Below are 72089 nucleotides of genomic sequence, written 5' to 3' on the forward strand. Positions count from 1 at the left end.
ATAGATATGGTATTGGATATAGTCCAAAAGTTTCAACTGACTCTCGTGGTCAAACATCGAAAAGAATCTCAAAACGATTTTCAAATGAATACTCCAACTACTATAACTGTAAGCCTGTTCAGAAACGATATAGGCTGAACAATCAGTTGGGAAAGGCAAAATCACATATTGTTTCACCTATGCATCACACACAAAGCACACACAAAACGAGAAAGACCATATGGAATACAGCAACTGGACGGTCAGTCAGACTGATCCAAGTTTGGATTCCTAAAGGACTAATCAACTTTGGACCCAAATAAACAAAGGGTACCACAATCTTATTTTGTATTTGACTGCAGGTAACAGGTACAAGCACTGGATCTATATGGTATCTAGACAGTGGATGCTCACGCCACATGACAGGAGATTCAAGGTTATTATCTCAACTAGTCAAATACACTGGACCAAACATCAGTTTTGGAGATAACTCGAAAGGTAAAACTGTGGGTAAGGGTAAGCTTATCCATGGTAACTTCACCATTAATGATGTTTTGTTAGTCGAGAATCTTAAGTATAATCTGATAAGCATCAGTCAGTTATGCGATAATGGATTTTCAGTTCAATTTGACAAACTTATTTGCTCAGTCAAAAACTCAACTGATGAGATCATTCTAACTGGCAAAAGATGTGGAAACACATACAAAGTCAGCTGGAATGATCAACCTTATGCACCAGTATGTTTTATTGCTTCAAAATCTACCAAAAACTGGTTATGGCATAAGAGATTAAACCACCTGAATTTCAAATCTATTGCATATTTGAGTAAACATGATCTTGTTACTGGGCTGCCCAAAATGGATTTTACAAAAGACAAAATTTGCTCAGCATGTCAGTTTGGCAAACAAATAAAATCTTCTTTTAAGAACAAGGGTCGTAAATCTTCTTCCCGATGCTTAGAACTGTTACATATGGATCTCTTTGGTCCAATACCAGTCATGAGCTTAGGGGGAATGAAATACACCTTGGTGGTTGTAGATGATTTTTCTAGATTCACATGGGTCATTTTTCTCAAGACCAAAGACCAAACTGCTGCTCAACTGATCAAGCTTTTCAAAAGATTATTAAATGAAAAATCAGTTGGAATTGATAGAATCAGATCCGATCGAGGAACTGAATTCATCAATCAAATTCTTTCAAACTATTTAGAGAATACTGGAATCAAACATGAGCTCTCAGCAGCAAGAACTCCTCAGCAAAATGGTGTAGCTGAAAGGAGAAATCGAACACTTAAGGAAGCTGCTAGAACAATGCTTGCTGATTCTAGTATCTCTCAAAGGTTTTGGGCAGAAGCAGTAAACACTGCGTGTTACACTCAAAACAGATCAATGATTAATAAGAATCATTTGAAAACACCGTATGAGATCTGGCATGGAAGAAAAAGTGTGGTTTCTTACTTTAAAATATTCGGCTGCAGATGTTTTATACTCGACAATGGTAAAACTCATTTAAAAGCTTTTGATGCTAAATCTGCAGAAGGAATATTTCTTGGTTATTCATCAGTAAGTAAAGCTTACAGAGTCTTCAACAAAAACACTTTAAATGTTGAAGAATCTATTCATGTTGTTTTTGATGAAACTGTACTAACTGATAAGCCAACTGATACAGTTGAGCTAGCTGACAGATTTACAGATATCAGTTTGGAGGATGATGATGAAGAAGATATTCATATTAATCAAAGCAATCTCCAAACACCTGAACCTGAGATATTAGATCAGGCTGTTGAATTGGAAGCTAATCAGTTAGTAGAACAAACAAATGAGATTCAGTTGCCAACTGAAACAGCTCCAACTGAAACTGAAACCAATCAGTTACCTACTGAAGCAGTTACCAATTTGGAATCAACAAATGCTGAACTCAGATGGAAGAAATCACATCCTCCAGAATTGGTGATAGGTAATCCATCTGATCCGGTAAGAACGAGAAATCAAATGCTTAACTTATTCATTCATTCAGCTTTTGTATCTCAACTGGAACCAAAGAAAACTGATGAAGCTCTTGCTGATCCTAACTGGATAAATGCTATGCAAGAAGAGCTAAATCAGTTTATCCATAATAATGTCTGGAACTTAGTTCCAAGACCAATTTCCAAAACTGTTATAGGTACAAAATGGGTATACAGGAACAAACTGAACGAGGATGGTTCAGTTGTGCGCAACAAAGCAAGGCTAGTTGCACAAGGATACAGGCAGGAAGAAGGAATTGATTATGATGAGACATATGCACCAGTTGCAAGACTGGAAGCAATAAGAATATTCCTGGCCTATGCATCATTCAAAAATTTCAAAGTGTACCAGATGGATGTTAAAAGCGCATTTCTGAATGGACAGTTGCAGGAAGAAGTCTTTGTTGAACAACCTCCAGGTTTTGTTAATCATCACCTTCCTGATCATGTCTATCATTTGAACAAAGCCTTATATGGTCTTAAACAAGCTCCAAGAGCTTGGTACGAAACTCTTTCAAAATTTCTAACTGATCATGATTTTTCTGTTGGATCAGTTGATAAGACGTTGTTCAAATTTTCTAAGAATGATCATATCTTACTTGTTCAAATTTATGTTGATGATATCATATTTGGGTCAACTAACCCCAAATTATGTGAGAAATTTGCTAAGTTGATGCAGGAAAAATTCGAAATGAGCATGATGGGTGAACTGACATTCTTTCTTGGATTACAAGTGAAACAATTGGATTCAGGCACCTTCATCAGTCAAACAAAATATACAAAGGAATTGCTAAAGAAATTTGGCATGGAATCGTGTTCAGCTGCAAGCACTCCCATGAGCTCATCAGTTAAACTAGACACTGATCAAGGGGGAATATCAGTTGAGACGACGCTTTACAGAGGTTTAATAGGTTCATTATTGTATCTAACTGCTAGTCGTCCTGATATTGTGTTTGCTGTCTGTATGTGTGCTAGATTTCAGGCAAATCCTAAGCAATCACATTTTGCTGCTGCCAAACGTATTTTGAAATATCTTAAAGGCACACAAAATGTTGGGTTATGGTATTCTAAAGACTCATCTTTCAATTTAGTTGGTTATTCAGATGCAGACTATGCAGGATGTAAACTTGATCGAAAAAGTACAAGTGGATCATGTCAGTTTCTAGGAGACCGACTGATTTCTTGGTTCAGCAAAAAGCAAACATCCATAGCAACTTCCACAACTGAAGCAGAATATCTTGCTGCTGGAAGCTGTTGTGCCCAACTGCTCTGGATTCAGCAACAACTGAGAGATTATGGAGTTGATGCTAAAGAATCACCTATATTTTGTGACAACACAAGCACAATTGCTATAACCTACAATCCAGTTCTTCACTCTCGAACCAAACACATAGATGTCAGACATCACTTCATCAGAGATCATGCTCTCAAGAAGGAAATCAGACTGGAATACGTCTCAACTGAACAACAAGCAGCTGATATCTTCACCAAACCACTACCCGAGACTAAGTTTTCTCATTTTAGAAATATACTTGGTTTAATTGAGTTATCTTAAATCAGCTCAATGGACGTACATCAGCTGTTCATTTTTTTTTGTCGCTTATTAGTTTTGTTTCGTTCTGTTTTAGCATCTTATCAATTTCTGAGACTGATAAAACTGATCTTTGCAAAATATAACAAAACTAAAAATACTAGCTTTTCATTAATAACTGTAAAAATTCTTTTTGATTACATCCTTCAGTTCTTGATCAACAGACTCCTTCCAGTTCTTTAACCATGCTCCCAAGTCTTCAACTTGAATGGAAACAAAGCTGGGTGATGCAGCTACATTCTCCAGGAGTTTCTTCTCTTTACGGAGCATTAACTCGTAAAGATTGTCAGGTCTGAAAACGTCTTCCACGTTGAACTCATGCAGTCGGGCTCGATACTTCTCGAGCTTTCTCTGTTGTTTGGGAGTGGTAGCCATTTCATTCTCCCAGAGGAAATGGAGCCCCTGGAGATTTTCTTGATATTGAAGGATATACAGGAAAACTTCGTCTTCTACTTGCATCTTCATGCGCTCCAAAGCTGTCTTCATTATCTCTTCTACCTTCATCAAAGTTTTAGAAGTACCAGCACCTGCCATTTTCTTCTACTAACCTTGTTTCATAAAGATATTTGTTACTGACCGCTTCAATCTTATTTATAGAACAGGATGAGGAAGACGAAAGGACTCTACTTTTTCGACGTCGATCAATCTTCTAAATTTCAGGATTTATTTAATCTGGTCTTAAGTGTTGTCTTTCTTATTAATGCTTGTATTAAGGGGGAACATTAAGGGTTAAGAAGTTAACTGACAAGACAGCAGTTGATAAATAAGAAACAAGATTCATTCATTAACAGGATCTGAAGAAATTCTCTCTGATTACATCAAGATATTTTTGTTCCATATAGCTCATCCATATGGACACCCATCCTCTTATTGCTGGAGTAGAACTCTTGCCATAGCTGTGTGAGCGGATGAGCTTCCTCAAAGCTCCTCTTTCTTTGTACACCATCAACTGATAGATATGCGGGTCATCAAAGAAATCAAAAGTTTCGGAAACGTGCAAACGTTCCCGGTACTTGCTTATTTTGGCCATCAGTCGTGGAGTATTCACCTCTCCACTATAGTACAAAACTTGAAGTTCCTGCAGTCTTTCCCAAAGGCCTAGCACCTCATCATATATCTGCTCTTCTATAGCAGATCTCATTTTGGCCTCAGCTGCTTCCATGAAAGTCGTAGCATCGTCAGGAACTCTTGAACTTCCAGCTCTTGCCATTTGTGTTTGTTGCTTAAATGATATATGTTTAAATCTAACTGATTTACTTGTATTTATAGCACAGGATGACGCAAGATGAATTGATGACGTCAGCCGACGATTAATCTCCTAAGCAATAAGATTTTCTTCTGTTTTAATGCTTAAACCTTCAGTTTCTGCATGTTTTAAGGGGGAATAATCTGATTTAAAATGATAACTGAGAAGTCAGTTGTTAGCAAAGTCTCGACTGAACTCGCTCAATTTTTATTAACTGACAGTTCAGTTGAGAATTTTTCTAATCTTCTCACATACGTTATTCATTTAATCATATTTTATTCAGATGTACCAACGTGACTGATTTACCAGCATTAAATGCTCTCTGACAACCAATCAGAGGTTGCAGCGTGACACTTTCCAAATCATTTGAATTATCCACTTGCTTAGTACACACATACACACGTTTTTTTTTAATTTTTCATGGACTGACACGTGTCCGATAATTCAAACAGTCACACATTTCATTACTTTACCCGCTTAAATTCAGTTCATCGTCCTTACGCTTTCAGCTATTCTAAGTTCTCAGAGTTTATCACAAAACTTATTCTCTCTTCGTTTCAGGAATCTACGCATCTTCAGAAATGGCGAATCAAACACCAGCATACATAATGAATGCAATGGCGATAAATTTTGGATCCATTCTATCCTTTGGGGACACTGAAGTAAAGAAAGTATTTCAAAAACTAGACACAGCTGGGTTGAAGAAATTCTTGGGCCAATATTCTCAGGAAATATACGTAAAGGAGATTCAAGAATTCTATTCTTCTGGGCAAATCAATGATGCTGGAGAAATTGTTTCAACAATCAACAACCAACAACTGATAATATCCGAGGATTTATTCGGAGAAGCCTTTCTACTGCCATCTGATGGCATGACCCTTCTATCAGAGGTAAAAGCATCAGACGTAGAGGAGATGCAAACTAAACTCTCAACTGATGGGCAGAAGATCAAAGTCTCAGACCCAAAGAAGGAACTAAAGCAAGAGGTACAGTTGTTAGCAGATATTGTTGCAAAGGGTCTTCTCGCTAAAGCAGGTTCTTTCGCTGCTTTGACCCTTGAGAAATTTCAAGCCATGACGATTATCATGACGGAACGGGAGTTTAACTGGAAACATTTTCTGTTTACAATTTTGAAGAATATGTTTGTCTCACCGAAAAAGTCTAAAGGATTTGCTGTGCAGATCAGTTATTTGATGAAAGTCAAAGGTTTGGTGGGTGATGATTCTGAGACAACGGCAAAGTTCAAGGTCTTTAATGCCAAAAACTCCCAGCCCATCAAAATCAAATTGGATATCTCCCCTGCTAACTTTATTGAAGTAAAGAAGGAGATAGGAGATCAACAGACTGCTCCAAAATCAGTTAAGAAGGCCAAGTCTTTGGCTCAATCGAAATCAGTTAAGAGAAAACTGATAATAACTGAATCTGAGTCCGAGGAAACTCCTTCACCTACAATATCAAAGAAACCAAGGACTCGTAAGTCCAAACCAGCAAAATTTGAGGTCAATGTTCTTGCTGAAAAGACTCCTTCTTCAAGTACTCAAAAGCCCATTGAAGCAGTGCCCTTAAAAGTGGTTATTCCGGGCCAAACTGAAAAATCAGTCTTGATCAAAGCTCCTCAGACTAAGGTCAAGACCCCTGCTGTATTAGCCCAGGCTAGGCCAAAGGGTATTTCAATTATTGAAAGAGTTGAAACAACGAATACTGGACTTGATATTCCTCATATATTAAGTTCAGACAAGAGAAAAGAGAAGCTGATTGAAGAACCCAGACCCACCAACTCCATTCAAACTCACATTGATCTTGTATGGGAACAAGTCAATGATTTTGCTGCTACACAACTTGTGGCATATGATAGCTGGACAGCCTTCAGGACAGAAGTTTTTGCTAAACAACTGAAGAAAAAGTCCCAACTGGACAAATTTATTAAGTTGGAAGACATCGTTCTCAAAACTGTCAAGGCAGCTACAATTGTCCAGGCTCTGCATCGCAGGAATTATTTCTTTGATCAAGTAAGGGCCAAGAAGTTGGCTCAGATTTTGGAATCTCTGAAAAAGAACTACACTCCCACTGATCCAACTGCTTATTCCGATAGAGCCGTGATCACTCAGCTGGATACTGATCTAATCGGAATCCAATCTCAAATCAAATTTTGGGAATTAGATCAGGAATTGGTGTTTCACAAAGGCACGTCTGCTGATGATGAAAGCAATACAGAGATGGTGACTGAGGAACCACAGCAGCAAACTATAAACACTGAACAGGTTTTTCTTTCAACTGAACTGCCAGTTCAGACTTCACCAGCTGCTGAAAAACAACTATACTCTGAGGCTGATCTCTCTTTTGCCACCATCGATGAAATAATCCAGACAGTAATGCAAGAATCTCCGAAGGATGCTCTTAGAACTGATTCAGTTGATCACTCCGTTGATCACTCTATTCCAAAAGATTCTACATTAGCTCAGCTAGATGTATCTGCTGAGAAGTTATCTCCAACTGAAGTGCCAGTTACCGAAACTGATCAATCTAAAGAGGTACCAGTTGTAGAGACCACTGGATCGCCTACTCTTCAAATTCTCTCTTCACCTCATTCAGTACAGGCAGAGATTGCTACAACTGATGTCAATATTTCTCATGAGATGGACAAGACTGATAAATCGTTGATCATTTTTTATCAAGCTACAAAAGGATCAGATTTCTCTCATCCTCCAGAAGTCTCAGACATGGATCTAGTTCTTAAAGAGATCCAAAATATGCAGAATAACATGAACAAAATGGTGACAGCAATGACGAATATGCAAAACACTCAGCTGTCCCACACCTTGAAACAAGATCAGTCTCATGAATTCAATAAAGAGCAATTGACTAAAATACAGGCAGACATTCGTTTATTATGCGCAGCAGTCCTCGAAGTTCAAAAATTCAAAGGAATAGCTGCTTGTATTACTACTTCTCAGAAATCTTCTAACAGTAAAGTTGATGCAGTTCAGACACTTATGTCCAAAAAAATGGATGCGCTACAGCTGCTCGTCCAGACTTCAATCGAAAATTTTTCTACCTCCATATCCGTTCTATCAAATCACGTGCAGAGATTATCAGTTCAAGTAGCCCTGTTTGTCAAAAAGGGGGAAGAACTGAAAGAGCTAATCAGGGATGAACTGAAAGAACTACTGAAGAAACAGAGAGAAGCCTAAATCTCTTGTTTATTGTATGATTCAGTTATGAGAATCTATTCAGTTTATGTTATTTACAATGGAGTCAGTTACTATTTCCTATGTTACTAAGTTTTGTCAAACACCATAAAGGGGGAAATTGTTGGAAATCTTATTCCGGAGTTTGACAAATTAACCAACTGAACCAAGTAACTGAATCAAGCAATTGATTTACGCATTGAAGTTACTAACTGGTTACGTAACTGATCGTTCAGCTATTATTTAAGCGCCTCAACCATCGATCAGTAAAGTGTGTTCCTAACTGAACACGTCATCAATTGATTGCGACAACCGACATATAGTACAGTCTAACTGCAACAGTAGTAGTGGAACGCCGCATTTCAGAAAGTTGCAGTGTACGATCTGTCAGAGAATATCGACGTGGCAAACAATGGCTGTTATTCAAATAAATGTTACCGTTGACAGAAGCCTATAAATAGTCGAAGAGAGCAGCTGAAGAACTACCGATTCTGAACTACTCATTTTACTTGCTGTTACTCTGCGAAAATATTCTCTCAACTTCGTCAAATCAAAGCTCAAGCTTATCAGTTTTATCAGTAGCATTCAGGCTACGTTTTGAGCTAGAAAAAGCACTTTGTAATCTTCGATAAATTGTACAAGTTGTGCTAAGATCAGTTGTGATCTGTAAAAGAGTTGTTAACTAAGAGTTTCAGTTTTGGCAATAGATAAGTCCAAACTGAAGTGGGTCAGTACACGTTATTGTATTTGATCAAAGTCTTTTAGTGAATATCCTATCTTTGTGATAGAAGGGGTGACGTAGGAGTTATTCAAGTCTCCGAACATCCAGAAACATTTCCTGTGTTATTTACTTTCAGTTATCCATTCTATCTTTCAGTCAGTTAGTTTTCCGCAACTGTTTTATTCAGTTTAACTGATTGTTATCGACCGACGAGATACTTGAGTCAGTTTGTAACAAAACTGAACCCAACCTTTCGAAGAAGTTTTAATTTAGCAAGTGTTTATTCAACCCCTCCCCCCTTCTAAACACTTTCACCTTGAGTTAACCGATCCTATCAGTATCCAACTTCATATGTCTATGCAAGTTGTAGATCTATGAATTATGTTATCATATCATTTTATAAAATCTCTTATCACTTTCAATTATAAAACATAAAATCCCTTAGAAATTGATCGTAGAAATTGATCATATTCCAAAATTTCAAGAAAAATCAATAACATAATCAAGTATACTTAAACTAATTCAATCTTCAAAAAAAAAATTTACAGTACTTGTTATTTTGTTTCTAATTATTTACTTAAGTGCGCAGGTAGCTAGGAACTGATCAAGCCTCTAACTGATCAGTTAAGCGAGGTATAACTGAAGACGTTGAAGACGCCAATTGAAAGCATCAACTGATCAACTAAACTGAACATGTTCAACTGATGTATCGTAAAAGAGTTCAAATGACTGTTCAGTTAACAGGTGGTTCAGTAGGAGAACCTCAGAAGCCCGGCAAGCTAAAGGAGTGTTCAACTGAAGAAGAACCCAACTAGAGATCAGTTCAACTGAACAATAGTGAAATCAGTTCAATTGAAGAGTCAACTGATTTCACCAGCCAAACTGAAGACCAGTTCAACTTACCAGTTCAGAACATCAGTTTGGAGCAATCAGTTGCAGATCAAGACAAGCTGATTCAAGTGGAATCCAGCTGTGCGCAAATGTACAAAACAATTGTCCAGTCAAAGGACAATAATGGAGGTTGAATCAGAGCGTTAACGACAAAGCACTTCAGAAAGGCAGTCAAAAAGACGAGACACAAAGTCCAAGGAGTCGATTCAAATGCAACATATACATTAAATGAGTCACAATGTACGTTCATTCTTCCCGCTTATAAATAGAAGATCAGTGAAGACTCAATGAGATATAGAATATTATACAGATACAAAAGGGCACACTTCAGAGTTATATCAGCTTAAGACAGAAGCATTCATCCCAGTTGTGAGGGAACACTTCAACTTGTTATCAGCTTAGATTAGAAGCCTATTTCCCTCAGTATGTGAGAACACCTTTCGGGCAGTTTTTAGAGATTAGTTCACACACACACTCACCACCACTCAAATACAGTCTTGCACAAAGACAATAAACTTGTGTATGTAGTCTTTCTTACATAGACGTTAAAGAATTGTTGACTGGAAGGTGTTACCTTCAGTCTAATCTAGGAGTTCAGTTAAGGCAGTGGGTAAGTCTTAAGCTGGGTGGGTTTGTACAAAGTGTTGTATAAATCAAAGTCTTCTAGTGAATCCTACCCAAAGTGGTAGAAGGGGTGACGTAGGAGTAGCTGAAGTCTCCGAACATCCATAAACATATATTATGTATTCAACGTTATAACTATTGTTTTCAAACTGATTTAATTAGTTAGAGCATCCGTTGGTTCAGTTCTCACAATAACTGAACGAATGAATCCAAAAACTAATCTAGTCTTTTGTTTATTTAGTTACACAAGATATACAAATATATCAGTGTTTCTTAACGAAGGATTATTTCGAGTGTTTTCCGCTTGGTTCTTTATCAAACTCGATCTAATTCTTCGGTGTAAACATTCTTAGAACACGAGCTATTGCAGCTCTTGGAGAATATTTTGTTTGAAGCACCTCAAGGTGCTCTGCATTAGATCCAACAATAGTATAAATGTTTGGAGATAGGATCCCCTTAATCCCAACTAAAGAGAAAAGAATAAAAAATCTTATTAAGTTCTTTTTCTTCAGTTGAGTTCTCCTGCTCCTCCTTCTCCTTGCTTTCGACCCCTTCTTATCTACCTCTTTTCTCGATAATCATCCCCAAATCCGTGTAATAGGGCTGCTGAGGCGGTGTTAGGATCAGTTAATATAGGTAAAATGTTTATAATGGAGGTTTGAATAAACCTTTTGGCTTTTAGAATTCTTTTTCGAATATGAATCGGTTCTTTGAGGAAACTGATCCTGAAATCTTATATATGTATATCGATCATTTAACTAAAATAGTGTGGAATTAAACTAAATGATAAATTAGAATATTTTGGTTAGCGTACTGTGAAAATTGAATGAACAAGAATAATGCACACAATGATTTTTTATATATGTTTAGAAACTTCAAATGCTCCTATGTCAACCCTTTTATCTCAATGATAGATATTCACTAAAAAAAATTTGATTAATTACAATGAATGTGGTAACCCACTCCAATTTTGGACTTAAATAATGTCAAACTGAAACTCTTAGCTTTTCTTACACTTATCAGTTGATAATTGAATAGCTCAAATGAGTAGCCTAAATGCTACAAATATATCAATGAGTTGTGATTTTGAGATTGCGATTTGCAAACTAAATATGAACTTGAAAATAAATCGCAACTAACTGAAATACTGATTTTTCTTATTGTTCGTTACTAACTGTTGATTTTCCTAACTTATTCACAATCGAAATTCTAGGCTATTTATAGTTTTTTATTCTAACGGTCACATTGAATGCATTAATTAATGATATTCGTTGAGTCTTAATTGTAATTGATGACGTGGCTAACTGATCAGGAGTCAAACTGGTTGACTGATCAGCTCAGTTGGTCTATATCAGTTCTAATTGACGTCCTTTCAGTTTGAACGTTCTGCTATCAATTCAGTTTGATCATTTCGATTTAGTTATATCAGTTCTGCGAATAATACTTTCAGTTTTGGTCTTCAGTTCTTTAGTTATTGATTGATTTGTCAAACTCTGAAACTAATAATATCCATCAATTTCCCCATTTTTGGTGTTTGAAAAAAACTTAGAATTTTGAACTGTTTTTATGATTAAAATTTTCTGTTTCAAAAGAAAATGTTACAAAATATTAAGGCTCTTTCAGACCGTATAAATGATGCTGGACTCCGTTCATTTCTTGACTTTCTTGTCAGCTGGTCCTTTATTAGTTGTAATGTCTGGTTCACTGCGCTTTTTTCTAGTTTCCGATGTCTTCTCATGCTCTTCCCACTTTTTGTCAACACTTGCCACCTTGGAAAAAAGGAGGAATGCTGAACTGACTTGTGCAGATACTTCAGTTAACTGATTTCGCACAATATCAATTTTCTTTGACAAGCTTGTGTGCATAACATCAATCCGTTGGCTGAGTAGTTCTTGGGATGTGTCCAGTTTTGGTTTGTGATTGTTTCTCATTTCATCTTTTCAACAGTGACGAATAGAGCATACAAGTCTTTTGTCAGTTTCTTTAAATCATTTATGTTGTGATATTTGAGTGTATCAAGACTTAAAGAATGGAGCAGTTGAGTCGACTTGACTTGAGAACGTGTAGACCCAAGATCTTGCAAAATGAACATGATACTCTCGAGCATTACATCAGTTGCAATCTGCAGTTCAGGAGAGAAGTCTTCAGCGACAGCTGCGGATTTCCCTTTCACTTTCCCACTTACATCAACAACTGCTAATTGTCTAGGGCCATCATGTTGGTCTACATCCTCAGAAACTTTGTTACAACCTCTTCTTGTACAGAAAGACTGTGAGGTTGATCATAATGAACAATAGATGCACTCGGTTCCTCATCAGTCTTCTTTGTAGCACAAATCAGTTGTTGAGAGGCTTCAGAAATTAAAAATGTCTCAGAAATCACCAAGGTGGTGGAGATCAGCTCTATTGAAACTGATGGTTTCTGGACGGTTGGCTTGGCTTCAGCCGCAGTTATTTGTTCAGTTCCCAACTGAACTTTTTCTATGATTATCTCAACTGCAGCCGCTGGTTCAGCAATGATTTCGTCAGTGGTCTGCTCGTCCATGTACTCTTGCTGAATATCTTCAGTAACTGATAGCAGGAGCTCATCCACGTTGGCTGATGATAGTTCTTCATCTGTGTACGTGGTGAGTGGAGATGCTTGTTCAGAAACTGGTAGAACAATGATGACAGTAGATGTAGAAGGTTGAGCTTCCGAAGAGGATGGTTTTGAAATTCTCTCTCTAGCCTTGTCATAAATTTGTTCCAAAACTGAGGCAGTTGGAACTGGTTCAATTGAGGTCTCAGTAGCAGCAGCTTGGTGGAATTTCTCAGTTGGACTACTCGTCTCTACTGAAATGTGAATCTTTTGTCTCATCTTCTAGTTTGTCGCTTTGAGTTGGAGGGTGATGAGATCAGAATCTAGTTGCTGAAAACTGCCCTGCGGCATATGTAGTGGACCCAGCTAGATCATAGTTATTCTTGAGCTCAGCAGTTACTTCAGTCAACCGCTTGATTCTCATCAAATCAAAGAAGTATGTCATTCTCTCCAAGTCTTGGGTGACTGAAGTGGCTTTGACTGCCTTCAACACTGCTGATTCCAGTGAAATGAATCTTTTGAGAACTAATTTCTTCTTCAACTGCTTGGCAAGGGTCACAGTCCTGAACTATACCCATTCGTTGTAGTGCTCCGGATTTCAACCATGATTAGGTCTATCCGAGTCTGAATGACATTATTAGGCCTTGGTTCTTCTATCATCTTGGCCTTGCCCTTTGGATCATTTAGGGCATGAGGGAGATCTAAACTGAACTAGTTGTGTACACTAATTCTCTAATTAGCACAACTTTTGGCCATGCATGTAGAAGAAATGTTGAGGGGACGACTGTGATGAGAGGCATTGAGATTCCCATCAGTTTTAGAGTCTCTCTAGATTCATTTATGATCTTTTTAGGATATTCTTCCTTTTTTTTTTGGATCGGAGCTCTGCTGCTAGTTGAACTGATTGGATAGGAACTGCGGAGATTGGTCCATGTTTTATTATGAATGTGGGAACCAAAACATGCATAGGGCAGATCAGAGACTACACACTCAGGTGTCTCTAGACTGAGCATGATATTCTTGACTTGATCATTGATATCTAAGCATATTGCATTCACATGCATCAGTTTGTATACTCGTACATTTTATATTAAGCGATTGTTACTCACATCCTTGTTTTCATCTTTTGCAGCCTATTCCACGGGGAAAGTCTTAGGTTGGACGGTTCGGACAGCCAAGGCAGTGGCTAGAGCTGTTCGGTTTTCGGTGATGATCAAGGGGAGGTTTTATTTGGTTTACCATAATCTTGTGCAGGATTATGTTTTCGATATGGTTGAATTAACGTTTAAAACTGAGATTATTGTTCTGTTTTCATTTGGGTTGTAAGATGATTAAGTTATTTGGTTTCTGATTTTTAATTGTTGTTATTAAATTATTTTGCATGCCTATTAGTCTGTTTACTAGGGGCTCTGGTAAGTGGGTACATTTAATGGTATTAGAGATGCAAAGATTTTTGGTACATTAGTAATTATAATTATGTTATGAGGTTTTAGAGGTTGATTTTGGTTTTTTTCAGATGTCAGGAGATGGAAGCAGTCACAGAAGTATGGGACATGACCATTTTGATGACGATTAGGCTGAACGAGAACATCGTCATCGAGATCGTGACAGAAGGCGTCACCGAGATCATGACGAAAAGAGACGTAGGAACCGCATCAACATTATGGATTTCATGAAGATTGGACCTCCACTGTTGACAGGAGATGAGAATGCGGATATTGCTGAAGCTTGGGTCGATATCATGGAGCAGAATTTTCAAGTGTTGCACTATGACAAGGATGAGAAAATGGAGGTAGCCGATTTCATGATCCAAGGAAAAGCTTGGAAATGGTGGAAACATGTTTCTGCCATTCTAGTTCAGCAGCATGGATGGATTCAGTTGGGAACATTTTCATCAGGCTTTCATTAATCATCACTTTCCGTGAGCTCTTCGTCATGCAAAGGAGATGGAAACTTGTGTCTGTTGGAAAGAATTGTAGATCCAGAAGATTCTAAATTAACAGATGAGATTTTATCTCAAGATCATAGTAGTAAGTTGAGTATCCACTCTGGAATCATGAAAATGTATAAGGATTTGAAGACCAGGTTTTGGTGGAAAGGTATGAAGAAAGTGTTTACTAGTTTGTAGGCAAGTGTTTGGCTTGTCAGCAAGTGAAAGCTAAACATTAACGGTCGGGATGATTACTTCATAATCTTCCTATCCCTGAATGGAAGTGGGAGCATGTGATGATGGATTTTGTCACCCATTTTTCATTGTCAACTAAGAATTGTGATCTCATTTGGGTAGTTGTAGACCGAATGACTAAATCAACACGTTTCATTCTGTATAGTCGATAATATAGTTTTGATCGCATGAAAAGACTATACATCCAAGAGATTCTTAAATATCATGTTGTGCCAACAAGTATAGTCAATGACAGAGACCCACGCTTTACCTCAAGGTTCAAGCGTTTGGAACGAAATTGAGTCTGAGTACTGCCTATCATTCAGAGACTGATAGTCAGTATGAAAGGACTATTCAGACTCTTGAGGACATGTTACGTGCTTGTGCTATAGATTTTGAACCAGCATTGCAAGATCATCTACCGCTTGTGGAGTTTGCTTATAACAATAGCTACCACAACAGCATCGGTATGGCTAAGTTCGAAATATTGTATGGTAGACGGTGTCGTACTCCATTGTTTTGGGACAAAGTAGGAGAATGACAAGTGAAAGGGCATGAATTAGTGCAACAAGCGATTGATCAAGTGGAACTGATCAAGAAGAAAATTAAAACTGCAATAGATCGTCAATCGAGTTAAGCGAATACCAAGCGTATACCCCTACAGTTTCAGTCAGGGTAAAAAATATTTCTTAAAGTTTCACCATTCCGCAGGGTGATGAGATTTGGACTCAAGGAAAAATTAGCCCCAAGATTCATCAGACCTTTCGAGATCTTGGAATGTGTTGAAAATTTGGTGTATCGATTGGCTTTACCAATGTATTTGTCCAGCATTTATAATGTTTTTCATGTATCGTTGCTACGACGGTATGTAGTAGATAAATTGCATGTTCTTGGTCCGACAAACTTATGTCAAGCAACCGCTTTCAATACTGGCCAGGAAAGAGAAGCTCAGAAACAAGACCATTCCACTTGTTCTAGTGCAATGGCAATGCTGATGTACCAACGAGGAGACTTGAGAATTATAGAGTCAAATACGCTCAGAGTATCTACAGTTTTTTAATTTGTATTGTACTTCAGTTCTGATTTCGAGAACTAAATCTTTGTAAGTAGGGGATGGTATAATGACCCGAATCTTTATTTGAATGAAGTACTAATTAAGAGATGATTAAAATGTTGTTAATTAAGAACTATTAAGGAATTGATAATCGCTTACAGAAGTATACGGTACACGCAGATTTGATAGTACTGCCATTACCGGAGTTCAACATCATCTTGGGCATGGGTGTTTTATCCACTGCTTTATTATAGACATTATTCAACAATATTGCCGCAGTTTCAAGCGTATAGCCCCAAAACGATGTAGGAAATACAGTGAATCTCATCATTGATCGAACCATGTCCAACAAGGTTCGCTTACAATATTCAGAAACATCATTCAATTGTGGTGTTGCTGGTGGAGTCCACTGTGAGAGAATCACATTCTCTTTAGATAACCCAAAAATTCAGCACTCGAGTATTCTCCACTTCGATCAGATCGAAGTGCCTTAATACTTCTTTCTAGCTGATTTTCTACTTCAGATCTGAATTCTTTGAACTTTTCAAATGCTTCAGATTTGTGTTTCATCAAATAAACACACCCATACCTCGAATGGTCCTCAGTAAAGGTAACGAAATAGGATTGCCCATATTTTGTGCCAACACTTAGCGGGCCACAAACGTCTGTGTGGATCAAATCCAGTAGACCATGTGCACGTTCCACGTTTCCATTGAATGGAGTCTTGGTCATTTTTCCTTTCAGACAGAACTCACGGGTAAGTAGAGAATTTATGTCTGACAAGTCAAACACGCATTCTCCCACTAGCTTGTGCATCTTTCTTTGAGAAATGTGATCTAGTCTAGCGTGCCATATTTGTGCGGGATTTGGATCATCTAACTTTCTTTTGTTGTTGAAATTGCGTGTACTTGGACATTCACTTATTATTTTCAGAACATTTCTGGCGCATATAATTTCTTATGTCCAGGACTTTTTGCAGTGAAATAAATATGTTCTAACTTATCGGGCTTTATAGGCCTTTTAAGTGTCTTTCAGAGTTTGCCTCTTATTGGGATTGTTTTTTTTTTAGGGACGGAACATTTCTTTCCCTTACCTTGTGGGCTATTTTTCGTCTGACGAGAGGCCCATTAGAAAAACAACAATTCCCTGTTTTATGACTTAGTGAGCCGATCAACAATCACCCAGATGGCATTGAATCCCCCAGTAGTCCTCGGAAGCCCTGTCACAAAGTCCATAGTGATGTTCTCCCATTTCCACACAAGGATTGGGAGTGGTCTCAGCTTCCCTGCAGGTCTCTGATGCTCTTCTTTGATCTGCTGGCAAGTCAAACACTCCGAGACAAAACACAAAATATCTCGCTGCATGCGCGGCCAGCAATACAGAGTCTGTAGTTCTTTATACATCTTCGTATACCCTGGATGGAAGGAGTACGGGGTGCTGTGGGCCTCGCTCAAGATATCTACTCGAAGGAAATCACTGTCAGGAACCCATAGGCAGTCCCTATATCTGACAATGTCGTCCACAACTGTATACAGTCTCTGGCCCTTAGCCTCGTCCCTCTGTCTCCACTTCTGTGACTGCACGTCAGAGGTCTGTCCCTGTCTGGATTCTGTCCCTTAGAGTCGTCTGTACTGTCAGAGTAGCAAGATTTGGGGCTTCGCTCCTGGCATAAACTGAATCTCAGCCTGTAGCGGTCTCTGCACTTACAAATGTGAAATCACTACGTGCTTCCTGCTCAGAGTGTCTACAACCACATTATCTTTACTCAAATGGTAGCTAATGACACAATCATAATCTTTCACCAGCTCAAGCCACCTCATCTGTTGCATATTCGATTCCTTCTTTGTGAAGAAGTACTTCAGGCTCTTATGGTCAGTAAAAATCATGCACTTCTCGCCATACATATAGTGTCTCAAAATCTTCAGGGCAAATACCCCTGCTGCTAGCTCGAGGTCATGAGTCGAATAATTCTTCTCATGGACCTTCAGCTGTCTGGACGCGTAGGCTATCAATTTGTCCTGCTGCATCAGAACCGCACCCAAACCAAGCCTCGATGCATCTGTATATACCACAAACTCTCCTTGCCTTGATGGCATAGCTAGTACTGGTGCAGTGGTCAAAGCCTGCTTCATTCTGTCAAAGCTCTCATGGCACTCGGATCCCTAGATAAATTTGGCTTTCTTCTTCGTCAAGGCGGTCATGGGCACCGCAATAGAAGAGAAGCCTTGGATGAACTTTCTGTAATAGCTTGCCAGTCCCAAGAAACTACAGATCTTTGTCACGCTCTTACGAACTGGCCAATCTCTGACTGCCTCCACTTTGCTGGGGTCGACCTCTATGCCATCCTTAGATAAAATGTGGTCCAAGAATGACACTCTGTCAAGCCAGAACTCACACTTGCTGAACTTGGCATACAGTCGTCTGTCCTGTAGAGTCTGTCGTACTGTCCTCAGGTGCTGATTGTGCTCCTCTCTGGTCATCGAGTAGATCAGGATAACGTCAATGAAAACTATGACGAACTGATCCAAGTATGGCTGAAACACACGATTCATGGGATCCATGAAGATCGCTGGCGCCTTCGTCAGGCCAAAGAGCATCACCATAAACTCATAGTGCCCGTAACGCATCCGGAAAGCTGTCTTATGCACATCAGACATCGTCACTTTCAGCTGGTGGTACTCGGATCGACGGTCTATCTTCGAGAACACAAATGCTCCCTAAATCTGATCAAATAAGTCATCGATCCTCGGCAACGGATGCTTATTCTTGACTGTTACTCTGTTCAGCTATCTATAATCAATGCACAGTCGTATGCTGCCATCCTTCTCCCTGACAAAAAGAACTGGTTCACCCCAAGGAGAAAACTAGGACGAATGAAACTCTTATCCAACAGATCTTGAATCTGATCTTTGAGCTCCTTCATCTTTGCAGTCGCTAACCGGTAGGGTGCTTTAGATATCGGAACTGTGCTTGGCATGAGCTCAATAGAGAATTCCACATCTCTGTCTAATGGAACGCCTGAACATCGTTAGGGAAAACACCAGAGAACTCCCTGCCCACATCAACGTCCTCTAGCCTCCGCTCGACTGGCTCAGACACTGACACGATGATGGCCAATATCGCCTGACAGCCTCTCCTCATAAGCTTCCTCGCACACATGTAGGAAATAACGCGCGCCATCTGATCATGTAGCTGCCTCAAAAACAAATGGTTTCCCACTGGGCGGTTTGAAGACACTGACTTTTGTCGAAAATCTATGACTGCTCCATGGGAAGATAGCCAAATTCTTATAACTCTACCCCCCGGGCTCTGATACCAAAGACTACCTAGTGATACTTAGGGGGATATCATATGTACTAAGGTCATAAATGTACCCGTACATTTTGTCATATGTCAATCGTTGTAATTCAGAAAATGTATGCAGTAATTAATGCTTGACATGGAATGTAATAGTAAGTTCTATAAATAACGTAATGAAAATTCCCTGAATATTTGATTTTTTGAATGGATACTTTATGAAATAATGTAGCAATAAATGACCGTTGACATATTCAGTAGTCGGGAATGATCAATAATATTGTTCTATTCATTTTGGCAGACTTTGTAAATTATAATATATGTGTGTATGCGCTCTGCAGAATTTATTGGCCATTGATTTTCTTGGAGTAGTGAATTTTAATATAATTTGAAGAATTCTTATATAACCAAAACTCAAATATTCCAACAAATAGAAGAACAAAATAATATTTTAACATCATATTACCATTATAGGAAATTGTTATCAACTGTTGACATCGACATCACCAACTTACTCACACCATTGAACATATGTATCAATCAGTACAAACAATAATGCCAAAAACCATGATATTATATTAAATCTTAGAAGTTCCGTAAAAAAATTGATTTTATTAGAAACTCACACATATATATACACCGACTGTTGGTTGTTTTCTCATTCATATGTATATTTTTAGTATTTTTTCCCAATAATTTTCTCCATGTTTGATTTGAGAAGTAAAGATATCTAGTTGGGAAAAGTCTTTAACATAGTAGCCATCGAGGTTGCACGTAGTATAATATTATAAAGGCATTTAGCAACTTGCACCCTCTACAGAATCATTTCGGCATATTCTATTATTAAATTGTAAATTTAGCAAAAATTTATGTGAGACGGTCTCACGGGTCGTATTTTGTGAGACAAATCTCTTATTAGGGTCATTAATGAGAAAATATTACTTTTTATGCTAAGAATGTTACTTTTTATTGTGAATATCGGTAGGGTTGACATGTCTAACAGATAAAGATTCGTGAGATCGTCTCACAAGATACCTACTCTTGTAATTTTGACGGATTGCACACTCAAATCAAATTAAAACAATCACTTTTCACCCTTTTATATTTTTAATATAAATATTTCCTTCGACTATCAAAAATATTTATCATTTTATTATTTAATAGAAATATATCCCTAAAATATTGATATAAAAGGGGAAAAATTAAAATAAATCATTACAAAATTTATTTAATGAAATAGGTTTTTATTGTCTAAAGTTTTGTGCAATAGGTAGATATAAACTTGTAGGACATATTTTTATTATTATTAAATTAATAGAAAAATAATTTTTAAATAGAATTGAAAAAACATAGAATACTATTAAAGTTATTTTCAAACATTAAAAAGTTTATTAGTGGTAAGAAAAATTAAAAAGAGAAGTAATTTGAATAAAATATGAAAACACTGTAGAACAAATATTTGAAAGTACATATTTCAAAAAAAAAATTGGTGTGAAAATTTTAAATTTTAAAAAATTGATCGATGATGAGGCGACTGCTAAGAAAATTCAAAAAAAAAAGTCGAAATTTTAAATTATTTCTCGTATGTAATGTTTAGTATAATATCTAATATATAGAGGAAAAATTTATGTAGTTACACATAACAACAACAACAACAATAATAATAATAAACATGTGAAATTTTAAAATATTTAATAAAAGGGATAATATATTCATTTGAATAGAAGAACTAATTTATTAAATTTAATTTAATAAAAGACAAACCAAGATATTTTAAAAAAATTATTTTGAAATGAAAGTCATGGGAAAAAATTGATATTTATTTATTTCTTTTTTCTAAGAAATAATTTAATTTAATTAATATTCACAAATATTTATTCTATAAAATTTTCAGTTTATATTCATCTTTATTATTATTTTGGTTTTTAATAATCGAACACAAATTAATCCTATTTTAATAATGATTGAAATTACCTTTAATAGCAACGTATGCTTTTAATTATATTTTAAAAAGATTTTACTATTGATTTAATAATAAAAAAATATATTCTACATATTTATATCTATATATTTCTATTATTTAAAAGTTTAAAAAATGAAAACTCATTTTATTAATAATGTTTTTAGTCATTTATTTTAATTGAGAAAATGGTTCCTTTAATTTTAATATTTCGGGAAAGATTTCAATTCAAAATATAAAGAGTGCAAAAATGATTGTTTTAATTTGAAGCATTGTTCTAAAAGCGATGGCCAGGTGACCACCCATCGTTTTGCGCTTTTTCTTTTTTACCTAATTATGTAAATTTTTTTGTTCATCTTTTTATTTCTCGACTAATTTTTCTATATCAGATTCAAACTCAAAATCAATGGAAGTTCATCATCTTTTTCCAATGAAGTTTGATCGAAAAATATATCAAATAATCATTTTTCAAAAAATATTATATATATATATATATATATATATATATATATATATATATATATATATATATATATATATATATATATATATATTAAATTAGGCTGCCGAATTTTTAACCGTGTTCATACATCGATTTTCTAAAAATTGAGATGGTGGATGATCGTCCGATGCCTAAACTTCTCTTAAGCGACATTTTTTAGAACATTGTTGAAAATGTAACTTGTAAAAAATATAGCATAGATTAATAATAGTAATCAGATCGTGTAAATTCATTAAAAAACCGAATTTTTTTATATCATATTTGATAACTTAAAACATACCACAATAACTTTCAAGTAGATGAATATTTTTATTTTTCGAATAAAGGCCTAAGGGTGGAAGATCGGGTTTAGAACCCATAAGCAAGGGTCAATGCATCAATACGGTAAATGAACATAACATCAATATAATATCACCAAAAAATTAATTTACGTACATGATTTATAATTCATCTGATATCAATGTTCCAATTTTAAAACGAGTTCGAGACTCAATTGTAGCAAAAGTCTTCCCAAGCTAAAAAAAGAAATAGCTGTAACAACACCTAATTTACTAAAATAAAAAGAGATTTATTAAATAACATTTGGAAATTTTACTCAATTGTGATCCAAGTTTTAGATTTTAATAATAAGATTCATAAATTATATAATAAACTTTCCATTACATATATAATAAAAATCTTAAATTTTTTAAAAAATTAAAGATTTGCTTATTGTTTCCTCGTAATTTACACTAATTACTCTGCACATGCGATGCATGTGCGTACATTATTTTTTTATCATTATCGATGGACTAAAGTGAAATTTGATAAATTATGGAGGGACTAAATTGATATTTGAATTGTCGAAATTAAAAAAAAAGTAAAAGTGTGTTGAAATCAAAAACAAAAATATAATATTAGTATCATATAAGGATAAAATTAGAAGAAAAAGTTGATGTCATTCATAGATAATTACAATCATGTCCTCAATTTTAATAAAATAAAATAGATTTAACCACAGGTCTTAGTGTACAAGCTTCTTCCAAAGCATACGGCTTTCTGGATGTGGATGATGATATCTATACAGATGGATCTTATATATATGGTACAATGAAATACCACATGGGTAGATATCTATTTGAATCCAAATCTGCCGAATCACTCATGGTATGATCTTCTACATCCTAGGTCTTCCCGTTCCGTCATCTGGCTTATGTTCTTCATGTAGCATTCAGACCGAATGAATCTATGAAATTACGTCGATACTTCCACATATCATGGGTAACGTAGGAGACATCTCTATTTTTCCCCCGGGGTCTTCTGATCAATGCATTGCAGCAAACAGAAAAATATCAAAAAAGCCCCTAATAACAAAGTGGCCAACCAACTTGATCCAAACCGCGTGTCCTAATATTTTCAAAGTCACCCCCAATGGCGTGTTCACACGTTGTCTCTCACTAAATCGATACATACACGTATATATAATATATATCTACAATCCAGTTTTTCAAACCCCGTTTCATAAAATGGAATTTCGCATGTTTGCGTTCACATTTGTTTTCTGAGGCATAATTTCAAACAACTAAACTGCACGCTGTACATGGGCGCTCCTTTTTGACAGAAAATCCCCCTTGGGTGCTTGCGGCTTGTTACAGGAATCCCATCTGGAGATGAGTGACAGCAAGCAGCAGAGGAAGAGAAGGCGAAAAGAGAACACAACTGATGCTGGGGTTGGCTCAATCGAAGATGGTGAGAAGAAAGAAGGTGCTGTCAAGACTAAAGGGCTGACGGAGATCTTGACTTCTTTGATTATATTGGACGATCAAGCGAAGGAAGACAAGGAAGAGGTGGAGAAGGCGAATCGACAAGAAAGGATTCATTTTGAGGAAAACCATGGTAAGAAAACTCGTGCAATGATGGATTATTACCCCAATCTGCAGGATTATCACAGGGATGCGGAGTTTGCGGAAGGGACTCGGAAACGAAAGGCCCGGGCTAATGCTTTGGCTGCCACTAGCGCTGCTGTTATGTCCATTAGTGCGGCGGATGTGGAGGATTCAGTTCTGAATAGTGATGATAAAGGCACCTTGAGCGATAAAGCCCAGGCAACTGGGCCGCAGAGGCGGCTGTGGGTTAAGAACAGGTCGAAAGATTGGTGGGATCAATGTAATAGTACCAGAGTTTCCAGAGGAAGATTTCAAGAAGGCTTTTAGAATGGGGAAAGATACATTTGACTTGATTTGTAACGAGTTAACCTCTGTAGTTGCTAAAGAAAATACTATGCTGCGGGATGCTGTCCCCGTCAGGCAACGTGTCGCGGTCTGTATATGGCGGTTGGCTACAGGTGAGCCGCTTAGGCTCGTTTCCAAGAAGTTTGGATTAGGGATATCGACGTGTCATAAGCTCGTGCTCGAGGTTTGCTCGGCGATAAGGAACGTTTTGATGCCAAAATACCTCAGATGGCCAGATGAGGATACCATAAGAACATTCGGGAGGATTTTGTAGCCATGTCTGGGATACCTAATGTGGTAGGGTCAATGTACACCACACACATACCAATAATTGCCCCTAAGATCAGTGTCGCGGCTTATTTTAACAAGAGGCATACTGAAAGGAATCAAAGGACCTCGTATTCAATTACCCTTCAAGGCGTTGTTGATCCTAGAGGAGTGTTCACTGATGTGTGCATTGGTTATCCTGGTTCAATGCCGGATGATCAAGTGTTGGAGAAATCGACCCTTTTCCAAAGAGCAAATGCTGGTTTCTACAATGGTGTTTGGATAGTTGGAGGATCGGGTTATCCATTGATGGATTGGGTTTTGGTGCCTTACACGCAGCAGCATTTGACTTGGACCCAGCACGCCTTTAACGAAAAGATTGGGGAGATGCAAAGGGTAGCTAAAGATTCATTTGCAAGATTGAAAGGAAGATGGGGTTGTTTGCAGAAAAGGACTGAGGTTAAGCTTCAAGATTTGCCAGTGGTTCTTGGGGCTTGCTGCGTTTTGCATAATATATGTGAGTTGAGGAACGAAGAATTAGATCCGACTCTCAAGTTTGAGCTCGTCGATGATGAAATGCTTCCCGATAATGGATTAAGATCTGCTAACGCGATGAAGGCAAGGGATAAAATCGCACATAATCTTTTGCATCATAACCATGCTGGCACATCGTTTCTATCATAGACAAGGGCGCAGAAGGTTTCCCATTTACGCCCAAGTTTATGTCTTTCAAAGGAATATGTAAAAATTATACAAGATCATACATTGGTGTTGTAACTTTGTGGCTTAAATTTAAGATTGTTGTCTTGTAGATTCAAATCATACTCAGAGACCACAGATCAAATATAATTTATTGTTCAGAATCACAATATTTTAATTAAATTTCAATTGTTCCATACCCTTTGTTGCATTGCTATATATATACACATAAACAGTTTGTATTCTGAAGCTTGCCTTGTAAAGCGTACAACACCTTATTGTTTTCAAATGAATATTCTGTTTCTGTCGACTGTTATTAAGCACGGTGACATGTATCATCACTGTCCAATCAAGAAACCGACAATGCCTCAATCTCTATTCTTGTGCTGAAAGGACATCGATTTTATTCTTCCAGGTGACGTGTTGACCTTGTTGATTATTATTTTTGTCTTAATATGAAATTGAAGTAGCTTGCTTTGAGTGCAAGTTTGGCGTGAAGGAGGTCAAGAAGACAAGAGCGCTTTCGCAGAGGGACAAATCCTAAAAGAGTAGCCTATTAAGTTGAATAGTGTCTTAACCTTATAGGAAAGACTTTGGGTCCGTTGGAACGTACGGGTCCAATACAAAAAATGACAATGTAAGGTGGTGACCTTGATCCGGTACTCACTCTAGAATGATTCCGTCGCCATGTGCAGTGTGGTTAGTTCGATGCCTAACCCAGTCAAAAGACGACACGCGTCTTCGATTTCTTGAAATTTTTTTTTCCTCCAAAAATATAATTATTTTTTAAAAAACAAACATGGTCAAAATTGAAGTTTGAAACCCGTGGTGTCTTTCTTGTCAAGTGGAATGGTTTTAGAAGATACAAAACAACTCCCAAATACTGATCCCATGTCTATTGCACAACTCTCTTTGATATGTGAGTTCCCTGCTTTCTTTTATATGTGTATTCTCTATCTTCTTCGTTCAACTCTCTTTTATATGTCTGTTTTCTTTGATTTGTCTATTGCAAAATTATCTTTGATTTGTTTTATTATCTTTTTCAGACTCATTTTCACATACAGTTTCTGAATTTTTTGAATTTTGTTCATTGCACAACTCTTGATATGGCCATATCTATTGCACAACTCTTGTACGTTTTTAGAAAAATAAGAATTAATCAATCAGAAAGTGTTATTGCTCTCTTGTGCAGTTTTTTTTTTTTCGTTTGTTATTATAGACTTTGTGGTAAACAATATTGAAGAGGTTGGATTTTCAAAAAGTAGTCAAAAGTGTTGAAGATGCTTATCTACTCTATTGTATATATGATCATGCTAAAGGTTTTATCATTAAAAAGGTGAACAATGCTATTTTCCTGGCACTAATGAACTTCAAGCTAAAGAGTTTGAATGTTCCTGTGAGGGTAGTAAAGATGAAAAACGTTCAAACGAAAGAATACATGTTTACTTGAAGTCGACAAGTTGAAGTAAAAGTAAAGCAAAACTCAGAATAACTAGGCAACAAGGGAGAGAATAGACGGTCGTTTGATTTGTCATGAAATATAATCATGGAATGCTTGAGGTTGATCAAAGACTTTTTTTGATATCATGACACAATATTTCACATGCTCAAAAATGTACTTTGGAGGCTATGGTAAATGTTGGGATAACTATGGCTAATTTTGTCTCTTACATGGAAAATGAAGCACAAATGCCACATAATTTGAGGTTTATTCGAAAAGATGAACATGATCATCTTGGTCGTATAAAAAAACAAACGAAAGTTGAGAATGCGGATACTTCTGCATTACTTCATCATTTTATAAACAAGTCGAAGAAGAAGTCAAATTTGTATTGGAATGTGCAATTAGATGATGAAAATAGGGTCATGAACTTCATTCTCAGGGATTCTAGATGTGAAGTTGATTATGAATTTTTTGGTGATATCCTATTGGTTGATAACACTTATCGAACCAATCAGTACAATTTGATATGTGCTCCTTTAATTGGAATTAATCAGCACGAACAAAATTTGATGTTTAGCTTGGCATTTATGTCGGATCAAAATGAGAGCTCATTTGAATGGTTGTTCAAAATTTTCTTGATTCATGAATGGAAAACAACCTATAGCAATTTTTACAGATCAATTCACAAGCAATGATGAATGCAATTGAAAAAAAATTTACATATTCATATTATCGACTATGTCAATGACACATCAATAAAAATTCTCAATCACATTTATGGAGTTTGAATAGTGATTCCGATTTTAAAAGATTGTGGAATAAATACAGGACTCATTGTGAATCTGAAGAAGAATTTGAATCTACATGGAGAATTATGATTGATGAATACAATCTCAGTGGTCATAAATTGTTAAATAGCATGTCTACATTGAGTTACAAACGGGTTATTACGTTTAGTAATCACAAGTTCAGTGTAGGGCTTTGTGCAACTTCTAGAAGTGAGGTGACAAATGCAGTGTCGAAGAGATTAGGTAACAGTGTCATTTCATTATATGATTTTTTGGTTATCTATGAAAAAATCCAAAAAAGTTGGCGTGATAAAGAGAAGGGCCAGGATACACGTTGTCATCAAAAGACATCCCGACAATGTTGAAAAACAATCCACTGTTGAATTATGCAGCTGATGTTTATACACTCACCATGTACAAGCTATTTGAATTAGAATTGATTAGTTTTTTGAATATACTATTCAGTCAGATGCTTTTGGATTTCGATGCACTTTTCCTTGAATTTAAAATAAAATCTCATGATGAGAACTCAAAGGTTCGACAAGTGCTATTCAATGAAGAGACTACTGAAGTAAAATGTAGTCGTCAAAAATTTGAATCAATGGGAATATTGTGCAAGTACATTTTGATTATCTTCAATTTTATGTATGTGATTTTATTCCTAAACAATACTTGAAGAAGCGGTGGATGAAAAATGCCAAAAATAGAGTTGCAGTGGTTGATTTTGTCCACAAGAAAGTGGAATTGGACTAGAATCTGAGTTGATTTTTGTAAATCAACTAATGAGATCGACATATGCTCTTAGCATGCGATATAAAACTAATGAAAATGCAAGAAATAAATTGACAAAAATTCTTGATGGTGCAAGTGAACAAATAGATGATTTGTTCGAAAATCTTAAGTTGGATGATCCAAAAGTTTGTCACAGCGGGGTTCATGATGAAAATAACCTGTTAGATGACAAAATTGTACACAATCCTCCTCAGGTGAAGTCAAGAGGAATTACAAATAAAAACATACAACATGATTGGCATGATAAGAGTAAGAAAAGGAAAGGGAAAAGTTGACAGCATAGTCAAGAAGCAAATTGTGCCAAACAATTGCAAAATCCTACTGTCCCACCATGACAATTCAATATTATTCATCCTTTTGAACTTGCATCATTGAGATCTCAATTTGATATCAACCAACTGTATCAATGGATTAATGCAAAATTTTCTATTCTATAATATATACCGATAAATATGTAATATCTTTTATTTACTTTTTATATTTGACATACATGAAGATAATACAAACTTATACGCATTCAGTTTGATAATCATCATTCACCACAAGTAAAAAGTATAGGTAAATAAGATCAAACCTGTTTACGATTTGATCTCATTCACTTTTTTTTTTAATTGTATAGGAAATGATAATATTTGAAGGTATCTTGATATTTGAAGAAAGTCGATGGTTGTGGATTTGAAGAAATTTGGAGAAAGTTATTTAATGTCTTGTATCATTTTGAGTAAGTTGATGGTAGTGGATTTGGAAATATGATGATATACTGGTTTCATGAATATATTGGTTTTATGTATATGGTGCTTTGATGCATATACATCTTAGTGGATATTTTTTTTGGTTAATATACTAGTTTTATGGATATGCTGGTTTGGTGTTCATATATTGACAGTGGCGGAGCTAGGAATTAGGCTTTGCTCGGGCTATAAATTTAACTCTAGAATATTTTAATATTTTAAATTGATTAACCCGAACTAATATCATGTTAATCCAAAATTATACAAAATTTACATATGATAGTTAAGTACTGGCGATATTCTAGCCAAAAAATTTATCAGCAACCACAAAATGTTTTTATTTTTAAGCCAAAAACTACTAAAATGGCATGATAACTACTCAATGATCCTGAAACTTCTATTAATCTACTTCTGCCCTTTCTTTAACAGTACACCACCAATCTTCTTCAAAATAAAAACCAAATCATTACATAGCATAGATATATTCTTCAAATAAATATCAAATCATTACATATTTACAATCATATAAAAGTTTTCAAATATATAAGTATGGTTTTAAAACATCAAAAAATTCATGATTACAACGCTTTAAAAATCTTTCGGATGTTCTAACCATCGTCATTCAATTGTATCTCTTGTAATTGTTGTTTTATCTCAACCATTTTCTCCGCAACCTTCAGTACATGATTACGGTTCTCTTTTTCTAAATCTAACAATGCATCTTTCATTTTAACTATTTTTTTTAGCTTGCCTAGATTTTCTTTGTGAGTTTGTGATAGAAGTTGTGCACGAACTTTCTTCGCGGTATTGAAAGATTTGTAGTTGGATGTCGCTTTTGTATATATGCCTCAAAAACTCTTAATGCTTCCTCGCTGTCACTAAATTTCTTGACTTGAGCATGTGTTTCCTCAATACTAGGTTTTCGGCCTATGAAAACAATGTATGATTTTTCCTATATTACACGAAAAAATTATAAAATTCATTATTATAAAAAACAAAACGATAACATTAAAACAAAAGGTAACTTAAAATTGATGGACTCATTTAATTACCGAAGCAAAATCACAATTGATGTTGAACCTATGATAAAGATAGATATAAAAAACAGTAACCGCCAAAGCAACACATCATCGCCAGCACAAGAACACATGGAACTAGTATAAACAAATCAATGTCGAAGCACCAGGACCTAGACTAAGTTACTAAAATCGACTTGATTAACAAATGATCGAGTTGACTGAGATGGATCTCACAGACATGACTCTTTGGACCGGGGTAGAATGCTTGAGATCGGGAAGTTAGCAAGAATTAGTGCGTACTGTGGGTGAGTTCGAGACCGAGGTGGTGGAGTTGAGGGTTAGCGCCCAAGCTGAACATAAAAGGCAGGGATTAAGCCCGAGGATAGGTTAGTATCTTGGGAATAAAAACTTTGTCAGAATAATAGGGCTCCTTCGATCCTACATACACGGGCACTGCCTGAATCCATTCAGGCAGTGCCACGTGTCTGTAAAAATAAATTTTTTTTTAAAAAAATTTAAAGTAAAATTACGGACAAAATCCCAAATCTCAACCATTTCCCCCACCTAATCGTCAAAATTTTCGAAACCAAATCTTTCCCCAAAGCTTCCCCCATTTCCTTGAGCCAAATCCTCTCCTTTTCCAGTGCTCCAAATTTCCGACTCCGACTCCGACGCCGTCTGTATCTACTCCGAAGAGTGGAAAGAGAGAGTGATATGGAGGCTGCGGTTGGAACGAGGGGGAGCGGTTCTTCTTCAGAGGAATGCGGATCCATTTTTGGGGAAGATAAGATATGCATATGCTATTTCAATCTCTGTTGCTCAGTCTTTTCTTAGGTTGTTGGTGGTACTTGTGCTGAGGCCGCGTAGGGGCTTATTCGACCACTGTATCTACTCCGTCGACCACTGTATTGCTGGAGCCAGTAAAAGCTGCAGTGAGTCAAGCTTTTGTAGATGTTAGAAATTAATTTTTTACACCAATTGCTGCATCTTTATCTTATTTTTCAATTTTATTTTGCATCTCTGATACTCTCCATCGGTTGCAGATATCTGGCCACCACCGAATCCCGTGAAGATCTCTGCCTCCAACTACGACTTCGAGTTAAATGGTTTGAGTTCTCTAGTGATTCTTGCGTATTTTCATGTTTGTGTCTTGCTTCACATGCCCAATTTGTTTTGGATACCAATTTGTTCTTAACTTTTCCGTGGCTATTGGTTTGTATAAGGCAATGGAAAGCAAAATCATATTCTCATGCCAAGTTTATTTTACCTACACGACATCTGAATCTAGGATTTAGCGTGAGGAAATATGTGGTTAAAGAGAAATTTATGCACTGTTTTCTTGTTTAAATTATTTTTTTTGCAAATGCACCATATTGTCTCGAATAAGCATTATTTTTCTTAGTATCACACACAACAGAGATTGACATAGGTCTCGAAGTTTTACTGTCATTTTGTGGCATCCTTTGTGCATCAATTTTGAATTTGGAATGTAATATGGCTGAACAAATATGTTTCTATAATTTTCTAATGCAGAGCAAAATATATGTCGTGTTTGTTGGACGGAAACCTGGCGTTTACGATAGTTGGACTGAATATTGATAATACATCAAATAAAGTCGAATATTAGAATTATAAAGAACACAAAGTTTAGTTTCCTTGGATCGTCTTGGATAAATGAGAGAGACCATAATATGGTGGAATTGGAACAGCCAAATGCAAGTAATCTTTCTCTGCAGAAATGACCTCCAAACCTGCAGTTAAATATCAATATAAGCTACTACAGAAAATTAAACGGTGTGCAACAATAGTACTGTCTAACCTTTAAAAAATATAAACTTACCTGCTTCTTATATTTCTATTCTCAGAATCACATGTCATATGCAAGAGAGTGGATGGTTAGTAGAATAATTTGTTTAACTTTAAGTTAAAAACAGAACACTTACTGAGAAAACATCAAGCATAAATCTTGAGAAATTACCTTTTTATTTATCTTGATCATTTCCCTACACAATATAAAGTTTATATAGAAAGTGACAAAATTAAGTTGGGGAAAAACTAAAAAAATGTAATGAAAAAACTGGCTACAATTTCTTACTTGTGATGATTGAGAAGTCCCGTATGGATACGGTAATACATTCATCTGCCCACTTAAATATAAGTTTGTATTTCCTTCCTGCATGATAACAAACTTATAATTAAATATAAGATGTAATACATATTTTGTTGTTTTTGACTTAGTAAATTTTCTACAAGTCACTTACCATTGCAAATTGAGATGGAACTTGAGGATACGCAAATGTATATTGCAATGGGACACGAGGATATGCAAAAGAATATTGCATTGGAACCTGAGGATATGTAAATGGATATTGCGATGGTGTGACATTTTGTTGTACTTGTGAACTTTGCCCTTTTAATTTGGATCCTTTTGTACCTACCAAGCACGATAAAATTACAAATGTGTGAAATATATAACAATTACCTAAACTTTCAGTTTTTTAGCTTTAGAATGAATGAAAACTTACTTGATCTTTCAGTTTTTCGCTTTCCTTTTCCTTTTTTGCTTTTAGTATCCCAGTGTCGTGTAATATTTGTATTTGTTACTCCTTTGGCTTTAGCAGTAAGTGGATCACGTACGCGTGTTTCATCTATGTGACCATCATTTGTCATAGCATCACAAGTTGTATCATCATCTACACGCAGATTCTGTAGAAGGTTGGAGATCTCCTCTTTTGCAGTGTCAACAATTGTATGTAATCTTTTTCTCGCATCCTCATGTGGTTTGCTTTGTTGACTTAGATCATACATCGATCTTATTATTTGATTGACAAACACCATCTCAGAAACATGACCACCATTGCCATTTTCTTCAAAATCGGAGCTAACTCTGTTTCTTACATTTTTCATCCATCTATTCAAAATGTAACATTTGGGCAAAACAGTGACATCCATACAATTAAATACCAGCAAAGCATGCTTACACAAAATCCCAATTGTCTCGAACTTGTGACAATTGCATCTTATTTCATGATTCTGCTTATTGAACACCACATGTCTAACCCTTGCATATTCATCATGAGATTTTACATTCACCTCAATCAAATTCCAATCATTGCCAAAACAAGTCGGTGGTTCCACAAATTTGCAATTCAAGGAATTAACCAATTCAATTTCAAATAACTGATATATGGTCATCGTATAAACATCAGCAGCATGAATCAACAATGGATGATTTTTCAGAATCTGTGCAGGCTTACCATGTCGACAACGTGTATCCTCAGCTTTCTCTTTTATTCGCCAATTATTTTGAATCTTTTCGTAATTCATCACAAATTCATACAACAAACTCATTTTGTTGCCTGATTTTTTTAAAGTCAAATTTGTGGCCTCACTCCTCGAAGTGGCCAAAAGCCCTGCACTAAACTTTGCATCACTGAAAGCAGTCACCCATTTGTCCCTAAGTTTGTACATCCCATTAAACCATCTGTGACCATCCAACTGATATGTTTCAATCATATATTTCCACGTGGCCTCAAATTCATCTACAGAATCACAATAATTCATGCATTTATACCACAATTTTTTGAAAGCTGGGTCGCCATTTAAACTACCAAAGTGAGAAGGCGCGTTTTGATTTATATGCCATTGACATAAACGATGATGTGAACGTGGAAAAACAGTCCCAATGGCATTCATCATGGCTTGGCATTGGTCTGAAAAAATAGTTTGAGGTTGTTTTCCATTCATCGAATCAAGAAATGTCGTGAACAACCATTCAAAAGAACTTTCTGTTTCATCTGACATAAATGCTAAGCCAAACATAACATTCTGCATATGATGATTTATACCAACAAATGGAGCACATATCAAATTGTACTTATTTGTTCGATATGTTGTATCAATGGATAGGACATCACCAAAATATTCATAATCAACAGCACATCTGTAGTCCCTGAAGAAAAAGTTCATCACCCTGTCATCATCATCCAATTGCATGTTCCAATAAAAATAATTTTCCTTATTCGCCTTGTTCATAAAATATTGAATCAGTGAAGTAGCATCACCATTCTCAACTTTGGTATGTCTTTTCATCCGACTCATGTGGTCATATGCATCTTTTCTATTAAATCCTAAGTTTTCTGCTCCACATGCTTCATTTTCCATAAAAGAAACAGCATTAGAGACACAGATTCCAGCATTTACCATGGCTTCTAGAGTAGATTTTTTGGCATGTGAGATATTGCGTGCAGATCTTAACAAATGAGTTTGATCAGGTGCAAACATCTCATGGTTATGATCTTGGAAAAATCTAATCACTCGCCATTCACCCCCTTTCTCCCTTGAAATCTTCAACTTAGCTTTACATTGAGTTCTAATAACTGGCTTCTGATAGACAGGAATCCTTTTACTAGAAGACTTTTCATCTTTCAAACCTTCACATGAACAATTAAATTCTTTTGATTGAATTTCATTTGTACGTGCAAAACATCGTTGATCACCTTTTCTCACACTAAATCCCTTAGCATGTGCATATTGACAATACAGTAAATATGCATCTTCGATACTGTTCACAATTGTACCCACTTCAAGTTTACTTTCCAAAATGTCAACGAAAGATTTTTCAGTTTGTACCTCAATATTTTCTTGCATTGAGAAATCAGAAATTCCACATTGCGTTTTTGAACTAGGGTGAATTTCGGCTTCTTGATCGTAGTCTCCCTCAAACTCTTCAAGTGCTATTGAGTTGTCATCTTCCATTGTAAGCAACAAAAGCTGGAACAAATATTCAAATAAATATTACATGAATGTATTATCTTATAAAATACACTGAAAATAAAATAAAATTAGATAAAGATGCAGCAATTGGTGTAAAAAAATGATATGTAACATCTACAAAAGCACGATCAAAGATACAATTACACCATCAAAGATGCAAAATAAAATTGGTGTAAAATAATGATCTGTCATCTTCCATTTACTCATATACAATGAGTTTTATATATATATATATATAAAGTGAAATGAAACTGATATAACCAACTAATCCAAATTCGTTTCCCTCATACGCCACTAGTTTACGGTTCATGGCAACTACTCCTCTTTCCTTCCTCTCTCTAAAGTTACACGTCCAAAACCTTCCTCAAATCTATGTGTATATAGATATGCGTCTATATTTAGCTCTGTGAGATCATCGATGGAGGGTTCTGGCTACTCATATACAATGAGTGTATCAGAGATGCAAAATAAAATTGAAAAATAAGATAAAGATACAGCAATTGGTGTAAAAAATTAATTTGTAACATCTACAAAAGCTTGACTCACTGAAGCTTTTACTTGCTCCAGCAATACAGTGGCCGACGGAGTAGATACAGATGGCGTCGGAGTCGGAGTCGGAGTCGGAGTCGGAGTCGTAGTCGGAGTCGGAAATTTGGAGCACTGGAAAAGGAGAGGATTTGGCTCAAGGAAATGGGGGAAGCTTTGGGGAAAGATTTGGTTTCGAAAATTTTGACGATTAGCTGGGGGGAAAATGGTTGAGATTTGAGATTTTGTCCGTAATTTTACTTTAATTTTTTTTTTTTAAAAATTTATTTTTACAGACACGTGGCACTGCCTGAATGGATTCAGGCAGTGCCCGTGTATGTAGGGTCGAATAAGCCCAATAATAGGAAGACTAGTCGGCCCTACTGAGTAAGAGTGGACCTAGTCCACAATCGTAAAAAAGTCAGTCGACGTGAGTACGACATAGAGTTGACTTGGCAAGACTATGGAAGAGATAGGTCATCATACACGCGCTAACGAATGTCGGATCGAAGTATAAATCGAGGTCATCATTTCTTTTTTTCCTATAAATACCAAAGTTGGCACGTTCGAGAAGGTATTTAGTTAGTCTCACAACTTTTGTACACTTATATATTTTTAGTTTTCTTTCTTTCATGAGTTTCATAGTTACTTGAACATCAGAGAGTGACCACGTTAGAAAAACTTCCGATATTCCGCGTCTCATTCACTAGTTCACTGTTTGTGTCTGTGCAAGAGTTCAACTGTTGGAGCTCAGTCGACAGTCATTGTTTATATATCTCAGGCATTAGTCCGTGGAAAAAAGGCTTTCAGCTCAGGAATCAGACACCAATCCTACCTCATTTTTTCCGAGTTGCGTCAATATCCAAGCTCATGGCTTGCAAGGTCCCTTCCATCGCTAGATGTGTGGGCATCATCATGTCCGCTATTCTTGACATCTCTACCATTCACGCTATGGATTGGCTCCTCGCGCTTTCATTTTGCGCTCATTCAAAGGCTTACTTTGGCTAATTGATCTTTTGACTTGTATTTAGACTCAATTTCATTTTATCTAGTTAACAATGGTCTCAAAATTTTTATTAGGACAACTCTCTATTTAGACTCAATTGAGTGAATTATTAACTACAATTTTTTAATCCACATTTTACTTACACAAATTAAAAATAATATTAAATATCTCTTTTGTCTATGCTGATTGAAGTATAGTTCGATGGCAATTTTTTCATAATCCTTTAGCATTCTTTCGAGTTTTGTATATCTCTTCGTTAAAGGACACTAACGTGTTGATACTTTTACAAATTTGACACCATTAAATCCACTTAAAAAACACACCAATTTTTATTTTTATTTTTTGAAAACTAAATTTCCTAAACGAATAGCTCAATTTGAATTAATTGTGTTTGGATTTAAACCATTTTTCTTAAAGAAGTGCTTTCTCCGGTGGGTCTCATGTGAGACCGTCTCACAGATCCTAATCTTTGAGACAATTTAACCCTATTCATATTCACAATAAAAAGTAATACTCTTAGCATAAAAAATAATATTTTTTCATGGATGACCCAAATAAGAGATTCGTCTCACAAATACGACCCGTGAGACCGTCTCACATAAGTTTTTATCTTTTTTAAATTGGATTTTAAAAGTGATTTTTCCGGTAAAAGTTAATAGTTTTGTATTTGGATACATAGATGAAAAATATATTTTTTAATATGAGTTATTTAGAAAATCACTTAAAAACTATAAATTTGCACTTTTGAAAAATCACTTATTTAAGCTTAAATACTTTTAAAAGCACTACTATACTTATATAAATAAACACATATAAAACTATAAAAACATTTTTGTTTACTAAATCCAAACAGACTCTAACTTGTTGTTCATAAATTTTGTATTTAAACAAACTATTATAATTTAAAGAGTAGGTCTCTTGTAAGACGGTCTCACGAATATTTATTTGTGAGACGAGTCAACCGTACCGATATTCACAATAAAAAGTAATATTTTTTCATGGATGACCCAAATAAGAGAACCAACACACAAAATATGACCCATGAGTTCGTCTCACACAAATTTTTACTTAATTTAAAATCTTAAAATAAATATTTTAATAAAGTTTATGTTCTATTTATATTTTTATTCATAAACACATTTTTTCATTAAATCGTTTTCAAAGATTGCGATGGCGAAATGTATTTTGTTGGAGTGGTGGTACAAAAGTTAAAACGACGCCGGATAAGTTAAGCTTCTTATTATGTTTCACACACACACACACACACACACTTCCTGGGTCTATACTACACCTAAGCATACGCGGTACGTACAACGTGTATATTATACACACTGGCGCCATTGTAATAGAGAGAGAAAGAGCGGAATCCAGAGGAAATCTAGAGGGCAGAATGGAGGTAGAGGAGAGCGATGAAACCGGCGAAGAAGAAGTGTTGGGATCAATCTTGACCATGGAGAAAGTCGCCGCCGCAAAACAGTTCATTGAAAATCACTACAAAACTCAGATGAAAAGCATCAGGGAGAGAAAAGAAAGGTACGCCTGGATATAGATTTGTATGTACAGCTGTAAGCTTGTAGTTGTGGCTACTTGTTGGCTGATAGTGGTAGCGACGTACCTTTAGATGGTGGTGGATTAGATTTGAGCTGCCATTGAAGTTTGTGTTTTACGAGATCTACTGTTAGGTGTTAGTTCTGGACCTGATGTATTCCGTTTGGTTTCAGTTTTTAGAAATTTTGAAGTTGATTGCTACTTGTTGTAGTGATTTCATTCATTTAGGTGGTTTGTTCGTGGTTCTACTTGAGTCAATGTTGTAACTGGAAGGAATTTTCATTTTCTGGGGTTATTCAGGTTGCGGTTGGACTTGTTTGCCTCAATTTTGCGGTTAGATACTTGAAGTGAAACATATATATTTGATTGCAGTGCTGAGATATGTTTTGAAGGATATTTGATGAATGTGATTTCAAAATTAAGTTCACAACATTCAACAATGAGGAATGATTTTTTCTAAGCGTGAAGCCTTGAGGTGAGAAATGGAAGTCTGGTTAGCATAGGGCAGCTGGGGGTCTAGAGTGTTTAATAATCGTGTTCTGTAAAAGCTAAATAATCAGTTAGTTTTTATTATATTCCTTTCTTATGTTACTGAGAAAACTGTCTTTGAAATTCTTGTTTAAGTCAGTAAACACTTCTTTGTGTTATTTTTCCAGTTGAGATTTTTGTGGGGTGTTGTCACTGGTGATTAATAGCTTTTGCACTTGCTGAAGTAGAATTAACACAATTTTATATGGTTGATGACTTGAGTTTTTGATTATATGACAAGTATAATGCAGGGCTTTGTTTCCATGAGGAAATAAAGTTCGTTTTAGAGAAGGCTAACTATGATTTAGTATTTATTTGATGAAAGGGTTTTATGTCTTTTTTACGAATTTGATGACTCCACGATAGAATTTCAATGCCTACAAAGTGAATCTCATAATTTCAATTATTAGATTACGAATAACAGATTGGTTGGCAAGTCATGCTTTTAAAGTTGATGATGCCCTTTGATCCATCGGCTCGAGCAGCTCTCATTAATCTATCATGTAAAGTATGATGTGAGATAAACTATGTATGCTTATAGGTTGTCCAAAGGTGATTAGCATATCTTCCGTCATTTTTATGTGTTTTGATGGCTCGAATACTTTTATTTGTGTGCCTCATTATCAATGAAATGGCCGATAATAGGATAGGAGTAAACATAATTCTACCCTTTTGGCGTGATAACTATGAAACCTAGATAGTCAATGATAAAGGAAAATAAATTTGTTATTTCTCTTCTGCGATTCTTCTCTCCAATTAATTAGATCTGGAATTATATGAAGGTATTCTTGCATATGAAAATTAAGGGATCCCTTTGAGTCATCCTTTCCTTTTGCTATTTCGTGAATGAATCTTGAATTTTTTATATTATACTTTTTTTCTAGGCGGTGGCGACTAGAAAGAAAGTTAGCATGTTCAGATGTGCCAAAACAGGAACAGATAAACCTAATCAAAGATTTAGAACGAAAGGAAACTGAGTTTATGCGACTGAGAAGGAACAGGATATCTGTAGATGATTTTGAGCTTCTAACCATCATAGGGCGTGGAGCCTATGGCGAGGTTGGTAATTGTCACACAGATCTCCTATATTCCATCTCAGTTTACGTGGTTTGATATTTTCAGAGTTACTTGAGTGCACTTTCAATGCCGTATTACATGTCTACTCTTGATACTGTGCTGTGCTTTGTGACATGGTTTCCTTAAATTAATTTGTTGGTCGATTATTTGCATGCACGGTGGTTAGAACTGATCGTTTCTTTCTTCCTTTCTTTTTTAGATGCTAATGAATTTAAAACTTCAGGTTCGATTATGCCGGGAGAAAAAATCAGGAAATATTTATGCCATGAAGAAGTTGAAGAAATCCGAGATGCTTTCCAGAGGACAGGTTAGTATAATAACAGAAGCTGTAGAATTTTCTTTCTGTTTGATTCACCAATGTTCAGAAATATTTTGGATGCTTGCTTTCTCCATTTAATGGTTTGGCATGAAAGATAATTTCCATACTGGTTGGCTGCCCAACAGAAACTCATTGATATAACAACTTGCTTGGAATTTTTGGATTGGGAACTATTTCTTGAGTTCTTGATATGAAAAGATTATCATGCTTTTTGTTTAGTGACACTGTGTTCTCTGCTCTGCAGGTGGAACATGTTAGAGCAGAGAGAAACCTACTGGCAGAAGTGGCCAGCCACTGCATAGTTAAATTGTTCTACTCTTTTCAAGATGCTGAGTACTTGTATCTGATAATGGAATATCTTCCTGGTGGCGACGTGATGACTCTGCTGATGAGAGAAGACATACTTTCTGAAAGCGTGGCTAAATTTTACATTGCTCAAAGTGTATTGGCCATTGAGTCCATTCACAAGCATAATTACATTCATAGGTGGGTCACACGTATGCAAGTTTGATTTATACACCAAATATAATAATATTATTGGCACCAGTATTCTAAACAGCGGGAAGCGGTAGGCAGACGACCATCCACCGCGTAGGGGATTTTTCTTATTTTAACTAGATATCTAATTTTTCTTTTTAATTTTTATATTTCTCTGAAAATTTCATCCATATCGGATTCAAATTCAAAATCAATGTCATATTCCTCCTCTTTATTGGATACAAAATGATTGAAAATATACCGAACATTTTTTTTAAAATAAAAAATTAAAAATTTTACGTCTTAAATAAGGCAGCCGATTTTTTTATCGGGTCGGTGGGTGACCGCCCATGCCTACGGTATTAGGTGGCGCCTTTTAGAAAACCGATACACTGGGAAATATAATATTTTTAACCTATTGAAATTTTCTTCATTCTGTTTAGGGATATCAAACCTGACAATCTTCTTCTTGATAAGAATGGGCACATGAAGCTCTCAGACTTTGGTCTTTGCAAACCACTCGATTGTAGAACTTTATATACAGTAAACGAAAACGAGATTACTGATGATGAGACTACAAGAGAGCCAATGGATATCGATGGCCACTTTCCTGATGCTTCCAATGGTAGTAACTGGAGAAGCCCCCGTGAGCAACTTCAGCACTGGCAGATGAATAGAAGAAAGTTGGTGAGAAAATACAAACATGTTCAGAAGTTACTTATTAAAATTAACAAGTGTTTGGTCTAGTCCATATTACTTGTAGAAAGGATTGATGAAAATATGATCATAAAACACATGGTTTAACAAGATTGGAGCGAACTCTAACTACCTACTTCTACCGTGTTCTCAAGTTTGAATTTTGTCTTGCATCTATCGTTGATGTGTTCTCATCTGACTAATTTTGATGCATTACACTCCAGTTTACCTGATTTAATAATCTGTCTTGTGGTTTTCAAGGCATTTTCTACTGTTGGTACGCCAGATTATATTGCTCCAGAAGTGCTGTTGAAGAAGGGATATGGGATGGAGTGTGACTGGTCAGTTCTATTCTTCCCTCTTAAATGGAGGGTTGATTTTAGTGTTGCCTATTTTACACAAGGAAATACTTGTCTGGAATCGTTTTTAAGTCAATCCTTCAACAAAAGTGTCTTGATACTTAAAGATTTCCTCTAGTTTATTAGTTTACTTCCAAGAACAAATATATTCATTAAAACTTTTCTTTTTGTACTTCTCCAATTCTTCATCTTGTTATGAATCTTATGATGGCTCAATTAACTGACATACAATTGGTTATTGTGATAAAAAGGAAATCTTGCCAAAATTAAAGGTTCTTCAATGGAAACTGTTTTTTAAAATTAGTCTTGTGAAACTGTAGTATTTAGAACTACACCTCAGTCAGAACCGTGTTGTTGCCAACTGCCTATAAAATTGGGAACTTTTTTTCTATTTGGCTCTTGCTTGCCGTCTCAAGTACCTCTTGCATGCAGGTGGTCCCTGGGTGCAATTATGTATGAAATGCTTATTGGGTACCCTCCTTTTTATTCTGATGATCCTATGACCACTTGTAGAAAGGTAACATGCTTAATAACCTTTTGCCACTTGACATCTACTTGTAATGCATAGGGGTGGGCACGGGTAGTTCGGGTCGGGTGGTATTTTTGCTGACCCCGACCCGACCCGACCCGACTCTGGTGACTGCCCGACTAGTCGGATACCCAATCAGGCCAGGTTCGGGTAGAGTAGGGTTCGGGTATTTGTCTTTTTTTTTTTTTGAAAAAAAAAAATTTACATTTTAAAATGAAATGGTGATAAAAAAAGCTTCTAGTTCCTTTCCCCAGGATACAAGGAATGATGCAAAACCCATAAAATAAACCCTTAGCTTATCTCCAGCATCTGTATGAGCTTAATCGTTTTTATATATCGAATACCCAAAAAATAAATAACATAGCAAAAAGCTAATCAACGATTCTCACTATCCCAAGCTCAATTTACTATTATGAGCAGCCAAAGTTTGAAAAAGTTCGGAACTTTCTATTAACCAGGTTTCCAATTAAAATCAAATCAAGAGAACACCATAACTTCAGGCTGTTCCATTCAAGACAAAGCCCAAACCTTTAAAAAAATTAAAATTAAAACAGGTAATTCGGGTCATAGTTGTCAATAGCCCCCGTAGCCCTCGCTACAGTGAATAGCGTAGCGAAGCGACACCACATCGCTGCGGACCGCTACGCACCATGAACTTTGCAATAGCACTCGCTATCCTCGCTATTAGCACTATAGCGACAATCGCGATAGCTGAAATAGCGGCGCTATTGCAAAGCGAAGCTACATGCTTATTTTCTGTCTTTGTTTCTTTTCTAATTTTGGTTTTTTGGCGTGTACTTAGTTAGGTTTTTGCTGGAAATTATATTTTTCTGCATTTCTTGCTTTATTTTTGTGTCTTCTATGATACTTCAATGAAAAAACTTGAAATAATTTCAGGTTTTAGTATTTTACAATTAAAATTGATGGAATATTATGCTGGAAATTAAGGTTTTTGAATTGATGTTACTATATGCTTTATATTATATATTTATATACTTGTGACGCTTTACTTTCAAATAACCCTCGCTACGCTATGCGCTATAGCCATGGGAAACCTTTGCGCTACGGGGCGCTATGCGCGATTGACAACTATGATTCGGGTAGGGATATTCTACCCGAACCTGATCCGACTAAAAATAGTCGGCTTGGGGTAATACGGAACCCGACTAATTACCCGATTTACCCGACCGGTTGGGTCGGGTACCCGAAGTACCTGATCCGGTTGCCCACCTAGTAATGTCATCATATCAAATCATTTTTATTTGCAACGAAGATTTAGTACAAGATAATTTGTCACTTATCTTCTATGACATCATCTCGATGGTCAGTAACTGACCTATATTGATGTATTTTCTCCTAAAATAAAGCTGAAATTCCAGAAATGCATGCATGTAATTTACCTTGTTCAAAAGCACATTATCTCACCTGATTTCGTTAATTGTTGGCACAGTTTCCCTAAAAGTTCGACAATTTGTTTTTGTTCTTTTGTTTTCTTGTGCAACCTCCTATTATCAGATGTACTTTTTGTTGGAGTCAATAGGTTTCAAGCGATTCTGACTTCTGACTCCCACATTGTTATTTATTGTGCTGGTCTACTGTTTTGCCATCTGGATCAAGTTATCTAAGAAGTTTGACGAGAAGTTCTTATCCTCATTCATTGTGTTATCCCATGTGCTGTATCTTCAGATCATTTCATTGAAATTTGAAGAGATGTCACCATATGGCCGAATCCAAGCCACCACCATGTGCTAACCATGCAGTTTTTGTTCCTTCAATCAAGAAATTTATTTGAACCCCAGTATCTTTTTATTTTTCTTATCAGTGGTTATGTTTTCAGGAGTGAGAATAACACTTTTACTCATTTTGTGACCATTACTTTGGAGAAATTCTTTCTATTGGTCCCTCAGTATTATATAGGTCTTTCCAGTGGTTCTCCTCTTTGTCCAAGTCTGTTCAAGTCCTAACAGATGCATCAAGTTTATGTAGGCATTAAAGATTACTCATGTTGCTAAAAAACAAAAGATTACTTGTGAAGCAGCAATTGTCTTCTGATAAAGTTCATCTCGATTTGCAGATTGTTCATTGGAGAAATCAACTGAAATTTCCAGAAGATGTCAAATTGAGCCCTGAGGCTAAAGATCTCATATGTAGGTTACTTTGTGATGCAGAAAATAGGCTTGGAACCGGAGGAGCAGCCCAGATAAAGGTTTAGTTATGCACCAACTAAGCATTAGACTCTTCCTTTGTCCCATTTCATTAACAAATGAATGCTTTCAGGTTCATTCCTGGTTCTCAGATGTTGAATGGGAGAAATTATATGAAATGGAAGCGGCCTTTAAACCAGAGGTTAATGGAGAACTAGACACCCAGAACTTTATGAAGTTTGATGAAGTACTGACACATCTTTTTGCTTTTAATACATGCCCCTATACTAGTTTCTTGATACTTTTTGGAAACACATTTACTATCATTTATAAGCAATGGAACTAGGATTAATTTTAAATCTGGGTGATTAGTGAATGTAGTGTGAATCTCATGGTTTTCTTAAGAAATTTATCTGTGCGCACACCTGTGAGAGTTGAAGTCATGACTCAAGTTGTGTAAGCACTGCTGAAGACTTTATGGATGACTCCTTTTTAACAATGAATAGAGCCTTGATGATTTGTCTATTGTGTCTTCCTTGTACTTTTTTCCTGAATAATTGTACCTTTAACATTCATATGCACTGTGTGGTATTTCATAACCTTATTGATGTGTCTTGTTACTATGAATAGCTTGATCTTCCAACACCTACAATATCCGGCTCAGGAACCTCAAGGAAGGTTTGTTATGAATTTTTTATTTTTTGGTTACTCTGTACTGCTGACTGATTTAGGTAAATAACTTGGCAATCATGTTGCATCTTGCAGGCAGCTCTTACTCCAAAGGATTTGAGTTTTGTGGGATATACATTCAAGAATTTTGATGCTGTCAAGGCATTGCCTTATTCATCAGGTAACCATTTGTGTAGACCTGAGTCACCATTTACATTCCAACATGTATCCATATTTTCTTGATTTTAGCATACATATAGATGCTCTTTCTCCATGGCAAATGTTTGATTAATTCTTGTATTTTCGCTTATCTAAAATAGTGTATGTAGTAATTCATTCTTTGATCCAAACAACCAGTCTACTAAATTTCCAAAAATTATGTTTCTGATCCCTGCTTTCAATTATTTTACACTTCAGATCACATGAGTACTACATCACCCAGTCTGCCATCTGTTGATTCCGTACTTGGTGAGACACTTCTTCTAGGCTGTGAACTGTCACTATACTCTTTTAAATTGATCACAATCCTTCATTTTAATGCAATGCTTCTGGTCTGATTTGATGTAATCCTTCTGTTAGGTGATTCTAATGGAAACCAAACGATGAGTGGAATATCCAAGGAGACAGATTCGCCAATGATCATGCCAATGGACAATGCAATGTCCCCATGATTTGCAATACAAAGTGGTTAGCCGTTGGAAAATCTTCTCTAGGATGTTGGCTTATGCCTTCATTATTTCAGGTTGGTTGGTTGGTTGCCCATGGCTGCTCTGTATTTGGCATAAACATTGTGTGTACACTAATGCTTGGGAAATTATACGAAGGCACCCAACATAATTTTAGGACGTAAGCGTTGCAAAATGATTGGGAAAGTGTGAGGAATATAGAGTAGATTGGTGGGTACTTTTCCTGGCTGCCCAGGTTGGCAACTAAACTCGCCTTCTCTTGTGGCAGTTTATGGTCGGACATTTACTGAATTTGTCTAATTATGCACTCACTCTCTTCGTTGTTGCAAAATATCTCCCTTCTTTTACATGCCCTAATGTTGATTGCACAGGTTATTACCGTCAAACCAATAACATAACCTAGACAACATATTTTTGAAAATATTGAAAATAAAACCAAATATTCCCTACCGCATCCCCAAGCAGGTCCAATACCTTTTCCAAGTTTAATTTTGGGACTTGGAACCTACTTATGCATGATAAACCCATCCACATTTTTATTCAAATTCAAGTCATGCTCGTAGGACTTAACCAGGTAATATACAACCAGTTGATAAATGCTTCCAACTGATACACCCATACAAGCATGAACAAAATGTGATTATACTTATAAAGATTATGTATTCATGCTTCCAAGCGAATCAAATGTACGTTGAAATTACACGTTCACCCACACATAGAAAACATATCATTCATCAATATACATAACAAGGAGACGTACATTTTTGGGATTTTTGGGATGATATCTGAAACGAGCTAAAATAGAATCCATTAAACATAACTGGTTTGAGCAATATGACTAGCAATCAGTCAACAAAGCAGAACTCATCATGACAGTGGATGGGTCATACAACTCATACATTGTGTTGAAATCGGGCACCTCCGAGATATTTACCAAGTAAATGACAGAAAAGTTCTTTATCGTCTCAGCAACTGAAGCCAGCACTTCATCCATCTGGTAAGTGTAATGACACAACAAATGAGGAGCTAAAACCATCAATCCAACCAGAAATGTAAACGAGTCCAGCCGATAAATTTCGTGGGTTCGAGCTTGAGCTGCTAAAATAACTTGAGATCAAGTTCATCGAGCTCAACTCAAAGACTCAAGTTCAAGCTCGCAAATTAGCTCACATGATCATATCATGATAATGAAATCATTTGTTTGGACACTAACATGCTCATGGGCTTTAAATATAAGTTAATTAATATTGAAATACATTTGCAAATACTAACATGAGAAAAATATATTTATTTTCTACATTAAAATTTAGAAAAAATAATTTAAACTAGTGAACTAGCTCACAAACTTTTTAACGATTTAGCTCATCAAAAAGCTCAAACTATTGAGCTCTAGCAAAAAAGTTACAGTTTGATTAGAGTGCATGAAGAATGGGATTGATAGGCTTGAATTGGATTGAGACTTATGGGCTGGGTCGAGCCTTCTCAACCACTACGTCTTAAGTGCAATAAAAAAATGAAGTTATGTTTTGCTTTTCGAAATTATGGATTGAAAATTCTTGCTGAAGGTTGGATCTAATGAGATGAATTTGAAATTCATGGATTTCAATTATAGTTATATTGTTAACAATTGAATAATAAGTGAAATCTTAAATTCATACCTTATTTATACATTAGTTATACAAAATAGAATGAATTTCGAATGTCCTTTATTATTGGGTGAACTTGAAATTCATCATAATTAACATGAAATATTATATACCCATGCACGAGGTAAATTTGAAGTTTATGATCATACTTCTTTCAAAATACAACATTACATTTGAATACGTTTCAAATTTAACAATCTAAATACAACCTAACTTTTTTTTTCGCGTCAAGTGAATTTTAAATGTGATCAATATTAAGTAAAGTAATTTCAACATTGAACAATAATTGTGGTGGATTACAAGAGCACGATAAATCACCCTGCATACAGGTTTCATCCCAATCGTGGCCAAAACGTATGATCACCAGGCGTGGTTCGTCGGAACTGGTTGCGGTGCTTGGAACGGCAACGATCGTTCCAGTTCCAATGTTATGTTGCGGAACGGTTGTATAAAAAAATTAATAAATTCAAAAAATTGGTTAAAAAATTTAAATATAAATTACATCATACTAAAAAATAAAATATATGAAGTTATTACAAATTAATATATCAATACAAAATTATTTCAAATAATAGCACAATAAGAAATACATACTAAAAATTATAACATATCAAAGCTAATACCATGAAGTGTGACGCGGAGGAACGAGATCATTGTTATATTTTTCATCACTATCTCGTAGATTAAATTGATTTCGAATATTTTGATATTGACGTGATTGTTCATAGGGATATTGATTAGATTGAGATGACGAAAGATCATTAGAATGAGATTACTGATTTTGTAATAGTGTTTCGGCACGACGATTATAGTATCCGAATCCACGATACACAGTAGAACTATCAGGCTGTACTTGAAGATCTATACTCGAGACCATGACGTCTAATACCACGCCATATAGATGATGAAAATTCATTATATCTATCACCAATATACTGAGACGACCCATAATCAAATCCACGATGTCTAATTCTATGTCTACCAGATGTTGAAAAATCAAATGATCTATCAAAAGAATCTTGTGTAGAATTATAATTATCCTGATATCCATATCCACTTGATTGATATCCAGTCGGATCATACCCAACATGCTGAGAGTCCCAATTGTAACTCATCGATCCATAATTATCTGTCATTTGAATTTGTCGATGTCCCCCCTAATCCATAACCATAACCATAAATGAACCATAAACAATAACCATTACCATACACCGTAAGGAACCATAAATATCTCATAATCATATTTTTTAAACACCAAACCGTTCCGCTTTCCCGTTCCAGTTCCGCTTTCCCGTTAAATCACCGATAAAACGTCGAAGAATAGCGCTACAAAACAATCACCGCTTTGCCCTGGAACTTTGGAACGGTGGTCACCGTTCCCGTTCCGTTCCGGTTGTTCCGGCCGCATAACGGCCGTTCCGGCGAACCATGTCACCAGGCGTTCCTCCTCGGCGAGGATAGCCTGATCCACGGCCCATCCGGAGTGAAGGTGCGGCAGCAAATACGACATCGTTTGGAAGTTTCCTGAACCTTTACTCTTCGCCTGTTTTTGCACTTAAGACTTATCCTGGCCAGTGAATTCAGCTTCCGGCCTTTTGATTTTCGTGAAGCCTCAGGAAGATTCTTATTTAACGATACAATTGAGATGCTCTCTTTTCTTTGCTACAATTTCCTCCTGAAATTCTGTGGGGCCTACTTATACTATTTAATGTTTTTATAATAAATATTTTACTATAATTTGTAATATTATTTTATGGATAATGTTAAAAATAATGATGTAATTAATATTTTTTTTGTGGGATGATGATCATTTTTGAAAATTAATTTATTTAGTTAGATCAAGGATGAGCAACTGATTTGAAATAATAGAAATTTTTGTTAACCGACCGAAATTTCATAAAAATAAAATCGGTTCTTTCTAACTAAAATTTGAATTAAATAAATGAAAAATCGCCTTATTTACATTGCAATTCAAGCACGGAGCAGACTAAAATGCAACGAGGATGAGTTGATTCACACTATCTTTGGCTTTCCATTAAGCCATTCTAACTCATAGAGAAAAAATCGACGACCCTCAATGAAATAGAGTAGGTCTATTGTGAGACGGTCTCACGAATCTTTATTTGTGAGACGGGTCAACCCTACCGACACTCACAATAAAAAGTAATAATCTTAGCATAAAAAATAATATTTTTTCATGGATGACCAAATAAGAGATCTGTCTCACAAAATACGACACATAAGACTATCTCACACAAATTTTTGTCCATTAAAAATGAAAAAAAAGAGAGAAATTGTTCCTTTCTTTGTTGGCCATGACTCATCGGGTAAGAGCCAAGATAACAGAAAAGAGATATCGATCGGTTCCTCTTTACAGGCTTAATAGAGTTGTGATCTAGGTATTAGCAGAAATGGCGGAAGCCATGGAAGAAAGCTAAGAAGATATTAGCTCAAAATGAATCAAAAAACTCTGATACAAGATAGCAGGACCAAGCTTATATACCTCTATGACTTATGCTTACGTGTCAAGTGTGAGTGGGTACATGTGTATTATTTATGTGTATCCTAATACTCCCCCTCAAGATGAGGAGTGAATGTTGTGAACTCCCATCTTGGGCAGCAAGGCACGAAAACGAACAGGCAACATGGGTATGGTGAGCAAATCTGCTAGTTGAAGTTGTGAAGAAACATGCAGTAGCTTGATTGTTCCATCTTGCAGTCTCTCTCGCATAAAATGACAATCCAACTCAATGTGCTTTGTCCGTTCATGAAAAGCCGGATTAGAAGCAATATGAATAGCAGCCTGGCTGTCGCAAAATAAGGTGGCTGGGGAAGAACAAGATATGCCCAATTCCTTGAGGACAGAAAGTAACCAAACAACCTTCACAAGTAGCATCGGCCATAGCACGATATTCAGCCTCCGCTGAAGATCGGGATATAGTTGATTGCCTTTTAGACTTCCACGAAACCAGAGAAGAACCAAGAAGCACACAAAAACCAGAAGTCGAGCGGCGTGTGTCAGGACAAGCTCCCCAGTCGGAATCAGAAAAGAAATTCAACTTAAGATCAGATGTTGAGCTATAATATAACCCATGTCCGACTGTGCCCTTAATATAATGAAGTACATGATAAGCCGCATCCATATGTGAAGAACGTGGCTGAGACACAACTGACTAACCGATTGACAGCATAAGAAAGATCAGGGCGAGTTAAAGTAAGATACAATAATCTGCCAATTAAGCTGTGAGGCCCGGGGCCGAAGAGGGCGGGGGGTGATCGCCGGTGCCATCAGTTGCACGGACAATGAGCGGCTCCTGGCAGGCTTCTAGGTGGAGGGAACATGAATGAACCGACCCACACGGGAATGAGAGGGATTCTGAGATTGTGCAATGTAATGGACTGAACAGTTGAAGAGGGCTTAAAAGATTTGATTGGTACTACTCATATCACGAAGTTGCATCTTCTTTTCGGTAGCTCATCACATAAGAACTCCAAAGTTAAGCGTGCTTGACTTGGGGCAATTTTGGGATGGGTGACCTCCTGGGAAGTTTCCCAGGGTGCGTGTGAGTGAGGACATAAGCACGCTGGAAAGACACGTCTTGATACAGTGAGGACAGTCGTCAAATCTGGGGCGTTACAAGTGGTATCAGAGCCGACCTCTCTTAGTACGGTGTGGTTCGGGGACGAACCAAGCGGAAGCTGGTGGGCATGTGAGGCCCGAGGCCGAAGAGGGCGGGGGGTGATCGCCGGTGCCATCAGTTGCACGGACAATGAGCGGCTCCTGGCAGGCTTCTAGGTGGAGGGAACATGAATGAACCGACCCACACGGGAATGAGAGGGCTTCTGAGACTGTGCAATGTAATGGACTGAACAGTTGAAGAGGGCTTAAAAGATTTGATTGGTACTACTCATATCACGAAGGTGCATCTTCTTTTCGGTAGCTCATCACATAAGAACTCCAAAGTTAAGCGTGCTTGACTTGGGGCAATTTTGGGATGGGTGACCTCCTGGGAAGGTTCCCAGGGTGCGTGTGAGTGAGGACATAAGCACGCTGGAAAGACACGTCTTGATACAGTGAGGACAGTCGTCGAATCTGGGGCGTTACATAAGCGCCTATATGAAAATGGATCAGCGAGTGGTTCACCATCATCTCCATTAAGTTTCACATTAATATCCATAGGAGTGGACCGAGGTTTACATCCAAGTAATCCTGTATCATTCAGTAATTGGATGGCATAGTGACGTTGGCAAATAGAAATTCCATGGGAGGAACGAGCAACCTCGATACCAAGAAAGTAGCGTAGGTTTCCCAGATCTTTTAACCCAAAATGATCATTGAGGAGAATTTTCAATGCTTCTGCTTCAGCCACATTATTTGTTGCAATGACGATGTCGTCCACATATACTAATAACACAAAGAATGTGGCCCCATGATTGCGAAAAAACAGTGAGCTATCTGCCCGAGATTGAATGAAACCATCATTCAATAAAGTTGATGAAAACTTTGCAAACCATTGACGAGAAGCTTGCTTGAGCCCATAAAGAGATTTGTGGAGTTTACAAACTGGATTTGAAGGCAAAGACTCCCCTTTGCTACGATAACCCGGGGACAATGACATATAAACTTCTTCCGACAAATCGCCATGTAAAAAGGCGTTGTTCACATCAAGTTGAAGAAGAGACCAGTCGTAAATCGCACTCAAAGTCCAACAAAAGTTTCACTGTCACTTGCTTAACAACAGGAGAAAAAGTGTCAAAAAAATCCACACCTTCTTGTTGTGTATAACCTTTCGCCACTAGTCGTGCTTTGTAGCGATGCAATGTACCATCAGCCAAAAACTTGGCTTTATACACCCATTTGCAACCCACGGGTGACTTGCCCGAAGGCAAAGATACAACTGACCAGGTGCCGTTTCTTTCCAATGCCTGCAGCTCATCTACCATAGCCTGTTGCCATTCAGGAAGGGCAGCAGCTTGAGAGTAGGTTTGTGGTTCAAATACAGAAGAAATACTCCCAACAAAAGCGCAATAAGAAGGAGACAATTTGTTGGAATCAAGGACCAAAGCAAGAGGATGAGCAGTTGAAGATTTGGGAGAAGGAGCGATGCTGTAGCAGTGGTAGTCGAGTAAGTGAGTCGGTGTTTTGTGAATACGCTGAGACCTAGTTGAAATGGAAGGATGACCATGGGCTTGGGGAGGTGATAAACTCCGATGTGTTGGTAAAACAGAATCGACGAAAAACTCGGTGTCACATGAAGGAGGAGGATGATCTTTGAAGGGAAAAACAGCCTCATGAAACACTACATCATGATAAATGTATACCTCATTGGTGGTAAGATTTAGTAATTTATATCCTTTGTAACCTGGAGGGTAACCAAGAAAAATAGAACGAATGGCTCGGGGAGAAAACTTTGTTCGAGAACTAGGCAACGTAGAACCATAACAAAGACACCCAAAAATCTTTAAATGAGAATAGGTTGGTGGTTTTTTGAAAAGTAACTCAAATGGTGTTTTATGCAAAAGAGAGGTGAGAGTGTGCGATTGATCAAGTAGACGGCTGTTAAAATACAGTCCGGCCAATGTAAGAGAGGCATATTGGATTGAAATGAAAAAGCACGAGCAACATTGAGAATGTGTTGGTGTTTACACTCCACAACAGAGTTTTGTTCAGGACGCTCAACACAAGAATGATACGCAACCATTCCCATGGAATTGAAAATTTCAGTAAAGCTCAATTCAGGAGCGTAATCAGAACGGACATCTTTAATGGTGGTTCCAAATTGTGTCCGAACCATGGTACAAAAAATTGGAAAGTACTTGGTAACCTCAGATTTAGTTCTCAACAAATTCACCCATGTGTACCGTGTTCGATCATCCACAATGGTGAAGAAATACTTGAATCCCTCAACACTGATATGAGAAAAAGGACCCCAAACATCCAAGTGCAAAAGATCAAAAGAATTAGCTGAAATATGTGAATTAGAAACAAAAGGTAGGCGTTTCTTTTTAGACAAATGACAAGTTGTACAATGCACAGAACTATTACGTACAGGATTAAAATGTAGAACATCATTTATGACTGATAGCTTCGTAAACGAAGGATGGCCTAACCTAGAATGCCACAACTCTGTTTTGAGAGAAGAAACAATACATATTTTGGATTGAGACAGTTCATCAATTGTGGTGGAAGCAATGAGAATATAGAGGTTGCCTAAGTGTTTACCCATCCCAATCCTCTTGCTCCGGGTGCGGTCCTGGATTTCATAACAAGAAGAATTGAACATAACAGAACACGGAATGGTCTTAGTGAGTGAACTAATGGACAAAATGTTAAACTGAAAATGAGGAATAAAGAAAACATCATGAAGAATCAAATCAGCAGATAATCTTACTACACCAGTGTGCGTAACAGGTACAGTAAGATTATTTGGTAACTTGACAGAAGATGAAGACGGTGTGTATGAAAGAAACAAAGACAAGGAACAACATATGTGATTTGTAGCCCCTGTGTCGAGAATCCAATGATGTTTGGAGACAGAAAATGGTGCTGAATAAGAAGAGAAGATATCGTGGAAACAAGAGACGGAGGGTTCTTCCTGCTGCGAATCCATAGTGGTTCCAGAACTAATCAGCATTTGAGCATTCAGAAATTGAATAAGCTGTTGGCATTGAGCAGTAGTCAAAGTATCTCCAGAACCATGAGAATAATCTGGAGCCGAAGTGGAAAGATGACAGAGATTCACCTTCCCTTGCTGTTGATTCTGCTTATACTTCGGATGACTGGGAGGATAACCATGAAGCTTGTAGCATCGATCAATAGTGTGACCAATAGCTTCACAATGAGAACAAACGAGCTTATCACGTTTACCGCCCTTAGAATTATAGGAATACTTTCCAGGCTTGAAGAAGCAGACACAAAATGATGTTGCTCGCCAGTAGTGGAAAAATTTCCTTGAGTAATAGATCGTTGACGTTCCTCTTGTACAACTAAGGAGAAAACCTTCGAAATGCTCGGTAAAGGATCCATCATCAAAATCTGAGCTCGTATTTGAGAATAGGACTCATTTAGTCCCATCAAAAAATTCATCACACAATCTTGAGTCTGATAAGCTGTCCATTCCTTCATCGAACCGCAAGTGCACACAGACACTGTTTGAAAATCCCGCAGCTCATCCCATAGAGTACGAATACGAGTATAATATGCACTTAAATCTAGTGTGCCTTGCTGAAGAGCAGATAACAGCTTCTTGATCTGAAAAATACGCGGAGCATTACTATGAAGGAAACGATCACGAAGATCTGTGCACATTTCTCTAGCAGTGGATAGGTACATAAGACTCTCCGCGATTTCTCGAGTCACAGAGTTTAAAAGCCAGGAAACAACCATGCTGTTAAACCACCAAGCCCCAAACAGAAGATCATCAGCTGGAGGTCGAGAAATTGTGCCATCGACAAAACCTAATTTGTGCTTCGTCGTCAACGCCATCGACATAGCACGCTGCTAGATGTTATAATTGGAGCCTTTAAGGGAATGCGAAACCAGACTCATGCCAGGATGATCTCCATTCTGGAGATAAAATGGACTGCCGACGTCTTCAATCGCCGGACGAGCGAATGGAGGAACAACTTGTTGATTCACTTTCACCATGGAGAGGAATCGAGATTTTGAAAAAAAAATTACAGCGGAGCAAAGTTGCGCTCTGATACCATATTAGCAGAAATGGCGGAAGCCATGGAAGAAAGCTAAGAAGATATTAGCTCAAAATGAATCAAAAAACTCTGATACAAGATAGCAGGACCAAGCTTATATACCTCTAGGACTTGTGCTTACGTGTCAAGTGTGAGTGGGTACATGTGTATTATTTATGTGTATCCTAATACTAGGGCCTATAACAAAGCCCAAACGCACAATTTAGACTTATTTTATGGCCCGATAAGAAATTAAATTGTATCACCAATTTAACCGAGCTTTTAAAAAGACTAAAACCGAATCGAATTTTTGAAATAATTTGTTTTAACCGAAATTTTCATCACTCCTAAGTGAGAATAGGGTAGTATTACCATTCAAAAAAATGGTGATACAAAAATATCAAGTCAGTATTATAAACAGATTCTTTATATAATAATAATATGAATAGTCTATTTCATTGTAAACTATTTTGCTTGTATAGTTGGTGTGATTAAATGATAAATCACTTTTGTGGATATGTTACCTTTCATTATCTGCTTCTTGGTCTATGTTATATATAGATCTAGCTTCTTTTTTTCGCAAAGTCCATAAAATAATTTACGTATACATGTTTTAGGATTTACATTTAGATTTCTTTTAAGTTGCATTTGGATTAAATAATTTAGATTTGAGACGAAGATTTGAAATGACTTCATGTTGTGATGAATTTGAAATCTATTACATTGTCTCGAAAAATAAATGTTTGAGATTTGAAATTCATCGTCGAATGGATTTTCTCAAACAATCAGCGAACTTATTATTATGGATTTGAAATCCTTATATTCAAATTCATCAATCCAAATACATTACGATACATGTGCTTGTTTTGATTCTATTTTTTGCCTTCCAAAAGGTAAATTTGTCGACATATTTTCAGGAGTAATAATTGTTTATTTTTTTGGTGAATTGCTCAAAAACCCTCTAAAGCAGAAAAATGTGCATTCATTCCTTATGTCAGAATGTTTTTGCACTTCATGGGCTCATATGACTTCTCTCGGATGAAAATATATAAAACATTAAACATATGGTATTAATATATGATATTTGAGTACAAATTATTTCAGATATTATATTAATATATGATTTTTAAGTATTCAAACATGTATAACAAATATTTATATTAATGACACATTTGTCTTTTCTGATGAAAATCGGTAAAAATATTGATGATACTCATATATGATGTTTGAGAATCAAATGTTTTGGATCTTACCCATATACCATCCTTATTGTTAGGGGTGAGCATTCGGTCGGTTCGGTTACCGACCTAACCGAATTAGCCATAACTGAATCGAAATCGGTGACCGAAATAACCGATTAGTTTTTTTAAAAAATTTGTGATTTTACTTTAATTATATATGTAATTTTTTTCAACACTATATTCTACACAAAATCATAAAAATATAAAATCACACACATAGATTGTAAGGCCTGAGAATTCGGTTATCATAATCAGACTTGTTTTGTTGATAATTAAGTTAATTGTATACGCACTGTATCAGACCAGAAGAGACGAAAAAGTAGATGCACATTTTGGTGTGAGATGAGCTCGGTTGCATAATGCGCGAAAATTCAGAAGCATCGGCGCACATGGCGAGATAAGGCGCGCATTCTGCGCGACACATCCAAGAACCCTTGGGCGCATATGGCGGCTGGATGTGGAAGAGCGCATAGCGCGAGAAGATATATGCAGCAGGCAGCCGGGCAGAACTACCGGCGCATATGCGGGATTTGTGGCGCGCATATGCGTGGGACATGCCAATTGGAGGAAATGCGCCACTAGTATTCCTTATATGCAACGTCGTTGACTACACCGAGTTCTTATCAACGCAGGCTACAACTGCACGTAAGTTTTGTACGTTTAGACATAATTTGAAATTTATGATATTGTCAGATTGAATACGAATCAGATATGGTGTTTCTGCTACAGTAGGCATTGAATAACTGAAGTCAGATTAAAGAATAGACTGTTTATGTATTTGTTATAATTTTCGGAGTTGATTGAGTTGAGATTCTATATCAGAGTTGTGTTATTATTCAGATTATGAATTGTACTGATACTGATTATGAGTTCTGGTATTATATCTGTGATGTTGAGATTGACGGGGTTATCAAGACTGTATTATTATGCCGTCGAAACATCAATTGATTTAGATTGATCAGAGTCAGTAATGATCTTGATTGTATCGTGATATCGTTGATATGAACTAGATTGTACTTTGTTCAGATATGGATCAGATTATATACTGATTTGAGTATTGATCAGAACAGGTTTTGAATTGAGTTATTTACTGATATTGTAATTATACGATTGTCTTGCCAGACTGGGTATAGACATATCAGAATACAAGACTTCGTCTTCGTCAGACCAGGAAGACAAAGGTATAAATAAATGTTGATTCGGGATTGCACAGCTCAAGTTAGGTTTGACTTGAGTTTCCCTAAATCACATACTTTATTTTATTGCATAGATATTTGCAGATTATCAGATTGATATGTTTGGTTTATTGAAATATAGCAGAGCCAGAATTTGAGTCTAGGACAGATCAGCCAAGCTAGGGCAGAACCGCCGAGTCTTTGTCAGAACCGCGAAGACTCTAGACTTACGGTGTATCGATGAGCTTAGATGTAGATCGACTTTTATTGTAGACATTCGATACAGCATGCCGAATTCTAAATTTAGAGTGGGATCCCTAGGTTAGAAATAAGATAAGATAAGATAAGATAACAAGTCATTGACTTAGATACAGATTCGTATTGATTCATGTGGTCAGATCGGATACATGTTTTAATTATTGTTTATGCTTTTATATATGTTTTATATGATTGCATGTATACATTGTTTATACTGGGATATTTGTATCTCACCGGAGTTATCCGGCTGTTGTCTTGTTTGTATGTGTGCATGGCAACAGGTGGGACATGTTCAGGGTCACAGAGGTGAAGAAAGATCGAGATTAGAGTGGTGATTCCGGACTTATTGTAGATTTGGTTTAATACTTGAAAATTAGTAGTTGAACCTTAGACTAGTTTGAATAATTGTTGTACATTATTGTAATTATATACCGAGATGTATATTAGTTATATTTCACTACATTCCGCATATATATTTTAAAAAGAAAAATTTTTAGACCCTGTTTATCTTATTTGATAATTAAATCCCAAAGATGATTAAGAAGATGATTAGCGTCCGGGTCCCCACAACAGGTGGTATCAGAGCGATAGATCCTTTAGACTGAGATAGAAGAGAATGAGCGGGTAGATTGAGTTTCTTTCCTTGCATGTGATTGCTAGCATGAGATTTATTTTAATGTTGACTTACATTGTGTGTGCTAGCATGACATTACGTTTTACTGCTTTAAAATACATGTTATCTAATTATCTGATTTGAATTGGTAATATGTATTATTGAGTATGAATCAGATTTGATTCTTGATCAGCAGTAAGATGATCAAAGAAAGATTGGAACAGATTTATAGTATTTGGGTACTAATGTTTTGATAAGCAGATATACCTCCACGGAGAATTCCAGAAAGGGGTAGTACTTCGACTGAACAGATAGATGTATCAGAAACTCAGATGGAAATACAGTTGAAAGAGTTTCAGTTATTTCAGCCGCCGATTCTGAGTGGTATCGAGACGTCTGAAGATTGTGAGAACTGGTTTGATGACATAGAAATACTGTTCGACTTACTTGATTGTACAGATGAACAGAGAGTTAAATTGGTGTCTAACCAGTTACAAGAAGCCGCCAGGAGTTGGTGGATTACAAGTAAAAGAATGTTAGAACAGAGAAGTACAGTGATTTCGTGGGAAATATTCAGAGCTGAATTTTATCGAACATTTTTCTCAGTTTCGTACCGAGAGGACTAGAAAGCAGAGTTTGATAATTTGAGACAAGGTCAACTGAATATTGAAGGATATGTTGCTAAATTTTCTACTCTACTGCGTTTTGCTTCTCATGTAATTGGGAATGATGAAGCTGTAGCGGATCAGTTCATCAGAGGATTGAATTCGGAGATAGTTGCACTGATGAATATGAAGCGACCATACCATTTTGCTGATGCCTTGAGTAGAGCGAAGAGAGCGGAGGCGAGTCTGATTAGACAACTAAAAAGGGTGTGTGCGATGCAACCCCAGACACAGCAGTCCCCTCTCCGATTTGATCGTGGCAGCACGAGTGGAAAGCAAGATTTGCTGAAAGCTCGAAAGAAACAGTTTAAGAAGTTAGGGAGCGGGCTGAGCGGTTCATCTAGTTCCAGTTGTTCGAGCCCGAGTTATACTGGAGTTTACTGCAGAATGTGCATGCGGAGGAAGACATCCCACGGAGCAATGCCAGGGAGTGAATGGTAGTTGTCGTATCTGCCGACAGCCGGGACATTTTGCTAGAGTTTGTCCCCAGAGAGGTTCCCGTAGATTTCAGGGAGCTGGATCATCTGGTAGTAGTGACCGAGGAACAGACCCAAGAGGCACTTGATGATATAGTGGCATGTATTGTTCTTTTATGATTATATTGCATATGTATTGATATATACTAATGCATTCCTTATGATTATTTTTGACTGAGTTGCATGGAGATATACGTTATCTATTAGGTCTGTTTGTACTGTAGTATTGATTCCCTTACTTTTTGGGGAAGAAAGATTGATATCAGAGATTTTTGTGGGATATTGTATACTACAGTAAGATGAGAATAAGATCGAGTTAGATTATGATGTACTTGTGTTTTTTGATTTGACCGCATTATTGACATTAATATGCTAAACAAGTACAGAACTATTATAGATTCCTTTCAGGAGAGTATAAGATTCAGACCAGATAAGGCTGATGAGTAGGAATTTTACAGTAAGGATTCTAGATCTAGAATTCTTTTGATATCTGTATTGTCTATGACTCGATTGATACAGAAAGGAGCAGATGGTATCCTTATGTATTCAGTAGATGTACTGAAATCGAGTCTAGCAATGGCAGATTTGCCAGTGATGTACGAGTTGGCTGATGTTTGCCCAGATAAGATTTTAGATTTGCTTTGTATTAGAAAGATAAGTTTCAGAATTGAATTGAGATAAGTTGAATTGAGATCAGGTACTGTTTGTGTTTTAGAATTCAGTACAGAATGACATTGAAGGTACAGAATAAGACATAATGAATTGAAATAATTGAAAGATCAGTAGAAGAGTACCGACCAGGAGTTACATCTGATTTAGTGTTTCTCTTGGGCATGTTTCAGTATGTTCAGAGATATTCTGTTGATTTCATGCTTGTTATATCTATGATATTTTGATATACTTGCAGCATTTGATTGATTGAATCGAATATCTGAAGATTGTATTGAATACCCTGAGAACTGTGATTACTGTATACAGAAATTATTCAGATATGAATCCTGCTTGAAACATATTGTATTCAGAATATGCGATATCTGAAGTTAGTATACCGATTGATTTTGACACAGCTGAGATCATGATCAGTGACTGAGAATGATACCGATATCAGAAAGATCAAAAATTTCAGAAATGTCAGAATTGTCAGGAATTTATTTTGGTGTGAGTTGGCAGATTATCTTATACGATTGTTGTTTTGTATCTGCTTGAGTATTGTTATTGTTCTAAAACAGTATTTGAGACAGCTTGTTTTGTTTGGGGCATATTATATTTGCAGATGATATATAGCAGTTAATCAGAACGACATGAAGACGTGATTGATTAGTCAGAATTGACAACATTGCCAGAAATTGCCATTTTATGAGTTTACTGAACTCACTAGATCTGTATAGATTATTGATATTGTGAATCTGATTTGATAGGACAATTGTTCTGAGTCAGTGTTTGATACAGATTATTTAAACCGAATCAGAGTTGAGTTCGAGAATTAAGGCAGTTTAGAAATGTGATCAGAATGTTCCGAACTTAAATTCGATAATCAGAGCAGAGCATCGATCAGAGTAACATATATGTGATTTTTACTGTATGAAAATAATTATCCTGTGATGTCAAATGTTTCAGAATTGTACAACATAATTTGATATCGATAGTCAGAATCGATTACCAGGTAGGTGTTTTTTTTCTTTAATTTATATTATTAACTAATTTGTTTGTACCAATTAGTTAGAATCTAAAATGACAGATAGTGTCAGAGACACACAGTAGTGGATTCAGTTTTCATTTCGGTGACTGAGAATGTATAATATTTGAACAGACAGTTTTGATATAGACAGATTAAATCAGTTATGGCAGAATTTATGCTGAAATATTGGCAGAATTTGTACTGAAATGTCTGAATCGCCAATAAATGAAGACAGAAAGATAGAAATCAGAAGAGTTGTTACATAAATTGTATATTTCTGACTAGACATGGGTAGTATATTTTGATGAATTTCGTAATGAGATTACTGCAATACTTTCCAGATTGTGATATGAAGTGATTATGATTGATAGATTGTTCAATCTATATATAATAGTTTGTACCAGATAACGTACAAACATGACCAAATGACACAGATCGATGTCAGAAAAGTGGTCAGAGTAACCAGAATGCCGAAGTAGAGTATATCAGATTGTGACTTTGCTTGATTTTGTACTTGTGGCAGAATATACCACGAACTCTTTTCTATATTATCCAGATCTGGGAAGTTATTTATAGAGCCGTAGTGCTGGATGTTAGCACTAGTGAAAATGAAGCATTGTCACTTTGTGCATTCGGGTACAATAAGAAACATCAGATGAGTATTGGGATAGCTCCAGACGACACATGGAACAATGAGAACTACAGATTTCCTGTGTATAAGGATAATGTCTCAAAGATATCTGAGATACAATCTGATACAGTCAGATATAGGGCAAGAAAAATGAAACTGATTTAGAAGAAAATGAAGATTATTCTGTTGTTGAAAACACAATAAGATTGTCAGTATGTCTAGGAAACTACCTGAAAGACAGAATCTGATTCAAGATTGAGATTTCAGAATTGATTCATTGAGATGAGTTTCTGATTTACCTCTTGTATACATTTCTTCTTATATATCTGAATTGATTACTTGCGAGTTCGAGGACGAACTTCGATCTAAGAGGGGGAGAAATGTAAGGCCCGAGAATTCGGTTATCATCTGATTCGTATTCAATTCTGACAATATCATAAATTCAAATCATGTCTAAACGTAACAAAACTTACGTCCAGTTGTAGCCTGCGTCGATAAGAACTCGGTGTCGTACTCAGATTACGAATCGGACGGACGGATATTGCGTAACACTCAAATTTCACACGTGAGGACTTGGAGCTTTCCTCCTTCGATTTCTTTCCCTTCCTTAGTTCTGAAGGAAGGCTTGCATGTACGTGTGTGTGTATATATATAATATATATATATATATACACGTTGCATATAAGGAATACAAGTGGCTCATTTCCACTTTGCATGCCGCGCGCATATGCGCGCATATGCACCGGTAGTTCTGCCTGGCTGCCTGCTGCATATGCGCGCTTCCAGCCACGATATCCGTCCGTCCGATTCGTAATCTGAGTACGACACCGAGTTCTTATCGACGCAGGCTACAACTGGACGTAAGTTTTGTTACGTTTAGACATGATTTGAATTTATGATATTGTCAGAATTGAATACGAATCAGATATGGTGTTTCTGCTACAGTAGGCATTGAATAACTGAAGTCAGATTAAAGAATAGACTGTTTATGTATTTGTTATAATTTTCGGAGTTGATTGAGTTGAGATTCTATATCAGAGTTGTGTTATTATTCAGATTATGAATTATACTGATACTGATTATGAGTTCTGGTATTATATCTGTGATGTTGAGATTGACGGGGTTATCAAGACTGTATTATTATTCCGTCGAAACATCAGTTGATTTAGATTGATCAGAGTCAGTAATGATCTTGATTGTATCGTGATATCGTTGATATGAACTAGATTGTACTTTGTTCAGATATGGATCAGATTATATACTGATTTGAGTATTGATCAGAACAGGTTTTGAATTGAGTTATTTACTGATATTGTAATTATACGATTGTCTTGCCAGACTGGGTATGGACAGATCAGAATACAAGACTTCGTCTTCGTCAAACCGGGAAGACAAAGGTATAAATAAATGTTGATTCGGGATTGCACAGCTCAAGTTAGGTTTGACTTGAGTTTCCCTAAATCACATACTTTATTTTATTGCATAGATATTTGCAGATTATCAGATTGATATTTTTGGTTTATTGAAATATAGCAGAGCCAGAATTTGAGTCTAGGACAGATCAGCCTAGCTAGGGCAGAACCGCCGAGTCTTTGTCAGAACCGCGAAGACTCTAGACTTACGGTGTATCGATGAGCTTAGATGTAGATCGACTTCTATTGTAGACATTCGATACAGCATGACGAAGTCTAAATTTAGAGTGGGATCCCTAGGTTAGAAATAAGATAAGATAACAAGTCATTGACTTAGATACAGATTCGTATTGATTCATGTGGTCAGATCGGATACATGTTTTAATTATTGTTTATGCTTTTATATATGTTTTATATGATTGCATGTATACATTGTTTATACTGGGATATTTGTATCTCACCGGAGTTATCTGGCTGTTGTCTTGTTTGTATGTGTGCATGGAAACAGGTGGGACAGGTTCAGGATCACAGAGGTGAAGAAAGATCGAGATTAGAGTGGTGATTCCGGACTTATTGTAGATTTGGTTTAATACTTGAAAATTAGTAGTTGAACCTTAGACTAGTTTGAATAATTGTTGTACATTATTGTAATTATATACCGAGATGTATATTAGTTATATTCCACTACATTCCGCGGATATATTTTAAAAAGAAAAATTTTTAGACCATGTTTATCTTATTTAATAATTAAATCCCAAAGATGATTAAAAGATGATTATCGTCCTGGTCCCCACATAGATTAGAATTATGGTTGATTGTAAAATTAAAAATTAAAAAATATATAAAAATTGATAAATAATAAAAATTTATTAAATAAGAGTATTAATTATATCGGTTAATTCTGTTAACTGATTTCAAAATTTTGAAAATCGTAACCGAACCGAATTAACCGATATAACCTAATTTTTTCAAATTTGAAAACCGAATTTCCGAAATAAACAGAACCGAATTTCTGAATTGGTTCGGTTCGGTCAGTTAATTTGGTTTAACCGAAATCTTCCTTACCCATACTTATTGTTAGGATCAGTTAAAAAGGGTGTTTAGAAGTGGATGTTGAATAAACACTTAGGATTTTTAAACTCTTTTTCAAATATGAATTAGTTTTTTGAGAAACTAATCATGAAATATTATATGTATATATTGAATAGTTAACAAATAATAGTGCAAAATTAAATTTAAAGATAAATTGAGTATTTTGGCTAGGGTACTGTGAAAACTTAATGAACAAAAATAATGCACACGAGGATTTTTATGGGTGTTCAGAGACTTCAAAGATAGATATTCACTAAAAGATTTTGATTAATTACAATGGATTTGTAATAATACACTTCATTTTGGACTTAAATACTGTCAAGCTGAAACTCTTTTTTCTTACAAAACTTATCAGGAGATAACTGAATAGCTCAAATAAGTAGCCCGAATGTTACAAATATATCAATGAGTTGTGAGCTAGAGATTGCGATTTGCAAATTGAATAGAAACTTGAAAGTAAATAACAACTGATTGAAAAACTGACTGTTCTTGTTGTTCGTTACTGGCTGTTGTTTTTCAGTAACTCAATCTTTTACCTCTTCACAACTGAACTCCTCAGCTATTGTTGGAATATTATAAGTTTTGAAACTTGAAAAATTAATCCGTAAAAAAACTGAAGAATCTAACTGATCGAACAATCGAGTAATAGTAACTGCAGACTTCGTTTGAGCTGAACTGGAAAAACCTTATCAACTGAAGTATTCGTAACTGCTAGGAAATCAGTTAGAACTGATATTGTCCAGCTTGACTTCTAATCAGTTGGCCACGACACCAGTTGAAGTATCAGTATGCAGACTGACATGTCGTACCACTTGAATTGGATTGATAGACTTGACTTATGGGTTGGGTTGAGTCTCCTCAACCACTACGTCTTAATTTTAATAAAAAAAATTGAAGTTATGTTTTGCTTGGATTGGTAGATTCGAAATTATGGAATTAAAATTTTTCAAAGATGTATTTAAAGAGATAAATTTGAAATTCATGAATTTCGATTATAGTTATATTGTTAACAATTAAATAATAAATAAAATATTAAATTCATACCTTATTTATATATTAGTTACACAAAGTAGAATAAATTTCGAGTGCCTCTATTATTGGGTGAACTTGAAATTCATCATAATTAACATGGAAAAGTATATAAAAATGCACGAGATGAATTTGAAGTTTATGATCATACTTCTTTCTAAATACAACATTAAATTTGAATACGTTTCAAATCTATCAATCTAAATGCAACCTAACTTTTTTTCGCGTCAAGTGAATTCTAAATGTGATCGATATTAAGTAATTTCTACAATGAACAATAATTGTGGTGGATTTTAAATCTCTTTATTGCCAATTGAAATCTGTTAACCAAATAAAACTTATCAAACCAATTACAACTTTAAATGATAGGGATAGGGTTATCAAGCCTGATAAACTAGACAAAAAATTTGTTGTAATTGAGGGGCACACATACTATCAATCAAACTTCAAGGTATGATACAGAAAACTTGACTTTCATCTCATAAATGACAAATCTTGTCTTAGTTTGGAAACTATAAATACATCTAGTACTCTAAATTTTTAAATGAATTTTTTGCATCACAAATGGGGTAAATGCTCTTCCTGGGTTACTTTAGCCACTGCCATTGGATCTTGTTCTGTCAATCCAGACAGCTTTTTCATTTACAAGTCTTTTGAAAAATTTGATCAGTTGTGAAGCAGTTTGAACCTTTGATTTTAGAAAAATGACCCAAGTAAATCTTTAGAAATCATCAACAATCACAAGTGTGTATTTCATTCTCCATAAGCTCATGACTGGTATTGGATCAAAAAGTCCATATGCAACAGTTCTAAGCATCATGTTGAAGATTTACTTCCTTTATTTTTAAAAGAAGATTTAACTTGCTTACTGAACTGACAAATTGAACAAAATCTATCTTTCAAAAATTCACATTTGGGCAGATCTGTTACCAGTTCGTGTTTGCTCAGTTGTGCAATGACTTTAAAATTTAGATATTTAAATCTTTTGTGTCACAGCCACTTCTGAGACTGATTAGAAGTTACGAAGCAAACTGGCTTATCGGGTGGATTGCTCCAACTCACTTTGTATGTGGTTCCGCATCTATTTCATATCATGATTATATCACCAGATGCATTTCTAACTGAAGAGTCATGCTTATTGAATTCAACTGAATGATCATTATCACATAGTTGACTGATGCTAATTAAGTTTTATTTCAAATTGTCAACAAGTAATATATCATTAATGATAATGTTACTATGGATAAACTTACCCTAACTCACAGTTTTACCTTGTGAGGCATCCCCAAAACGGATCTTAGGACACGAATATTTGATCAGTTGAGATATCATTTTATTGTTTCCAGTCATATCTCTTAAACATCCACTGTCCAAGTACCAGACTGAATCTTTGATCAAATTAGCTGTAATATGCAATCACAAATAATGAATAAATTTGGAACTCAAATTTATTTGGGTCCAGAACTGATTAGTCCTTTGAGAACTCAGATTTGGATCAGTCGAAATGATCTACTAGTTTCTGTGTTCCAGGTAACCTTTCCTTATTTGTGTGTGACTTGTGAATGCGGTGAGGATGATATAACATGTGTTTGTGCTCTTTTATCCTTATTGTTCATCCGATATCATTTTTGAACATGATTGCTATTATAATAATTGTAATAGCCTCTTGTTGAACTTCGTTTACCATAAATGGACTTCTTGGGTGACCAGTTGCACGATTCAGCTGAACTCTTGGGAATGTACCCAATTCCATATCGCTTAGCCTTTTTCATATTTTAAAATTATTTTTCAACTAGTTTTCCCACCGGCTTACCAGGATTCTCATGTACCATTACTGATTTTAAAAAAATGAATATATTTCTCTTTGCTCGTGTTCAGTTTTGGCATTTTACCACTGGCTGAGGGTTCATCTTGGCTATAGAAGCCTATACCAGTTTTATCTCTAATTGGTTTTTGTGACCCTTGCATTTCATTCAGCGTAACTGACGACTTATTTCAAGTCTGAATTACTTCATTCAGTTTAAATTTTTCTAGTCTCGGCTGCTATATCAAAGAATTGCTTTCTCATTTTTCAGCTATCAGCTTAGAAATCTTGTCTTTGACATTTAAGCTTTCAACCGATTTTAGACTATCTGATGTGTTAGTTGAGGGATCATTTTGCTCAGCTTTAGCTTTCTCAAAGAAGCTACTAGCTTGCAGTACTCATTTACCATATCGTTCAGTGTAGAGATAAGTTTTTCTTGTGTGAAATCAGTTTAGCTAAATTCAAATACCTGATCACTGCTGGACTCCAGCTCAACATCATCAGCCATGAGGGATTTCACCTCCTCTTCATTGCTTGAGCTGCTTGAGCTCTCAGTTTCATATGCTTTGATGTCAGAGTCAGCCCACTTTGACTTGTTCTCTTCTGCTACCAATGCTTCATGCTTCTTCCTGGATGACTTCTTCTCATCCTTGAATCTCCTTATGTTCTCGAAGGGTTTTTTATCCTTCTTAACTGATCTCCTACTGTCATTTTTGGGTTTTGGACAGTCAGCAATGAAATGACCAGTTTTTTCACATTTGAAGCACGCATTAGGTTCCTCCTTAGATTCATTTCTATGATAGTTTTTTTGAAAGGAACTTCGATTATTTCTCATGAACTTTCCAAACTCTTTCACAAACAATGACATTGCATTATTGCTTAGCTGTTATGCTGACTTCTTAATTGAAACTGCTGGTTCTAGTGTCAATGCGCTTAGAGCGGTTGAGACGGGTGGAATTGTCGGCTCGCCTTCTCTAGTTTGCATCTCAAATTCATATGCTTTTAAATTTGCAAATAGGTCGTGTAATTCCACCTTGTTGAAATATTTAGATTCCTTCATAACCATGGTTTTAACATTCCACTCCTTGGGAAGGCCACACATTACTTTCAGAGCTATCTCTTTATTTGAGTGAACTCTTACAATTTCATTCAGTTCATTCTTGGATTCATTTCTATGATAGTTTTTTTGAAAGGAACTTTGATTATTTCTCATGAAATTTCCAAACTTTCTCACAAACAATGAAATTGCATCATTGCTTAGCTGTTCTGCTGACTTCTCAACTGAAACGGCTGGTTCTAGTGTCAGTGCGCTTAGAGCGGTTGTGACGGGTGGAATTTTTGGCTCGCCTTCTCTAGTTTGCATCCCAAATTCATATGCTTTTAGATATGAAAATATGTCATGTAATTCCACCTTGTTCAAATCTTTAGATTCCCTCATAGCCATGATTTTAACATTCCACTCCTTGGGAGGCCACGCATTACTTTCAGAGTAATCTCTTTATTTGAGTGAACTCTTACAATTTCATTCAGTTAATTCACTATGCTACTGATTCTTTCATCAAAATCACTCATCAATTCTCCAGCTTTCATCTCAACTTTATCAAATTTTTGAACAGCAACGGACAACAAGTTTTCTTTTGTCTGCTCATTTCCTTCAAATAGCTGAATCAGATTTTCCCATATTTCCTTAGCTGATTTACACATTTGATTTTGCTAAATGTGTTTGTCCAGAGTCTTATACAAGATGTCTTGGCAACATTGTCCAAGTTAGCCTTTCTCTTATCTTCTGAGGTCTACTCATCTCGTGACTTCTCTATTCGATGTGGTTCTCAATCAGCTGAGATCAACAGTTTTTTGGATTTCATGATCTTCATGGGTCCATCTGTTATGGCATACCACATGTCATCATCCTGAGCAGCTAGATGAGCCTGCATTCTGATCTTCATTTTTTTATTCCTTTTTCAAATATTAATCAATTTTTTGAGAAGCTGATCCTAAAATCTTGTTTGTCGATATAAATCTGTTAACTGATAAAAATGCGGAATTAGACTGAAATATAGATTAAATACTGAAGGATAGTATAATATAAGGTAAAACTAATAGTATAATTGAAATGAACACACAATTTTTATGGATATTCGGAGATTTCAAATAATCTTACGTCACCCAATCTATTATGAGATATGATTTCATTAAAAGACTTTGATATATTACAACAGATTGTAATAATCCACTTCTGTTGGTCTTACACACTGCCAAACTGAAACTCTTAGTCTAACAACTCTTTTACAATGATAAACTGAAACACTCTAATTGGTAGCCTGAATGCTATTGTTAAATACAATGAATTTAGAGCTTGAGTATGCAATCTGTATGTAGAGCTCAAAACCAGTACACGTGAACCCTTGCATTTATTAAATAGTTAAAATTATTTATTTAATTTTTAAAATGATTTTATCGATGCATGATTTATGATCTTTGTATTATTTTAAATTATTATATGTTTAATTGATGCACATTAAAATGTTTTCTTGAATTTTATGTTTCAGGCGAATATTTGATGCGGGATCAGGAAAAGAGACTGGTGACAATTTAGGCGATTATTGAAAATTTGGTGTTTTATTTCAAGTCAAGAAAATTAGTGTTTTGAATGATTTATGATTTTTAAACATTTTAAAGAATAAGTTAATTTATTAGGTGATTTTATTAAAGTTAGTATTGTGTTAGTAATTCTAATTAGCATATTAAATAGTTAATTAAGCAATTTCTACCTTAATCTAATCCATTTAATTAACCATTACACACACACACACACATTCTCACGCATACACACATACACGACATCCACACACACAATTCTCTTGTGCTTTGTTTTCTTTTTTTTTTTGAGAGGTAAGCTAGGGTTATAAGTTCTTCAGCAGCCTACCCTTCCCCTTCGAATTATTTCATCGAATTCACATCCTTTTTCTTCAAGAAATATTGCCACAAATAGTCCCGGATCGGCCATAGCATCTCTCCGCTTCGGTATCGTCGTGTTGTGAGTTTTAAATAATCAAATGCATATATATTCTTTCGTTTTTGCATCGATCTTGTCAGAGTATTCGTTTTGATGTTTATTGTGTGCAAAAATTAATGTGTGATATGAAAAGTGTGATCAAAAAAATGGTTGGATTGATTTTGAAACGATTTTTAGATCTCAAAAACCGAGTTTGCTGTCATTTTGATTACTGTGAATTTTTGGTCGGCTTTTTGTAAAGTCTTTAAGCATACAAACGTATTAATTTTTGATACCTTTGATTTGACAGTCAATTCGTAATTTTTGGACAACAAACGAGTGAGTTATGATCATTTTCGTGGGACTGCTCAAGCTGTGAAATTTCTGTGTCACTAAACCACTCACCCTCTGTTATTTTGAATTATGCGACTTATAAGTTGTTTTTCTGAAAAAGTTTTCAATATATGATTTGTATTACTCTGTGTTATATTTGATTTGATAGCAAATTCGTAATTTTTTATAAGAAACGAGGGAGATATGATTTTTATTATAAAATTGCACATGCTGTGAAATTTCTGTGTCATAAAACCCGTCACCCTATATTATTTTGAATTATGCGACTTATAGATTATTTAGCTGCTGGAAGTCGATGTGCTCAACTGCTCTGGATTCATGTAACAAATGAAAGATTATGAATTAGTAGCTGAAGAGTCATCGATCTTCTGTGACAACACTAGCCTCATTGAAATTACATATAATCTAGTTCTTCATTCCAGAACAAAGCACATTGATGTCATACATCACTTCATCAGAGATCATGCTCTCAAGAAGGTCATCAGACTGGAGTATATCGCAATTGAACAATAAGCAGATGATATCTTCACCAAGCCATTATCAGAGACTAAGTTTTCTTACTTTATAAATATCTCTGAGCTTATTGATTTACATTAAATGCTTAATTTAGGGGGAACATTGAGTTTCAGTAAGTCAACTGATAAGACAACACTCAATTGTTCATAAACTGAACTGATTCAATTTTGAATAGATCAATTGGTATCTGAATAAACTGATCTTATCTCATAAGTTGATTAACTGTAGTTCGTTTAATTTCCTTAATTGGAATCATGACCAAGTATAAATTGCTTATCTAAATTTGAATCAAATTTTAAGTCCAAAGTTTTAATCTTGTTTTTACATAACTGTAAATTTTCAATTTCTAAATTTAAATGACCAACTGTTGAAAATCTTACTTATTTGGTCAAAATCTTTCACGGACTGCTATGTGTCCAAAATTTGAATGGTCACGAGATATAAATAGAAATCACCCTCTCAGAATGGTTCTCACAATTTCCAAAGTTTCTAACTCTCAAACTTTAAGAGAAATTCACTCGCATTCTTCATTCTCTACAGCTAAATTCAATCAAATGGCATCTCAGACATCTGTTTATCTCTCAAATGCTGTTGCAATCGATTTGGAATCAATTTTCGCACATTCTGAAGAAATAATTTGCAAGCTTATTCGAAAAGATCGAAGCATCTTGGCTTCGTACCTTTCTAGTGTTGGCGACCCAAGAAATCTACTCTGCTGAGATTCTGTATATCTATGAGTCTAAATCAATCACTGATGATGTGAAGATTCATATGAAGGTGAACAACCAAGTTCTGATTGTGGATGAAGAGTTTTTCATAGCTCTATTTCAACTCCCAACCGAAGGCCTTTCGAGTTTCTCAGAGGTTTCTGCTGCTGATATTAAAGATATGTAGACCACTCTATCAGCTACTGTGCAAAATATTAAAGTGTCTGATCCTAATAAAGAGCCGAAGTCAGAGTACTAGCAACTGGCTTATATTGTTGCTAAGGGCCTTCTAGAAAATGAAGGTTTTTTTGCTGCCCTCACACTTGAGAAGTTCCAAGCGAGGACTGCTATTGTCAAGGGGATTAAAATGAACTAGTCATCTATCCTCTTTTCAATCTAGAAGAATATAGTGCAGACTTTGAAGGAGTCGAAAGGCTTCGCACTTCAGCTAAGCATGCTAGTTGAGGGCTCAGGAATACTTCCAGTATCTTCCTCTTTAGTTATCAAATTCAAGGTCTTTACAGCCGCTAAATTCCAGCCAAAGAAGACAGGCGTTGATAAGCCAGGTGCTAAGGCCTAGAAAACTGACAAGGTAAAACCAGTAGCTGCTCCCAAATCCAAAAGAAAACTGGTCTTGTCTACCAGTGATTCGGTGAAGACCCCTTCTCCTGAACTGCTGAAGAAACTAAGGTCTCAGAAGACCAAGCCAGCTGCCACTCCAGGATCTCTTCCTGAGCTTAGAATTTTGCCATCAGAAGCTGAGGAAACTCTTTCAGCTGTTCCAATTCAGTCGGTTCAGCCAGCTGCCACAAAAGGTGTAATAATCAGAGAGGTGGTGGACACAACTGGTTCATCTTTGGACTTGCCTCATGCCTTAACTGATCCGAAGGGCAAGGCAAAGATGCTTGAAGAATCGCGACCCAACAATGCCATTCAGACTCAAATCGAACAATAATGGAAGCCATTAATGAGCATGCAGAGCTAAAGATCGAGCATTATGATGAATGGGTGAACTTCAGA

At 36.1% G+C, this 72089-nt stretch overlaps 2 protein-coding genes across 2 annotated transcripts; one reads left to right on the plus strand and one right to left on the minus strand.

Moving 5' to 3' along the window:
- Positions 1-31684: 31684 nt before the first annotated feature.
- LOC140807817 (protein FAR1-RELATED SEQUENCE 5-like) lies at positions 31685-35260 on the minus strand. Its single transcript, XM_073164783.1, has 5 exons — positions 35072-35260; positions 32275-34522; positions 32011-32183; positions 31845-31922; positions 31685-31752 (listed from the first exon to the last, which is right to left on the minus strand). Exons 2-5 carry the CDS (start codon positions 34505-34507, stop codon positions 31732-31734), a joined length of 2505 nt encoding a protein of 834 aa, XP_073020884.1. The 5' UTR covers positions 34508-34522; positions 35072-35260; the 3' UTR covers positions 31685-31731.
- Positions 35261-37345: 2085 nt separating this feature from the next.
- Positions 37346-45435, plus strand: LOC140806967 (uncharacterized). Its single transcript, XM_073163547.1, has 13 exons — positions 37346-37589; positions 39017-39191; positions 39433-39516; positions 39773-40014; positions 40449-40692; positions 40963-41042; positions 41493-41577; positions 43664-43795; positions 43867-43980; positions 44364-44411; positions 44499-44583; positions 44820-44870; positions 44982-45435. Exons 1-13 carry the CDS (start codon positions 37447-37449, stop codon positions 45071-45073), a joined length of 1575 nt encoding a protein of 524 aa, XP_073019648.1. The 5' UTR covers positions 37346-37446; the 3' UTR covers positions 45074-45435.
- The last annotated feature ends 26654 nt before the right edge of the window (positions 45436-72089 follow it).

This window comes from Primulina eburnea, chromosome 12 (genome assembly GCF_022965805.1).
Source record: "Primulina eburnea isolate SZY01 chromosome 12, ASM2296580v1, whole genome shotgun sequence".
Lineage (NCBI taxonomy): Eukaryota > Viridiplantae > Streptophyta > Magnoliopsida > Lamiales > Gesneriaceae > Primulina > Primulina eburnea.

What these genes read in the sequence shown, in the direction of transcription:
- LOC140807817 (XM_073164783.1), bottom strand. Translation starts at nt 34,507, where the DNA reads ATGGAAGATGACAACTCAATAGCACTTGAAGAGTTTGAGGGAGACTAC. An exon ending in GCGAAAAACTGAAAGATCAA is followed by an intron (nt 32,184 to 32,274) that starts GTAAGTTTTCAT and finishes CGTGCTTGGTAG; the next exon opens with GTACAAAAGGATCCAAATTA. An exon ending in TTCCATCTCAATTTGCAATG is followed by an intron (nt 31,923 to 32,010) that starts GTAAGTGACTTG and finishes GTTATCATGCAG; the next exon opens with GAAGGAAATACAAACTTATA.
- LOC140806967 (XM_073163547.1), top strand. Translation starts at nt 37,447, where the DNA reads ATGGAGGTAGAGGAGAGCGATGAAACCGGCGAAGAAGAAGTGTTGGGA. An exon ending in TATGGGATGGAGTGTGACTG is followed by an intron (nt 41,043 to 41,492) that starts GTCAGTTCTATT and finishes TCTTGCATGCAG; the next exon opens with GTGGTCCCTGGGTGCAATTA. An exon ending in CTATGACCACTTGTAGAAAG is followed by an intron (nt 41,578 to 43,663) that starts GTAACATGCTTA and finishes CTCGATTTGCAG; the next exon opens with ATTGTTCATTGGAGAAATCA.